At 39.7% G+C, this 70,443-nt stretch overlaps 5 protein-coding genes and 1 long non-coding RNA gene across 6 annotated transcripts; 5 read left to right on the plus strand and 1 right to left on the minus strand.

Annotated features, from left to right (window-relative positions):
* The first annotated feature begins 36,226 nt into the window (after positions 1–36,226).
* tmsb2 (thymosin beta 2) lies at positions 36,227–36,809 on the plus strand. Its single transcript, XM_053323989.1, has 2 exons — positions 36,227–36,326; positions 36,583–36,809. The coding sequence occupies exons 1-2, from the start codon at positions 36,227–36,229 to the stop codon at positions 36,618–36,620; spliced, it is 138 nt and encodes a 45-aa protein (XP_053179964.1). The 3' UTR covers positions 36,621–36,809.
* Positions 36,810–40,947: 4,138 nt separating this feature from the next.
* On the plus strand, positions 40,948–42,978 carry LOC128363070 (protein Wnt-8a-like). Its single transcript, XM_053323964.1, has 6 exons — positions 40,948–41,018; positions 41,134–41,167; positions 41,316–41,454; positions 41,835–41,960; positions 42,048–42,190; positions 42,412–42,978. Exons 1-6 carry the CDS (start codon positions 40,948–40,950, stop codon positions 42,976–42,978), a joined length of 1,080 nt encoding a protein of 359 aa, XP_053179939.1.
* Positions 42,979–43,540: 562 nt separating this feature from the next.
* LOC128363080 (protein Wnt-8a-like) lies at positions 43,541–45,507 on the plus strand. Its single transcript, XM_053323977.1, has 6 exons — positions 43,541–43,602; positions 43,721–43,754; positions 43,866–43,995; positions 44,442–44,567; positions 44,717–44,859; positions 44,950–45,507. Exons 1-6 carry the CDS (start codon positions 43,541–43,543, stop codon positions 45,505–45,507), a joined length of 1,053 nt encoding a protein of 350 aa, XP_053179952.1.
* Positions 45,508–50,283: 4,776 nt separating this feature from the next.
* On the plus strand, positions 50,284–51,066 carry LOC128363501 (uncharacterized). Its single transcript, XR_008321670.1, has 4 exons — positions 50,284–50,326; positions 50,428–50,512; positions 50,617–50,695; positions 51,027–51,066. It is a non-coding gene; the product is annotated as an uncharacterized LOC128363501 (long non-coding RNA).
* Positions 51,067–53,880: 2,814 nt separating this feature from the next.
* On the minus strand, positions 53,881–54,733 carry syce3 (synaptonemal complex central element protein 3). The gene is given in 4 exon segments (XM_053323539.1): positions 53,881–53,967; positions 53,969–54,114; positions 54,270–54,378; positions 54,725–54,733. Coding segments are annotated over 3 exon segments (342 nt in total). The 5' UTR covers positions 54,725–54,733.
* Positions 54,734–55,993: 1,260 nt separating this feature from the next.
* foxi3b (forkhead box I3b) lies at positions 55,994–57,353 on the plus strand. Its single transcript, XM_053324075.1, has 2 exons — positions 55,994–56,594; positions 56,776–57,353. Exons 1-2 carry the CDS (start codon positions 55,994–55,996, stop codon positions 57,351–57,353), a joined length of 1,179 nt encoding a protein of 392 aa, XP_053180050.1.
* The last annotated feature ends 13,090 nt before the right edge of the window (positions 57,354–70,443 follow it).

A 70,443-nucleotide genomic window follows, 5' to 3' on the forward strand; every position in this document is an offset into this window, starting at 1 on the left:
TGTTTCCACAGTCAGGAAAGTTTATTTGGCACTCAACTAAGATTACAAGAAGCTAGTTAAAGGCAGAATCCTCAACTCAAATTAGCATGTCACTCTGAAGAAGACCGCAGTGATTGAACCGAATACTGACTTGATTGCTAGGAGCAGTACAGCCAAACTGGGAGTTAAGTCGACAGGAAGACTCTTTCACAGCATAGCCTAAATAAAGCTTGACTCCTTTTCAACGGTGGGTAAACACCACTGCTTTCACAAAAAGGCTCATGCCCAGCACAGCTAAAGCCGGGTTGCACTGCCCAAGCTCAACACTGCAGCCAGCTGCAGCTCAACCAACACAAATCCAGACCGGCTGAGACGAACAAACAACAATGAAGCTTGTCAACAGTAAGGCTTGGTAATGGCAATGGCTTTGTGACCATTGATGTAAAATAATGTTAAAATTAAAAAGATCATTTAGCTTTTCTCTGAGTATCCCCCTTTGCAATGTTCCCTTTTCTAGCCTGAAGTCACACACCTCGAGCCCAATATTTCTAAGCGTTTGTTAAATTTTATTTTTATCATCAGTTAAAGGCCTTAGTATTTGTTTTCTTTATTATCTCATGCTTAATCATGTATCCTCAATATGTTAAAATATTAATAAATGTCTTCATTTATCGTAATAAGTCTTTGTTTTCTATGCGAGAGCGGTAAACACAGTTCATTGACTTATGATTGTGAGACTGAATAATTAACCACATTTAGAGTTGAATTCAGGGTTTAAGAAGATTACCCTTCAAATAAAGTGGTGCAACACAAACAATGACTTTACATTAATACATGTAGATAATATTCCTACAAGTATTAATGTCAAATTAACTTTGTTAAACTTTTTTGTCACATCTGAGAGAGGTAGAACTAGTACAATGCCATTAAAAGTTAAAAATAACTGTTCTGTCATAACTTGCAGTGTCACACACACACACACACACACACACACACACACACACACACACACACACACACACACACACACACACACACACACACACACACACACACACAATATCATTGAGAATCACACCAATAGGGATGCCAGGGGCCTTACCTCCAGGTGTGAGATCTTGAGTAAGGCAGTCTGAATCAATAGCCTGAAGCTGTTTCTTAATGTTCCAGCACACTGATCATACTGATGCTACCTGCATTTTCCAAGCTTTGCAGAGAAGGAAAACCAATTTACCATTGCAAAAAAATAAAAAAAACCTAGAAAATATGATGTCCTTTTCCACAATTGTCGAAGTATAATAACTAAAGACAGGTTTCAAGAAGTTTTTCTTTTTTATTAAGATCATGTTTATGATCCTGACATCTTCAGACCAAGTAATTAACACATTTTGTTAATTACATCCCAAAATATTGATAATTTAAATCATAATTGGCCTTGCTAATGGCTCTGTTTTGCTCTTGCTCTGTCCAAGTATAGCTGACACATTTTTTAATTGCAAGGTTTTTGCAAACTCCAGTGTAGCCAACCCCCCAAGGAGCTGTACTTTCCTCTTCCCAAATATCAATCACTTGAATAAGATTGTCCCATTAAAAGAGCTTTAATGGTCCTAATCACTGAGGCGGGAGATTAATACTGAATCAATTAAACAGATTTGTGTAAGAAGAAAACACTGATGTGACTTCACACCTCGTACGTGAAGACTTTTAAAGATGATTGACAGTCTTTTATGTGAGGGTGTTCACAGTTTGAGTCTGAGATAACATAACTGTGGCATGGCTATGGTTATAGTCAGATATATCAAAGTAAGTATAAACCATACAAGAGCATTAAACTCATGCAGAGTGTCTGTATAAGAAAAAAAAACCTAACAAATGGGAAAAGCTCTCACATCTTTTCTCCCATTACCTCATATATTCATACTTCACCACTTACAAACTATTGTGTCATCTTTTATCAATCAATTCCTATTTAGATTTTTCATTTTGCATGTTATCCAGATGCATGTATTTGTCTTTTTGCCTTTAATCTGATATTTAATGCCTTTACTTGATGTGTTAAACTGGATTGTATTGAAATTGAGCAATAGCTAATATCTATTTTTGTTAAACATGTATTCATAGTCCACAGTTATTATCATCTCTAACATAAACATATTAAAAAAAAAAATATTTATATTTATATTTATACCAGGCTCTTACTGTCAAACAACAACATGTCAGGTTTGTACAGTTCACATCGAGATTTAGCTCCGCCACCATAGTCTGTACCCTTTGTTGCTTGTGAATTATTATTTGGAAAAGGCAGGTCTCACTGAGGGAAGAGGTACCAGGTGTTTAAACAGTGCTTGGCTGTCTGTCTGGACTAACAACTTTGCACTAGTTTTCTGCTCGGCCATGAGTGGAAAAGGGAGGAAAGAGAAACAGAGGGAATGGACACAGGTGATGCATATTTCATCAGGGCATTGTGGTCCATCAACACTACCAATACCCCGGTGGGAGAGGGGAGGAAGAGAAGCGGACAGTATGGTGGTCTCATATTATTGCTTTTCTTCTGTTCCACTAACCTTAGATGCATTCAAAATAGATGTTTTCATTCCATCCCAGCATTATTTATGTTACCAAATGGCAAAAAAAAACATTATATAAAACCCACAACCACAACCCTGTTCCATAAGGTGGCATTGAGACTTGCTGTAAATGTCAAAACCTCACACAGCATCATTCATAATACAGCAGTCATCTATTCACCTGGTGATGGTGGTGGGTTGTATGTAAAGTGTGACTAAACAAAGCAATAGAAAAATGTACTGTACTAAGTTCTTTCATGTGTTACAATTGGTAAGTCTGCTGAAAAGATATTAAGGCTTTAACTTGCATTTTTTGATTTTTTGTTTTGGCCACTTGGGGGCAGCACAACAAGATGAAAACATAACATTGACAAATTTGTCATTTACAAATTCAGAAAACTCAAGGAAACAAAAGTATCCTTTGGAATCTTTTTTCTGGCCACCAGACAAATCTATGTTTACATTATTTGTCTGTATATAGCACCATTCATAGACTAGACTATTACATGTTCACATGTTGGAGGCTAGTAAGTATATTCATGTTCATATTGAGTCTGTTAGTCAGCCCAAAAAGTGTTTTTTAGCTTATTTTCACTTGCAGTTTCTTGAAGGTTGTGCAATAGAGTGAAAACAAAGCATCTACCGACATCGTTACTGCAGAATCGGACCAGGGTCTGAATTGTCTGTCAAACAGCCAAGAATTACTGCTGTCACCGATGATGAGGAGCTCAAAAAGACAAACAGACAGACTTCAAAATGCTAATTGCTGCAGAAAATATTTTTTGACTGCTTTCAAGAGCCTGACAGCAGAGGGTTTGAGTATATGACTGATGTGACAGTCTATACCAATGTGGGCTTTCTGCTTTGAAGGAAGTATTTCACTTCCACAAGGCTGACGAGACAAGGCTGCAAGAATGAGGACTCTTCTCTCTTCGGATTATCTGTGTAGCAGGGCAACAGGATGAGTGTGAAAGTGTGTTGTATCTTCAAAAAGTATTTTTCCTATATTCCTATTTCTATATACTTCCTAAAATATATGAAATATATGTTGGTAAAGGAGGGGGTGGGGGGGGGTCATGTTATAAACTGGGAATCAGGGTCATCTTATATTTGATCCAATACAATAATATTATCCTCATACCTCTGGTTTAGTGTCTACTACCTGCTGAGGAGTAATACACGAGAGATTCGTATCCCGCTGTTAGTTTCATGCAATTCCGCTGATGTACAGTCAGTGGCGGTAAAAAATGAAGAAAAATGAATAATGCACAACACAATTCAACACAATATGTTTTGGTGGGAAACACTGAAACATGTTGTACAAGAAGAGTCAGAGAAAGCACCTGTAATATAACGACACAGATTAGTTTTAAGTGGCTTACATTAAAACCATAGTTTTTTCGCTATGACAACCACTCCTTTTGCCTCATTTCCTGAATAAGATGGTGGAAAGTTGTAAACAAATCCAAGCTTCACAAGTCTCATCAGGAATCAACAGGGTGGCATCAGCTACTACTTCCAGGCTTTTTCCACAGTCTATACATCGTCCTCACACTCTAATTTCATTTACCACTTAAGTAGTCTTTGTATTTTTTGGGCAAAGCATTCTTCTGTAAGTGAACCTTTGACATTTCACGAGAGAGTACAGGGATGGCTACGTCTCGGTGCCACTCAGTAGCAGAAAGCTTCCGTTTCGGTTCACATGCTCCGTCCTCTACTCCTCAGTGGGATTATGATCGCTTTGTGAGATGTCAACAGGAGTTAATGAATATCCCCTTTCACAAAGCCAGGGTAATCCTGCCAACAAAATGCCCCCCTCATTGATAAGATCTGCCATAATACCAGGAGGGAGACCACTGGCAGCCAGCTCTCAACCAAAAAGGGATTTTTCATGCTTTGATGCCTAAGCCGCATTCCTTTATTTCTTTATTTTGGAACACTGATTAAATTGGGTGCAGTTATTATTGGGGGATTTGTTGCTGGTGGTGGCAATGAAACAGTCTACATCCTGCTTAATCTACCCTCAAGTTCTACTTGCACTGTTTTTGTCTCATTTTATCAGTGTTTCTTTCTGCTGCTCTTTTTGTTCTCTCTCCCTACTTCACTCTCTCTGCCGCTCTCTCTTTCTGATCCTCATCTCATCTAAGGTGTGAACAAGTAATTGGCCTCCTTCTTATAATCCTTTTGTGGTGGGAAAATGCATTTTTTAAATCTACCTTCATAATACAGAATCTGAATTTACATTTTAAAACAAATGTTCATTTCCCAAAACTCTTGGAGACCAGGATCCTTTACTGTGAATTTATATTTCTCAGCCCCCAAGCACTGTAAGACTTTTGTGTCAGTGATGGTCAGTGCTTGACATTCATCTCCCCTTGAATCCATATGTCTACTGCACAGAGGAGAAAAAAATGACACAATGCGGGGAATAGCAATAATCATAATCACATACCTTATACCTCAAATGTATTGACATTTGTTGACAATATTCTGGTACAAGATATATAGTAAATACTCCCCACACCAGACTCTACAATCTCCACTTTGACATTATATATTATGTGAACAAACTTATAGACCTCAATCACGTCTCTTCCATGTCTCCTCCTTGGAGATCTAACCAAGGATCTGTATAATGATAATGCATACATTTTGGAAAGTTCATTTTATCACTGTAAGAAAACAGGATTGTACATATGCAAACCAGTTTTTACATGACCTGTAATAAAAGCACGTAGTTGGCGCACTCTGTGCTTATTGACTACAATCAACAAAGCTCAAGCTAAAGTACAGTGCCTTCTTAAAAGAAATGGATGAAGACCTGTATTGGTATTTACCAAACGAGATTACAAACATGTGGTCTATAAATGATTGTTGTTTTGAAAGGATAAAGCCAATAAGAGATCCAACTATTAATCAATTAATTGTTCTAAACTCATACATGCCAAGAGAATGTGAGAAAATGTGAGGAATGCCCATTGCCAGTTCCCAGCACCCAGGCTGACATCTTCAAATTGCTTGATTTTAGCTACCGAAACCCCAAAATGTTCAATTTACAATAAAATCAAGCCAAGACAAACAGCAAGTGCTCACATTTTAGGAACTAAAATACTTGATAAATTACTTAAATTATTAATCCATTGTTACTGATCAATTTTCTGCCACAACTATTTGACTAATTTAGCATCAATGTCAGCATTCAAGCTAATTGTTACAAAGACTCCCTTCAGAGTTCCTTTTTCCTTGAATTTAGTACTCATAAAGTTTGTGTTTTTACAGTATGTACAACTCTATTTATTATGAATTTATATTTGTCTATTTTGTCACACAGCAACCACATTCTCCTTCCATTTACAGAGAGGTGTTGCTTCAGCAAACTGTAAAACACATCACATCCCATTTGCCATGCACTTTTTCCCGGGGAAGGTAGCTTTTGCCCATCGGTGTGTACAACAGCAAATCGAATATCTTTGCTGAACTGGAAACTGGAAACTGTCACGGATACAGATATCTTTTTTTCACACCCCACACACAAGTGCTCAAGTATGAAGACAACATGGGCCATGATAACTGCGCATGATAGTCACACTTAATTAAATTAACATGTCAAACCTAGTAGAACAGCTCTTAAAAGACCATCCTGTCAAGCTTGCCATGTGTTCTAGTAGGTCATTAAGCATAAGGCTTGAACCCTGTTTCAGTTCACTTCATGACATAGACATGAATCTGCTTAACATAAGCAGTAGTAAATCACACTCTCCCTGATATTGATTCCAGGTCTAATTTTTGTCCATTAAGTGTCATTTTGTCAATGGAATTACCGTCTATGCAGACACTAATGTCCATGATTCCAAATCTATTGTTAGTCATTGCCATTCTGCACTGGTACCCAGTAGGTCATTAAATAATACTTTCTCGCACCTTTTAGACTCTTCTGATGTATATTACACTTCCTTAGAGACAAACTGGGGAAAGGAGTTAGACACATTATCACACTGAGGCTTAGATCTACATCAGTGCTTTCAATCATATTGTAATTTTAAAAAGCCATAAAGGCAGTGGCAAGCACCTTATTTTGTGTTATTTCATTACATCCGACACAAGACTAAAGCAAGAGGGGGGGGGGGGGGGTATTTTGCTTTTGAGATTCGTGACAGATCCTTTTTCCCCCAACTGGGACTAATAGTGTGTATAACATTCGTGATGTTTAATTTGATAATGTCCCGGGATTCAAGGATGTGTTTCACTGTACATAATTCTTATTTATTTGTTTTGACTAAGAAAGATGCATGGCCATTCACTGTTTTTAACACATAATCAGTAATGTGTAATTAGTGTAATCAATATTAGTGAAATAAATCCTCCCCATGTGGAACCATGGGGCTCCCTGAGCATTAACAAGGTTAGACAAACAACATAATGCTTAACCATTTCCAGACATGCATGGAAAAGAACATTCTCAGATGTGCTGAACTTCAAAAGACTGTAGTATTAGTCCTCTTTATTTTCCATCAAATCGACTGTGTGTTTCTTAATCATTTGTGCACAATTTACATTCCATTATCTTGTGTGCTTTCATCTTAAAGATGAATAAATAGGACAAAAGCCTGTTATATTTAAAAGCGGTTGTCATTACTCTGTGCTTCCTGTCATAGCTGATGCTACGGTGGGAGTGAGCTGAGTTGACTATTGTCTGATCTGGTGTAGGCTGGTTTCCATCTGTCAGTAATAGTGAGTGATCAGAGAAAAAATTTCAAGTCTTTTCCTCGCCTCTCACATCTTGTGCTAATTCATTGGAAATTTGATTCTTAACATCTCAGCACAAATAGTTTGCTCGCTCATAGTTTTACCCTCTGCGTTCCTGCTTTTAAGATGCTGCAGGAATTTGCTTGGTGTTAAAAGAAGAGGATGTTCCTTCTCTGCATGTTTTACTTGTCTGGTTAACCTCATTTGCTTCTGTTTCTGCAGCTCAAGGGTACTTAGATGGAAATGCATTCAGTGAAGTGCTGAGGCTTTAGAGAGAAATATCCTGTGGTGTAGGACCTATGGTAAACATGAGGAATATCTTGTTATTTTTTTGCTTGAAACCATAATGGAAACATACTGTAACACAAATTCCAATTAAAAGAAGACAAGAAAGCAAGAATGCCAAATGAGGCAAAGGAAGGAGGCAATGGACATATTTCTCAGTAGGTTTTCCCAAGGTGTTGAATGTGCTTAGCGAATATATACCGACAAAATCTCACCTCCAATCAGTCATACTCAGACTGACACCTGCAGGTGTAACTGTCTCCTGCTCGTGTTCCTTAAGTAAAAAAAAAAAAAAAAAAGTGTTGCCTTTCCCGGTGCTCAGGCAGCTAAGAGCTGTTGAAGCAATCTGAGAAAAGGCATGTTATGCCCTTATCTGACAGCATGGGCCAGAGACAGGCGACACCATCCTAACACAAAACCAACTGATTGCAACAACTCTTTATCTCCCACAGCTCCACACAGAGCTCCAGAAAGCAGACCCAGGCACCCCTTGGGCAGAAACAAGACCCATGCCTGACAACAAATGTCCATCTGTTCCTCAGCCTCAAGAGAAAGTAGCAACACTTCTTCCAGACAGTAATTTCAGTTATTTCTGCAGTACACTGTATGGGAGTTGGGTACACAATGGAGGGTTTTGGTATGTTCTTAAAGTTGAAGTGAAATTTGGGTTTTCTCCCCTTTTATCTCTAGGAAATACTGCAGCTATGGCACACCTTTTTTCCACATTTCAAAGGAGGATCAAATTGTTTCAGGACTCAATTGTGGAAACAGAGCCTAAGCTTCAAGACTTTGGATGGATATTTCCCTTGACAGTGGTTGACTGTCACTGGATAGTCGGTGTTGCTAGGAGATGCCCTTTCAACTGTGGAGCTTCCACATAACATGTGCTATGTGTCCCAGTGACCACTTATTTTACTGAAAATAAATAATCCCCTGCCAAAAGGCTCTTTCCCCATAGACCACCATTATATTAAAAAAAACCTTTGTAAAATTGTTGACAGGACATCCGTAACAGCAAAGAGGGTCAATTGCTGCTGTTTGTTGATAACAGTTTTATATTTGTGCAAATAGAACAGCTATTTGTATGTGTGAAGTTTCCAATTTAAAGACATTTTCATTGAAATACATGGCATCCTTAAATCAGGGATCCATTTCAGACCTCCCTGACTTGAGCATGCTTTTTTGTCTGTCACAGCATACACTTCTGCTCTGAAAACTACATGTTGTGTTCACTGTGAAAGAAACAAGGGAGAAATTAATTTTATATTTGTTGGTTTCAAGTAGATGGAAGCCTTGTTTTCATACAGCCAATCAAACCATTGCATTAAGCAATAACTAGACATTATGTCATAGGCAGAGCAGACGGTCACACTGAGCCACACAGCAGCCTGCTACACAAAAGCCACTCTGAACAACCAACATTAGCTTTCCTGTTAAAGTCTCCTTCTTATCTAACTTACGGACACGTTATAGCACAGGTTTGTTTACTTGTGTTTCATTCTTTATGCCAACACTCATCCTGCCAGAAAAAATGATGACTAAGTGTGATTTCAGTTAGCCTTTTCAAAATATATATTTTTAGCAAAAAAAAAGAAAAGAAAATAAGAATGGGTATAGCTGATAATGAAATGATTCTCACCTCACACAACCCTAGCCTTTTCCATCTGATTGTATTTCTTTCCACCCACATGCACTTGGATGGATAAGGGATTTGAAGGGAAGCTGAAATTGATTCATTCCCACACACGGAGCACCTCACACACCTCACGCTTGCTGATGAAGTTTACACTTGCCTTGGAGGGAAACGTTGTAAAAGTATGGTATGTGGAATTTAAAACTGATAACCTTTCACGCCGTATTTGATTTTAAATGCACTTTCACAGGGTATAAAGTATAGAGTACACCCACACCTATCCGAGACATCAATCCCCACCTACACACAGTGTGCACACACAGCAGTCAAACTTAAAAATGCAACTGAAAATGTGGAGGAATCTGCAATAGAGCTAAAACAGGTAAGAGATATGAAACGTGTGTATTCTATGTAGACATGAGGTGTTGTCTTTGTTGATGCAGGAAGAGGCAGCTGGACCAAAAAAACGTACAGCACCTATCACCATATTTCATTAGTAGTTGGCTGTGTTTGTATAACCCCAAAGCTAAATGCAGGCAGGGGAGTCAGCAGCGAAAACAAACCTTGCACAGATGGCAGGGAATGAAGAAGAAAAAATAGCTTTCAGGATGTTGCTGACAGAGCAGACATAATTCATTAATACACGTTGTATCTTCTTTCTACTCTCGTTCCTTTCAGCACACGTACAGTCCATTGTGCAGCAGTGAAGCATGGTATGTACAAAGATTATTTTTCTTTGAACCCAATGGTCAATTATTCTCAAACAATACAGCTTTCATTTCCAGAAAGCAGGAGGACAGACTTATTTGGGTTTCTGTCTGTGTAATAGCTAAAAATGCTATTTGGTTTGGTTTGTTTGTTGCTTAATAGAAAGAAGAAAAAAAGTTCCAAGAGTTCTTTGTTCAGTTTGGTTTTATGATGAAGGTCACTGCCTGGCTGCAGCAGGTGGGGGTACTATTAATATGTTCTTTTGAAACTGCAGTGGAATACAGACTTTTACATTTGTTGACTAAAGAGTGCCGATGAAAGCTGATGAGGCCAGGGCATCCACTAGTGAATAAATGAATGGATAGCCCCATATGTTTTTACTGTTGCAAGGCAATAGTTAAACTTGACGTAAACGCAGAGAGCACAATTGCTTCTACACATATAGTCATCGGGGGTCAAGAAAACAATATGGCCATATCACAACAGCAAGAAGATTTCCTTTGTTTGCTAGATAGGCTGCAAGAAAAAGTCAAAATTGGAAGTGGTAAATGCAGCTTATGTGTCTTTGTACTCCTTTAAAAGACATTTTGTTTGTCTAGTATATGCATAGCAAATTTTGGGCACCACACAAACGTCTATATAGGAGTTCTTTGCAGACATAATCAACATGACACAGACTGTCACAGCCATGAGGATGCGGCAGGCATAAATTGTCTTAAGAGTCTACAGCTGTTCTAGTAGCTCTGTGAGGCTGCACTTAGGTACAGCAGTGATTTGAGCTAAATACTAACAATATGTTCACAAAGACAATGCTAACATGCTGATGTTAAGTAGGTATTGTGTTTAACATGTTCACCATCTTCGAGTGTTAGCATGCTAACATTTGCTCGTATATATATATTGGACAAACTTTTGACCTACTTGTGGTGCTAGATGAAAAGTCAGGGCATCATGATTACAGTTCATCCAGAGGGGGACATGACCGTCAGTAGAAAATGTCATGGCAATCCATTCAACTAAAACTACAAATGAAAACATCATGGTGGAGCTTGCAAAAGTAATCAGATTCAAGATCTAGTGGGCTTGAATTTCTGTAAAAAAATGATATCATTGCAATCCGTGAAATTTATAGAGATTTCAAACTAGGTCAGAGCAATGAACTGACAGACACAAAGACTGTAATGACCTGCTTATATATAATCATCTTATTATCAGCCACTTTGTCTTTGAACATCTTTTGAAAAACATGATTTTCCACACCCCAGAGAGAGCCAATTTGTAGCCCATCACAGCACATTACTTTTAGATTGACACGCTACTCAAAAACACTGACTGACATGACACAGCAAAATGACAGACATGACGACGTGTAAGCATTACTGCAGTGTCAAAGATGACGTGGACTGATGCACAAATGACAATTGAAGCACAACACTGTGGTTGAGCTTCTCATTTGGAAGGCTTGTGTCTATATTGCATACTGTAAGTGTGTCGTCATCACAAAGTTGGAGTTTCTTAACTTTTTGGTTTACACCATCACCCTCACAGCCTCCACTGCTTTTTAATTCCCTGCTCACAGATTTAACATGCACAAAACCCTGAGTTTTTATTGCCCACAGAAGCTCGTGCTTGCACTTTTTAGAATCTCTGCCTCTTTTTGCTCCGTCACCAATCTCTCCGTCTGTACCACCTCTGCTCTCTTACACTTTTCCATCACTCCATCTACCCGCTTCCCCTCCCTCTATCTGTGTGAAGCTGTTCCAGTGTGCGATCAAAGCACAGTGCGCCAGAGTGCTTTCCTCCCTCTGTCAGAAGCAAAGAGACATGGGAAACAAAGGCCCCACAGTAGTCTGCCACAAATAACCCCTTCACAGCACAACACTCGCACACAAACACGCACATACCAACTCAGCCTATGGCAGTGGTAAGAAAGTGAGTAAGGCAGATCTGTTTGAGTGTGCCGAGTATATGCTGCCACTTGTTGGATCTCTGTAGTGATCCCCAGCATAAAAGGATGCTGCTTCTAATTATCTCCTATTCATACCAAACCGACATGACACATAGAGAATGACTTGACTGATAGGGGAGTCGAGTGCCTGCTTTGTGGTGCAGAACGGGAATTTAAAATGTGTCGCAGCTTAAATAATAGCATGAGCTGCAAGGAAGTAAAATCTGAAAGCAAGGATATGCACTTGTGTTCAGGCTTGGAAGCTTGAAGTGAGGGGAGAGAAAGCAAACAATTATCATTGTCCTTGGGTTTACTGTCCTTTAACTATCTGTTCTATAATACACATTTTTTTTTGGATGGCCATTCGGGGTAAGTGTGAATTATATTCCAATTTCCTCAGGAGACAGGTCCCACAGAGCCTGTGGATAACGTCTTTGAAGAGACTATGGTGCAAATCTACTGTGGTGTTAATGCAAATATTCCAGGACTATTTCTTTTACACTCTGTTGCTCTGCACCCATTTTCTGCCTTTCTCCCTCTGCACTCGCATCCCTCTACACTCCAGTTGTACTCCAGTGGAACTCTCTAAACTCCCCTTCACACTTCAGACTGACTACATCCTACATTATGCAATGTTTTTGCATTAATCGTCAGCCAAATTCAGTCTTTCACATCCAAACGCCTCGATCCAAATGAAACCTGCAGCTCCAAAAGCTTCTGACTGATGTCAGATCTGAACAGAGAACAGGAGAGGAAGCCATGGGCCTCACTTTGGTATCACTTGTTCCAATTTGGCCTCCAGGAGAGATGGAATTTGATGAGGCCTATCTGTTGTTCTGCTTGGATGTTCATATAATGGCCAATAATAAGGGAGTTTATTACTGTTGTAATTGTCAGGAGGATGATGCACGCACTGAACTAGAATGTGTGCAGTTTCAAAAAGGCCATCTGTTATGACAACAAAGTGTAAGTAAAGCCTTCAAAAGCAGACATAAACTTACAATGAAACACACATCACATTGGCAACATCCTTTTTTCCTTTTTTTATTTTCCTCCTTTGGTGGATTGTTAAGGATTGCAGGCACTGTGGCTCTGTGGTTAACCAGCCCCTGCTCCATGTCTGGTAGGCAGCAGGGGAAACTGTGTGGCTCATTATCCGCCATTAGGGTTTTTTGGCTGAATCAGTGTGGAGGCAGCTCTGGGCCGTATAATGAGCATGGCTGAAATCACAGAGGAGAGGCTGGAGCTAACAGCTTCGCAGAACAGGTGCCACTCAAACACAAACCACACTATTCTCTACATCTGCAGCATGAATACATATATGCATATCTATGCCCAATCACGCAAATCTCTGCACACACAAACTCATGTATAGGATTATGCCTGCGTATAAATCAACGTAGTCATTCTAGGAAGAAGAAAATAACTGACAGTATTGAACAAAGCCAGACACAACCTTATAATGAGGCTGATGTTACCTGACATATCCTATGTGGACAGCCTTTCTTGTGCTTTTCTCTTTTCTGTCAGGAAAACACTGGCGCCACAAGGATTTCACTTACCCCCGCTAAACACTTGTGTCACGTAATAAAGTTATCACAGAGCTCTCTCTACTATACAGAGGACACCAGTTCATCCGTCTTGATTTCAGTCTCTTACTCTGTCTTGCTACACAAGCAGAGGTTGCACAGAGATTGTTCTTCAGGGCACTTCTGTTACATCCATGCCAATTAGGTAATATCGGTGTGCTTTTCATGCCTCTGGTTTATTTCTGTTTCACAAGGAAATTAATGTTAAAGCAAGTTTTCTTGTCATCCCTCTCATTTCGCTTATTTCTCTTGGCTCATATAAGCAGATGGGATCATGTCTTGGCTGCAAATAAACATTTTCCCAGAATGACAGTAGCCATGAGTTCTATCACACATTATCACACCTTCGACACCAGTGATTAGGCTGCATTAACATTCTCAAATCTTGAAATGTTATCAGCAAATTGTTTCCATGCTGTGGATAAATCTCCTATTTTGGTCATAATTGGTGTCATCTTGCCCATATCTCTTTGAACAGCCATTTGGAAGCTACTGAGGATGTGGTTTGTACAGCGGTTGTTTGTTTGTTTGAATGAATCACTGTAGTTACAATGTTTGCGCAGCGGAACATAAAATTGTTAATTTTCTGGTTACAACAAAAAAAAAAAACTTCTTTTGTTTTCGTCATTTAATATCATGAATTTAGCTTTAAGTACACAGGACTGAGCACTTAACTGACACAAGCAAACACCATGAGGCGGATATGTACAGGTCACATGATAGGCAGAATATTTCAAGATAATGGTTCACTACATCCACTTGGTGACATGAAGCCCAGTAGCCACCGCCGCTCATTGCCCCACATTTCCTTCATTGTGGCAGAAAACCGATCATCCATTGCGATAACTCCCTCTTTGTGTTGCCTGCGGGCTTACAGACTGAGGCAGAGACTGAGGCACTCTGTGGAGGGCTTAGGCTGAGATCTGTTCACTAGCTCAGCCATCTAAGCGCTACAAATGACCCACAATATGCTAGAGTGCCCACAGGGGAAATAAAGCTTGCAGACATGAGACTCCATCACCACTGCGCTCAAGTGAGGGAAATGGAGGGGCAGAGAGCGTTTAACCATGCTTGCTTCACTGGCCTCCCGCGTCTTGTTAAAAGCCGATGGCCACTTATGACAGGAGGGATAGCCGAGATGATGAAATGTAATGGTCCAAGAGGAAAGGGGGCTTGGCTGAAGAGGTCTGAGAGGGATGGGGGGAGGGGGTGGATATGAGAGCAGATGGGAGATTTGAATGGTCATAATAGGAAGATGGGGAAAGTTATGCTGTGCCCACCCGTAGTTTGTGTGTGTGGGCGTACACGCATGTGTAAAAAAGTGCTTCCTGGAGTACTTCATGAGGACAAAAGAAAGGCAGCTTGTATTGACTACACTTTTACTTTACCAGTTGTCCTTTTGTATAATTTGTGATTCACCACTTTGCTGCAGATAGAGTACTTTCAACAACAACCACTTTCTACAGAAAACTATTCACCAGCGCTTTTGTCATGTTCGTGGTCGGCGTGTCTCTCTGTGAGTACGAAACCCTAGGAGGCAAGATTTAAAGACCATGTGCTTATGGTAAAATGTATGTCCAAGATAATCACTTGTGCTTTGATGTAATTGTAAGCATGAGAAAATATTTGTTGAAATAATAATTTTATATTTATATAGAACTATATGATACTACAGAGCTTCTTTGTAGTAGCTATTAAGGAGTTCTCTTAACAGTGGTGACTATTGAGTTTACTTATCATTAAGAGAAGTCCTTGCAAAAAATCTGTTAACAAAGTAATGCTTTAGGGCTGCAACTGATGATTACTTTCATCATTGATTAAGCTGATGATTATTTTAAGTATCCATTTAAATTTCCACAGCCTAAGGTGATACTTTCAAATAGCCTGATTAAATTGTCTAAAAGTCAAAAAGTCAAATATATTCAGTTTACAAAAATATGTAACAAAGAAAAGAATCAAATCCAAATGATCAGTGATGAAACAATTATTAGACAAGTAGCCAATCATTTTTCTATTGATTGACTGATCAACTAATACTAGAGTTCAACATTTTGGGACTCGCATGACTGTGTATTAGTACAGAACTGGAGCCGGGACATGGTTAGCCTAGCATGCAGCCTGGACCATGGAAGCAGGGAGACACAAATACCTGAATCTCACCAATTAACATGTTATGTCTAGTTTGTTTAACCCTTTACTCCAACAAAACTTAAAACTGTGCAGCAGATAAACATAGTCTGCATGACATTTTGGTCATCAAAAAATCATGAAAACATTGTTTCTTGATTTTTTTCTTGTTTTGTTTGGTTTTGTATCAGTTTTTTGTTTTTTATGTGTGTTTTAGGAAGTATAATGTAGCAAATGTGTGCCCAGACCTACCTCCTGTATGTGCAGAGCAAACACCAACTTTAAACACAACTGGTTCCCATTGTGTTCCAAATGGGATCCATGCAGATTGTCAGGATACACATGTTGGCAGGGCCACGTTGGTCGTCACCCTGCTGTGAGAAGGTCAGCGCCTTGCTGTTCCAGAGAGCCCCCTCTGGAACTAGTTCTGCCCTTATCAACATGCATGATAGATGCTCTTTGTCACAAGATGATTTGCCAATTGCGTCATGCTGGTCAATAAAATTTTGGCAGCGTGTGTCATGTGTGTGTCACTACCTGAGTGTTGCTGAGAGACTGAATTGCTGCTAATTTTAATGAATAAGTAATCATAACAAGGGGCCAATTAAATGAATGAAGGATGACGTTTTTGGTTTCTGTTTGATTTTGTTTCTCTCTTTCTCTTCCGCCTAAAGTTTCCTCCAGCTAGGAAATGGGTAAATGCTAATTTGTGTGTGGGTTGGAAGATAAACAGAGAGAGATCAGGCCTAAACCACAATATACATGATTTTTTGAACAATTATTGAATCTCCTAATAAGCTACTTCGTGTCCTCACACATCCCTTTTGCAACCACTGCTCTGGCATTAAAATGAAAACTTATGTTAAGGAATGGAAAATATCCTCCAAATAACATCTTCTAGCCAGCCTTTGGCCTTTACTGTGTTGGCCTTACAGGAGGAGATGAGACAGCCTTATCTCTGTGTTTCTTCAGTGTAATGCTTGTAGGATATGTCCAGGATTAGGATTATTAAAAAAAAAAGTCACTATCTCCCCTGTGACTTATTGCAGAGAAGGATTTCTGTGACTAAAGCTAGATTCAAGGCTTTAAGTTAATTCCACTATTCCTATAATGAGACCATCATTATTGTGAGCAACAATCAGACAGACGGATTCTTTGTCTCAGTCTATTAATTCTTAAGGCTTGCTGTAAATTATCATGGAAATCTGAGTTCTGTTCAATGGGCATAATACTCCACAGCTGCATAGTAAAATTGAACATTTCATGTTCACATTTGAATGGCAACACACCAAAGATGTAGCATTGTTGCTGTATCTACATACATAAGTGAAGGAGTGAAGGTTTTAATAGACATGGCTAAAAAAGTTACTTGTAAGAAAATTTTACAGATAAATACATTTTTTTCCAAAGTCAGCTGCCTCGCAAGGTAAGATGGTGATAGATGATGATAGACAGTTCAATCGAATCACCTGCCAAGTGTTTTTTGAGAAGGCCTGCCATTTTCTCAACAGTGTCCTTCTTCTCAGATGGTTCCATATAACATCTGGCACATCAGGCGATTTGGGTCCCATCTGACCCCCATCTGATTCTTTCTCCTTTGTATTGAGTTTCTGTTTTGTCAAAGAGTGTTGAATTTTTTGTGTAAAGAAATTGTCATTTTTTGTCATGGGACACCCAATGAGATGATAAAATAAAGAAATATGGGAAAAAAGAAACTCCAGTAAATTAATTTTCTGAGGAATTCTCTGTCTTTATTTTTTCATTTCATTGAGTGTAAAGTATTACAGTGAGTTGTTGGCTATATTTTACCTTCTGAAAGTTGATTACTGATTAACGACTGCCATTACCTATTATTTTCCATTAGATATTGATTGTTAAATATATCATTGTGTCATGACTATAACTCATTATAACACAGTTGTACTGTATGGTTAGTTTGTACTGTGGGCTAGAAGTCGCTCAGTGACATCAGTTTGCTGGTGGTGTTTGAAGGAGGCACAAGAGCAGCGAGACGGGGGTTCTGACCACATTCTGAATAAATGTTACTTGTGGCAGTGAACAGAGGAGTAGCAGGCTGTATGATGTCAGTCTTTTCAAAGAGACCACTCCACTGCATTTCCAATGAATGCTGAAGTGGCAGAGGGCTAGCAGTTCAATCAATGCCTTCACCGTGTAATTAAAATGCATTAATTCACAGCTTTCATTAACAGCTCTTAAGAGCCAGTCAATGTTGGCATTTATACTGTATGAGTCAGTTGGTTGATCAGGTAGGCCTAATTTATGCCTGAAGCGTCAAACTTCATCACGAATAAGGCATTGATTTATCATGATTCATGCCTTAAGTGTCACCGATTTATCTTTGGTGTTTCTTAAAATAAGACTTTGTGTTTGCTGATGCCGGTACAACTGTTACTTGTGCCAGTGCAACCTCCTCCTGTTACCCCTCAAGGGAATTTCAGACATCTTTCTGTTTGAGGAGAGAGCTCAGGGACTCATAATCTGTGTTCAGCTGTCAAAATGATTTATCCAAGCAGCTGCAAACATATGGGCGTGTGTGTGTGTATGTGTGTTTTTCGAACATGAGTGTATCCCGTGCATGTGTGCGTGGTTAAGCGTTATGTGTGCCTGCGAGTGTGTGTCATCACAAAAAAAAAAAGGAACAAGAAGAGTCTGGAGCTGGTGAATGCACTCATCCAAAATGTTTTCACTTCACATGAACATGATTGTAATTTCAAGCCCCTCAGGGAGTCATCATGTGGTGCATTGACTGGGGGGAGATAACTGGCCGAGGCGAACATACGTGTCCCTGTCTATTCTATCTACCCATACAGCCCACTGCTCCTATTTATAAGTATGTGTGTGTGTGTGTTGTGTTTGTATGTTGGGAGAGAACAAAACGGAGGCAAATATGAAAAAAGAAGAGCTTATTGCTGTGAATGTTTTATGCATTACACATAATGACACGGTGTCATATCTCTCCCCCCTAGTGGATACCTGCTGTCACATCTTTAGCAAGTGTGCACACAGATATCTGCCATCCCCACAGCAAAGCCAGCTAAGCCAGGTGCCCTTGCTCCCAAAGATAAACCTCTAAAGCTTGAATGACAGGTTGCGCACACACATGCACACACACACACTCCTTTCTTCACACTTTCAACTTGCTCTCTCTCTCTTCTTCTCTCTCTCTCGTCTATCTATTTATCTACCTGTGAGTCTCTTTTCTCTCACTTTGGGCTAAGCCGGATCACTTTTGTTTCCTTTAATGCAACAGAAGAATAGGTGTCATAATGTAATAAAGTGTTTACATGCACTTTTATTGGCCATATTCATAACTAACAAATGGGATTTCCACTGGCATATTCTTATTTGATAATCCTGAGCAATTAAACACACACACACACACACACACACACACACACACACACACAAATGCCAAAAAGTTTCCTTGTCAGAACTACTAAAACTTTTTTTTTTGTTGGCAGGACAGACAGCGAGGATGTGAGATTGTCCCTTGGTCTCTGAGGGGTGTGGTAAAATTGGATGGGACCCGCGCTCAGAGTTAAGAAAACACACACAGCTGATAGACTAGTGTGAGAGATACAGTAGCTGAGTAAATACCAGAGAGGAGATAGCCAGGTCTGGTGTGTGTTATCAGTGGAAGAGTTTAAATTGGTTTAAAAAGTATGTGAGTGTCTGGATGAATTCAAAATCACGTAGTTGTGTGTGGCTGTGTGTGAGTGATAGTATTGATCATTACACTGGATTAAATGTAACTATACTTTCTGCTTCTTGTCTGGGCTGGACACCTGGGAGGGGGGGGGGGGGGGGGGCATATGGGCCATAAGCAGCAAAGATGTAAGATGATTTGGCTGCTAGCTGTCATAAGTACTGAATTAATGTCATTTCACAAAATCAAATACACCCTACTTTACCCTTTATGGAAAACATGTGTTAGGATGATGGAGCTACAGTATATCAATGCATTCACCTGCAAGGCTACAAATATTGTGTTGAATTATTACCATGGTGCATTTCTGTGGCATCAATAGTAAATATTTACCTTAATACCAGTAGCAGATCAAAAATTAACATTTAGCCCCCAGATGTAGAAAATTGAAGCAGCAGTTGGTTGATTAAATGAGGACACAGCCAGTAGGAGTGAAACAATACTCCAAACAAGAGTATCTCCTATGTGATACAGGAACGACAAAACTAACAAGCATCACTTGCATCAACACGTGATCTACATCAATCACTGCAATCACATGAATACAGTAACTGTACAAATACAGTACAGTATACAGTACTTTAATATACTGTACAAATAAGCATGATGCGCCATAGATAAAATTATTCATGCAATTGGAAAATGACATTATAATGCTCCTCTGACATCTTTACCCTGGTGGTTTCACAACAATTCGCACATCCATTCATGTGAATCTGATGATTCTGTTACATGATTCCCTTGTTACCTCAACGGCTCTCATGTGACACTGAGCGGCAAATCACTCACATTGTTAAAATGATCAACCACCAATCAGTAGGACTGCCAGCCTCTTAGCTGAGTGACACATCATCTTACTACTTGACTTTCATAAGATATAAAGTATATCTTAAAGGACAACAGTTAGGTGCCCAAAGTGTACATAGAAAGACTGTTATCATTCCTCCTGTTGATAAATGATCCTCTGCTCTCAGTGTAAGAGATAGCGGCCAAAATCCACAGTACGTCCACACAGTCACTTTGTGTAAAAATGCATTTAAAAGTTATATGAGGCTGTCACATTTATAGTCTTTTTAGCATCATATTCCCTCTTTGTGTTTCCTTAGACAGTGTTTCTCTTTTGAGCTGTGGTGAAATTAAAGCGACAAAAAGAAGGATATTGGCACTAAAAAGACTGTAATGTTGAAAGATATCTACTTGATTTGACTCATTTGGATGGCTGAAGCTTCATAATATCTTCAGATAAACCATTACTTGCATTGTAAGTGCATTATGAAGGGATCTTCTAATCAAAACAAATTATTTTGGCAAGAAAAAACTATTTCAGTGTTCATTTGGATGCCTGACTGTTGTTTTATAGCAGACTTGGAAAAACTGTGAACCCTTCCTTTAATGCGTGACACCACTCCAGATGTCATGCCACCTTGCCAATGTAATAAACGTAACCACTCATTCTCTAGGTAATACAAAGTTTTATAGAATTACTTCAATTCATTTGGATTGGCTCCCTATTTAGCATTGCACCCTTATGGCATTGTTAGATTCACATGTTTTTTAAAGGACACAAATGTACATAACCGCAGATTGACAGATACTGTCTTTGTTGTTCTTTGAGTTCCTCAGAGTCAAAACCTGGCACCTATACTCACAATGCAACACAAGTTAATACACTCCACTGTGCAGATTCTGGTCTGTTATGCCAGTAGCGGCTAATGTAGCCTCAAATGTAATTACAATAACTTTCATAGGAATATGGCAACCTTTCATCGGTGGAAATCATCAAAATGATAGAAACTGCTGACAAAATGATCACAACCCACCAAAACAATTGTTTTCCACACAGTTAAATGAAAAAATAGTCAGATTGGAAGAATGCCCAACACCGACAGGAAGATCAGTTTGAGCAGTACAGGTTTATCTGACAAAACACTGCACATTAGTTTATAACATCATAAAACAGGACAAAACTTTTTAAAGATCCATCAATCCAACTTTTTCTTTCCTGATGCCAAATGTGATACCTCCACTCATCATCTCTGCCAAGTACAGCTGCAACACTAGTGCTCGTTTCCCCAAATATACCCCAAAATGTCACTGCTTGGAATCATTTTTATGTAAGGTAAGATGAGGACAGGGATTGTCCTGACACTTAAGATTGAGTCAGCATCCTGCTGTCATGAATATAACTGATAGCAGCAGCCCTGAATTTTTATGACATTCACTAAGAAACTGTATTGAATGTGGATCTGTCATGCTATGGCTAATACATGACTCACTTAGTGAGGTCAGTCAGTTGTGAGACAAATACCTTTTACTTAGAGGTATACTATGCAGCATTTGTTGGCAGGTGTTTGTAATTCAAAGTTGACTCCTCCTGCCCACCTGCGGTAGCGGTGGTCAAGTGACCTTGGGAGTGAATGAAGAGAGCGAGTGGCACTGCCAAGAACAAAGCCATGAATAAAGCCAAGATAAATAAAATGTTTTCGGATTGTTTCACAGCAGTTATATTATAAAGCACAAATAAACACATCCACACCTCCACACACCTCCGCACAACCCTGAAGGTGCTGCAGTGCTAGATTTGAATGCAGAGCTTCATTCCGTCTGCTGTGGCCCCTTTTGGGGCTTTTCCATTATAGAGTTATAGCACTACTCGGCTCGACTCGACTCGGTTTTTTTTTCGCTTTTCCATTAGGGATAGTAAGTGAGTGATGGAAAACGACCTACCTGGTACCAAAGCAAGTATAGTTGAGCCGAGTAGTGGTAGAACTGTATAATGGAAAAGCGCCATTAGTTCTGTGTGTGTGTAGACTGCCCTCAGTCAAGCAGACACACAGACCTGCTGCTCTTTATACATCCATGACACAGACAGAGAGCAGAGTGGAGCAGAGGAGAGACAGAGACAGAGACAGAGACCGCGACCGCGACGTGACGTGGTCACTGCGCTACGAGTCCTGACCTCACACCCTGTGCACTGTTTCTAGCTGCGAGCAGAACACCCACTGCCCAAAAGTTGACACAGCAACATAATAAGAAAATGAGAAAATACAGGCAGAGGGCAGGTTCTGTGTCTACTACACCACTACACACTTCTAGTGGGCCTCAAGTGATGGTTAAGAGGGATTACTTTTATATGAGTCTATACATTGATTTTTAGGAACATCTTGTATAGAATAAATTAGCAACAAAAACAAAAAAAGCCCCATTACAAATAAAAATCATGCATTGAAGGTCATGCTTAAAACAAAGAAAGTAAGATGTTGTACTTCAATTAAGTAGTAAGAGCAAATGTAAATGTAGTAAATGTGATATCCTAAAACTTTATTGTGATACCAAAGATCCTGGAAGTGAGCCATTGTGGCTGAAGAGACAAAGGGATGAGACATGATGGGAAGGAAAGGTGACCTATGTTATGGGTCAAGCATGGACTCACACCCTGTAGCATTGGCTAAAGAAAACACTGCTAATCTGATCAGAGTAGGTCAGGTCAAATATATGCGCACACTCTCAGGCAAGTACACACACACAGAAGCCCACACACAGCTTACTCATAGGATTGGCAAAGGTGCATAGGCTGCTCACAGCACTGGCAAAATGACATTTTCAAAGGTGTGAGAGAGAGAGGGAGAGTTGGGAGGAGGTTATCAACAGATCATTTGGAAACATCTGGGTCCACAATCAGCATCTCCCTCCCTCTAATTAACTTCCCCTGCATCCTAATTTTTCCTCTCCATCCTGTGCCATCCATCTTGTGTCTTTCTACCAGTAAATCTATCCATCTATGGCTTCACATCCTTTTCTTCTCTTTCATTGCACCAAAGAGGCCCATATTTCTCCGGTTTGGCTCTAATGGAACAGTTTCAAATGTAGAAGTACACACACATGAAAAAAAAAAACCCAAAACAGGATGACACAAATATACACAAATGGTTTGATGTAAGGTTGGTTTCTAATGCCATCGTCATGGTAACACTCCCTCGCTCCTTTGCTGGTACAAACCAACAAGAGCGCATATCCCAGGAATCTGTGTGGATTCTTATGTAACTACAGAACCCCACGCACGTATACACAGACAGACTGACAGAGAGACAGACAGATTGATGGAGTGAGTCAGTGCTAGACCACATAGTGAGAGCATCTGTCATCAACGTTATACCTTTCACTGTGACAAGAACAGTATGTACCACTGTGTTAGCCTACTTCAGCCTCTTTATAAGACACACTCCAGCACACACTCATCCACAAGCACACGCACATTCAGCACTTCACAGCATAGAAAGAGGTGGAAATAGCTGTTTAACTAGTTATGGCAACACCACTGGCTGATGTATCAGCATACTAATTATTACTTTTCCTCCCCGAGGGCACTGTACATGGAGATGGTGGTGGGTAAGTGGGGAGAGGAGGGCTGGAGGAATGAGAATGGGGTCAGTAGAGGCATCGCTATAGATATAATGAAGTGACTTGTAATTTCTTGTGTCAGAGCAACACAGGAGGGAATCACAGAGGAAGCAAAAAGCGGAGATAACGACTTGTGCTGGCCTATTTATATGTAGAGTATGGGTTTGAGTGTGAAGAAATGAGCAAAGTGCAAGTGTGAAAGCACACATGGCAGTACACAGCATCCTGTATCAGACATTTGAGAGTTCCAGGACACTGCTCTCCACCCACCCCACCACTTACCTTAGCAGGCATGAAGTATTTCATCTGTGTGTTTGTTATTGGCCTTGGTGTTGCAGTGATACATTTGTATGTGTGGCTGAGTGATGCATTGCTTTCTCTGGTGCTTAATATCACAGGCAACCAGATGTCCAGTGTATGATTTATAGACAGATCAAAATGTGAAGCGAAATGGGTGAACAGGTTTAGAAAGGTTTGATTCATGCTTCATGTTAATAAAGTGGGTAAGTTTCTTTCCACTGGGTTGATATAAAGGTCTGAGGTTACTTGTTTATTATTCAATCAATTTCGAGGCACACAGTTTTAAACCTTTTGGAACTGGGTTGTCACTCATTCACACATTCACATTTAGTGGCCTGCAGACTCCCCACAGGGGGGAGCTGTTCAGCCAAGAGTGACAGACTCCCAGACTAGGAGTGCTATAGCTGCTGTCTTTCCTTCATTGACTGTGGTTGAGGTTTGTTAGCTTAAGTAAAAACTATGTTATGCTACCATCCTACCTAGCTTTCTTTTCTCAACTCTATTGCAGGTCTGAAACTTCTCTGTCAGTGGATTATATTGTATGGGCTTTGGAAGCTTTGCATCAGTGAAATTGTGTCCTTGTTACTCTAACACCCCAACTCCCACTGCCTCTCAACTTTTTCATGTGATAGCTTGTCACTGCAGCATAAGGAGCAGAGGTTTACAGTACAAGCTAAAACACATAACCAGATATAAACATGCAAACAGGCATTCTCGCACACATTCACAGCTGTGTGAAGGTATATTCACAGGAAAGGTGCTGATATAACAGGAACTGTAACTGTTAAAAGCCCTTGGAGTCAGAAAGAAGTAAAGCAATGTTTTTGCATACAAGCTTACAGCAGGTCAGACAGTTTTTATTTCAAATTTCATTTAAAAACAGGAACTAATTAAATATTTGATCTATAATGAAAATCTATAATCTCAAAATCCTGCACACTGTCAATCAATTGTACTCACTTTATTAACAAGGTTTTGATCCTCAAACTGTTCAAGTCAGTGTGAAAGCACAACAGGCTATGCCTTGTAATCCAGCAGGAGCGATATTGTAAAATATCATTCTATCTATTACATGTCCTGCCAGGAAACAATACTTTTGTTCTTAGATTTAAAAGGGGACATAACTTACACATTTCCAGGTCATATTTTATTTTGGGTCTATTTGGCTCTACTAAAATCTCTTTGCATGATTTACAGTTTAAAAAAACTCTATCTTATAAACTGTCTTTATCTCATACTGGTTCTTTATGCAGCCCCTCAGTTCAGCCTCTGTTTGAAACTGGTCATTTAAGTGCCTGTTTCTTTAAGGGTCCCCTCCTAATGAATCCACTCTGGTCTGATGGACCATTTCCTGGAAGACTTCCAGTCATTCTGGGGGCAAAATGTCAACTTCTCAAATGCATCTGTACATGTCTGGGCCAAAATCTGATCCAAAACATGCGAGTGGATAATGCAAACAAGCTGTGAAACAACCTCAGCAACACATGCCATGAAACAGACAGCTGTTTGTGTGCATGTGTGAATGATTTGATGTCAGTTCAATGGGGAAGAAGAGCTAACTTCTGCAAACAAAGAGTTTAGAGCAGACTGAAGCCTGGGCTGATGAATTTCATCATGTTTACATACAGTACCAGTCAAAGTTTGGACACACCTTCCAAATTCCCTTGAATAAGAAAGTGTGTCTTCACAGGGGAAACTCCTGCTAAGAAAGGAAAGAAGGAGAAGAAGCAGAATTTGTCATTGACCTGAACTCTTTTCATTGTCAGCTTGACACTCAGGACTTCAGTGCAACAACAGAGGGCTAAGGAATGAATTCTAGTGAAAGATCAAGGAGGGGCGGGGTCAGCCAATCGCCCACACAGAGGATGTGGCGAGGGAAGGCCTGAGGAAGTTCATCTATCCAAGGCCCAGGAGCCTGAAATCATTAAAGGGAGGGTGGTGATGGAATGCTCAGATGAGGTGGCCAGCATTCTCCATTGTATCTTCAACCACTCTCTCTGGGACATCTTCATACACTTTGGGAGTGTTCTGAGATAAGGTCTGTCCCTAAGACCAACAATCCTGTTTAACTGAACAAGTACTGACCTGTGGTCCTCACAATGGTCTTTGTAATGCCTGGAGAGACAAGTGCTATCCTGCCTCCTTTGCAGTTTGCCTACAGGCAAAACTGCAGAGGACATGGTAATGATTGCATTACATACAACCCACACTTCAATTCAAAACACCATGTACATATGCCAGGATCCTGTTTGTGGATTTCTCTTCGGCCTTCCTGTGCATGCAGCCCCTCATCCTCTATGCCAAACTGAAAGAGTTTCAGATGGATCCCCACATGATCCTCTGGTCTTCCTCCTCAAAGGGGAGCGGTTTGTCATGCTCACATCCACCGATGTCCTCCCCAGGGGACAGTGATTTCTGCAGTCCTGTTTTCACTACAAACCAATGACCTGAGAGGCTCAGACAGCATGTGCATGGCTGTGAAATTTGCAGATGACATTGGTCGACACCTCTAACATCCTCGCCCATTTTGAGGGCGAAGCAAAGAAGCTGTTCCAGTGATGGAAGGAGCACTTTCTCTGGACAAATGTGAGGAAGACAAAGTAGCTCCCCATAGACTTCCAGAGCAAGGCTGACTCTGTCCCATTGCTGACACACAACAGAGAGGCTGTGGAAAGGGTGAACAGCTACAAGTACCTCATGACCACCATTGACAGTGAGCTGACCCTCAACAACAACACACAAACCATCTTCAAAAAGTGCCAGCAGTGGATCAACCTACTCAGGAGGCTCAGGTGTTTGGACGTAGCACCTCCCATCCTCTGCAGCTTTTACATGTGCTATATAGAGAGCCTCCTCACCTTTTATGAGAGCCTGTCAGACCAACAAGGCCAAACTGCAGAAGGTGATCACCCTGAGGTCCAAGCCTGTGGAGGATTCAATTCATAACACCAGCAACTGCTTTCAGATCCTGACCTATGGTAGGATATATTCTCTTTAACAAACTTCTTCCCCCCAATAACTGGACCTGTTGTGCTAACAGTGCCTCATGCAGGCATGCACACGCCCACACACACGCCCGCACAACTTTGCTTTTCTTTGAAAAACCTTCTTTTATAATCATACCTCCTGCAAAACGAATTTCCCTTTGTTCTTAATAAAAAAAGACATTATTAATTGAATCAATTATGTGTCAGTTCCCATTCATTCACACATTGTTTTGAAAAACTCTCAGCACTAGTTACAGCCATGGCAAAAATACACATTGTGCAGTTGTACAGCAACAAGTATGGTCTAAATGCTGAAACTATAAATTGGAGCAGTCCCTCTAACTATGATACTTGGTGAGGCTGTTTCTGACACTCAGTTAAATCTCTTTGAAACAACTACTGCAAAGTGAGGAGGTATGGTAATTGGTGGCCAGTAGCTCACTCACAATTGGCTCCTCAAAACTGTCGTGCTTGTGAAAGCTTCCTGGAGAAGCCATGGGCCAATCATCACTTCTACTCTAAGACAGACTATGACTGTTGGAGGCACAGCCTGTGGTGCATGAAATCTGACTGTCAGGGTCTGCTGACCCACCTACCTGCAGACATGTACTAACACACACACATAGGCAAACACACACACACACCAAGGCTGGTAATTGGGCTCATGAAGCCAAAGGACTAGAACAGCAAAATCTCATTTCCTGTCTTTGTGTAGTGTGTAAGTGTGTGTTGAATGCGTGAGTGGTTTTCTGTGTTTCAGTTCAAATGCCCTGGCATACCCTTGCCCTCCTAAAAACAGGCAATTTCCTGTGAAGCCATCAGAGTGTGACAGCAGAAAGTACCTAATGGGTAAATCTTAGGAAACAGGGCATTACCAAAATCCAGCAAACTCAATTGTATTAATCCTCTGGATTAGCAGCTTTAATTCTCAACACGTTTCCAGTTTTAAAAGTCTTATTTCCTTACTGAAAATGGGAGCAGCATGTGAGGTGAATTTTCAGCTATTGAAAGTGTAGAAGAATAGTTTTCTTCCTTGCTCTAGTTGGTCATACCTTGTTTGGTGCACTTTGGTGCATAACAACATATTTTTGGCATCATTGGAAATTAGATTTAAGCATCCACATAAAAAAAGAGACATGTTAAAAACTGTGACCAAAAGTCTGGGATTGTCAAACATGAAATGCCTCTGTATGCTTTCAACATGTACCTTCATATCTGTGGTTTACTTGTCAGTTTCATGATGAGCAACATTCTTGCTAATTAACCATGTGAGCAATCCCTTGCTGATACTAAAGACCCACTATCTTAACCCCACTCTGCTTGTTGCCCCTAAGACCACTGAAAACTGTCAGTTTTAATCTCCCTCACTGCCACTGTCCTCCCGTCTCCCTTACACATGCACACACACACAGCTTTGAAATAAGGGATTTAGATTACAGTGAACAGTGCGCGCTTCATGATGATGAAGTGTGTGTACTCAGAGGGTGAGCCTTATTGGAATTCATATGATGTTTGTTGACTCCCTTCATATAAACAGGTGGCTGTGTGGAGATAACGTATAGCATATTGTGCGGATGATGCACCCACACAAGCACGCGCTCGCACACACATCTACAATGTTCTGTGTGTGTTGTTTTTTTCAAATCCTAAAGCAGTCAGAGGGACATTTATTAATCTCTCTATTTCAGAAGAAGAGTGCCAAAGCCTTTCAGGTGTATGAGCAGGGATTCCTGAACAGATGTCACCTCATATCCACCCGGTGTGGAGCTGCAACAACAAAACAAAACCTGCAGAAAGGTGCATAATAAAAGCCTCCACCTTTCTGTTCCCCATCCCCTGTATTCTCCCAAATATAGTTTCAGTTTATTGTCAGGGCTCAATTTCACCAATTTAGATGACTTTTAAGGTTGCATGATATGCCTGACAGAAAGATGAATACTATATTTTTAAAGGAGAGAATAACGACAGGTGGATCTGTGGTGTGTGTGTGGTGTGTATTTTTGAATGCGGTTCATTTTCAAACAGAAACATGTGAGACCACACACACACACACACACACACACACACACACACACACACACACACACACCCTTTAATACGACTGTGATCCCTGTCTTGGTGTGTGAATGCTCTTTTATTTGATTCTAATAAAAAATGAGGGTTTTTTGTCTCCTCTGCAAATTCCTTTGCTTGGCTTTACTACTGTAACACATACGTGTGCATGCTGACCTTGCCACTTCAAATCCAGTAGCTACCCAACCTTGGTATTGATCTCTCATTTCAAAGGCTCAGAAACACAGGCAAACAGGGCTGACAAAGCTATTACAATTTATCATGGCTGAATCAAGTAGATTTCAGAATGGGATCCAACAATTTAGTCCACTTGTTTCTCTCCCATGAAAAACGAAAGGATATATTGCAGATTACGGTATTGTTTTAAAATAATTTATATAATTCACAGTTGTCGCCTCACCTACTTCCAGTTTTAACAAGTCAAAGGTAGAACAGATGCTATGAGTGACTGCAGTACTAAAGTATGTGTCACGTCATTAATGACAAGGTGTTAACATCTTTAAATACTTCCTCTGACAACTCCAACGACGATTCCAAAGCACAGGCTGAGCTACTGTCTGTGTCATCAAGCCAGCAGTCCCTCTAAAAAATAACGAGGAATCTGATTGAGTTAGAAAACCAATCAATGCTGGTGGCATACTGGGCATCTTTTTTTGGGAGATTGTCAGACTTGACTCATACTTGACCAATGAAGTTTGACCACTCATCTGCTACTGAAACAACTACAGATGAAGGCATTTTACTAAAGATATTGCAGATTGGCAATTTATCAAATGTCCACAAAACATTGTTGTGGCTGCTCGATAAATGTCAATAGATAACAGGTTTACCAATGAATGATTTTAGTCAGACATTGACTACTCATATGGATTTAATTTAAGTGCAAAAGTGAATTAATAATTATATAATAATATTATAATATATATAATTCTACATTCCTAAAAAATAAACTGTAGTCTTTGTAGAACATTCTGTAATAATTCTCTGAATACTTCTACTGTTATGATTTACAAATGTATTTGCTTCCTCTCTAATTACAAGTACAAAACAGAAATGTTTTTCTCTTCTTGGCACTGGACATTCAGGGCAATAAAGTTTTCTGAACTGAACAGCAACAGCAACTGACTGCTTGGACCACAAGCATTCTGAGGATGCAGCAAGAATCACAACACTGCATTATCTAACTGTCACCATGGACAACACTGCCAACGTTTAAGCACTCAGTAAAGGTAGATTTAAGAGTTCAGGAACACTGTACACTTATGTTTCCAGTAACATATGTTTCTTTTGAACTCCTTCATTTATTTTCAGGATTCCAGTCCTTTGTTAACGTCAAGTCAGCAATCCACAGGATGCACAGGTTGAAAAGCTGTGTTAGTGCACAACATTTAGTGACTAATTGTTATTCTAATTGCCACAGATGAAAATCTTTGTATCACACTCCATTTTGTATTCCTTAAGGCAATAAATCATTCTTTCAGTCGCCTTCCTGGTTTCACTTTTAACAAATGAGTAAATTTGTTTGTGTTGTCACTCGTTTGTTCATTTAATTTACTGATGCATGGATTTATAGGATTGATCGTTCACTAATCCGTTGAAGCCTTCGGTTGTCTGTGCGCTAAATGTGTTGCATTTATCCCTGAGAGAGAGAAAGTAAGAGGAAACACCAGAGGAGGAGATGATGGAGGGATGTTAATAAAGAGAAGATGCATGGAGGATATTTACTTTGATGCATTATGCGAGCTTAAGCTTAAGCTCGCCCTAAAAGTGGAAGTTCAGTAAATGTGAACACACAAACGCCAATAACAACACACACACTACTGTGAGCAACAGATTCAAACATTGCCATTACTCTCTGATACCTGATAAGGTGCATTACAAACGTGTTTTGTGTTTATAGCAGAGCTCTAATCTTCCATCTATCTCTTTCACTCTCTCGCTTCCTCATCCCTCATCTCTGTCTCCATCTCCTCTCCTCCCTCTCTCTCTGCTGCTTCCCTTCTTCTCTTTTCATCTCTGTCACTGTTCTCCAGCTGGCTAGGTGAGATAACTCCTCCACACCAAGATACTCTCAGCTCATTGGCCGGGTGATGGAACACGGAGCACCAATCACATGCTGCATCATTAGTTGTGGAGCTCATGAGCTGAGGCCGTGTTTTTATCTGGTCTAGCTGATCCTGCGCTGTCCTCACCCATGCTGTCCTTCCAACAACTCCTCTCAAACACACTCCATTCTAGTTTGCACGTCAGCTATTTTTTTCTTCTCTCTCTGATGGTGCAGTAATCAGATTCCTTTGAGAGATAAATCAATTCTCTTATGTGCTGACTGACAAAGTACAAAGATTATTTTCATAAGGCTGCTGCATATTTTTTCCATCCTTTCAATTTAATGCTGATAAAAGTGCAGGATTTAATTGGTGTGATTGTGGTTGATAATTATACACTTTACTTGCTCAATAACAATGTCATATAATATAAAAAAAACATAACCCGTGTGTATGTGTGGGTGAATATCTGATAACACTGAAAGCTTTTATCAATGCTCCAGAGAGCATATGTGTGACTGGGAAACACATGAAATTGACTACAAAGGGAAAAAAAGGAGGAAAAGAAGTACAAGGAGTGTGATGGTAAAAAGAGAAGAGTATTGTTAAATTCCCCCTCTACTCAGAAAATGTGTTTTTCTTCTTGTTTCTAGTTGAGTATTTGAGCTTGACTGTGCAGAATGATGTATCTGCAGAGCTTGACACACTAGATGGCTGTTTTTAGCTTGAAGCCTTCAGTGCACATACACTGAGAATGGACTTTGCAGTGAAGCAGGATACAGCTTGTGTGCAGTAGTTTTTTGAAATGAAAAATATTTGAATATTCATTGATTTTGGATTTTTAATGAGGGAAATTTTTAAGGAGTAGATGCAATTTTAATGATTTTAAAGTGATAATTATAATTCCTTTGTGGGAAAACACATCAAACACACAGTATTTTTATGTCTTACTACATGTCTGGAAAGGATCTTTAAAAGGAAAAGTTTGACATTTTGAGGAAATACCCTCATTTGCTTTCTTGCTGACAGTGAGATCAGAAGATCAATACCATTAGAATTGGTATCAATCTTCTCGTACAACTCTTGGCAAGAGAGCAATGAGTGCATTTCGCAAAATTGTTCTATTCCTTTAAATATGAAACAAAAAATCCAGTAAACACAGACTGCTGTCCCTCACGGCAAAAGCCCAGTCTAAACTCACTCAGTGACACTTTTACAATGAGGAATAAATTACATTTTTTGCTGTTTCCCAAAATTAATTGCCATCCCTTTCTATTAAGTAACAAACTTGGCATCAACACCGAAACTAAAGTCTGCTGTAAAAGATAACATTCCAGCAAATCAATCAGAGCTCGAGTGCATAATTCACACTTTATGCTTACTGTATGTGTTGCATTCATGACAGTGAAAGTTGCTTACTGCTGAACTGCCAGTGATCTCTTGTTGTCTTTAGTGTCACACTAAACCACTGAGCTAACAGGCTTAAATCTCTAGTCACTATTAACAAAGTATGGATGAAACCGTGTTTGCAAAAGTGTGAAGAGTTTTGTTTTTTTTAATCACACTGGTGACATAAAGATTCAAGCTGTTGCAAGCTGTTATAGTGACTGGTGAGGTTGAAACTGTGCAAGTGCTCAGAGACGAGTGCACCCTGGTGGTCCCTTATATACTGTTCACTTCAATGCAGCGTCCTGCCTGAAAATTTAAACAGTCCAGTGCTGCCATCTTGTGTTTAAAACTGGACTTTTTTTTTTTTTTACTGTACACAAAAAAGCTGTATGTATATATATATATATATATATGTACACACACATATATATACACACACACATATATATATATTTATATATATATATATAATTTTATATATATATTTATATATATATAATATATATTTAACATAATTAACATAACACTATTTATTTAACACTATTCAGTATGTATAAATATACATATATATATATATATATATGTGTGTGTGTGTGTGTGTGTGTGTGTGTGTGTGTGTGTGTACATACTGAATAGTGTTAAATAAATAGTGTTAAATAAAGTTGAATTAGATATAATAAATACAATAATTATCTATTTATCTATAGTACCAATTGTTCAATTCAATCTATTCTATAAAGGTTTTGACTTCTTAAACTTCATGATGCCGCCATCTTCTGTTTGTGTTTGTTTCTGAAATGAACGTTTATCTTGACATTGTCTAACAACGCAGAGACAGACTTGACCTGGGAAAAGGTTCACTGGTCCATTATCATCCACCAACAGGCTGTGGGCAGTCAGACAGTTGTGACAGGTCATTTGGCTGCCGAGTCTGACCTTTGTCAGTGTGGATCTCGTCTCTACGTTTCAAATATGATAACATTTCACACTCAAAAGGTTAATAAGAGGGCTGGGGCAAATTTAGAGAAGGTCAAAGAATGATAGCACAAAGAAACAAACAAGTCAATGGAGGCATGCTTCTGAAAGGCTGAATTACTGAGTGATCTGAAGGACACTGAAATATAATTAGTTTCACAGGGCTATCACATCAGTTAGATTACTCTATTAGATATTGTGTTAAGTATTCAGAGATGCACGGTGTCAAGGGAAAGTAACAAGGCTGCATGTTTTAATCCATTTTACAGCAGTCTATTAACTTGGTAAATGGGTCAGTTCCAGACTTCAGCCAGCAGGTGGTGCTGTAGCCTCTGTACAGAGCCCACAGTGGTATTCATGACCTCATCATGACGTTTCCTGTAAAACCCAAAGTCATCCAGTAATATGATGTCACACATTAACACAGCGCTTACCAGAGCCTATAAGTGGACCTGCTTGCTTGGCTCACTATATCATTCAAAGGGTTGAAGGCATGTTGACTCATCATCGCTATTCTATTCTGAGATGAGCAGTCTGCTCTGAAATGTCCTCACGGGCTGGCATGAGCAGGCTGTAACTGTACCTCTGGGAAGATTAAAGATGGAAGACCAGCATGTTTCATGATGTCAGCAAAGGACCATTAGTTCCACACTATTAGAGTCTGATGTAATCAAGAACGGCATGATCAGCTGCAAAATAAAGGATGTGACAAATGATTTTAAAACCAAACACTGATGGTTAACTACAAGTAGCTAAACTATTCTGCATGTTGGTATGATTAAAATGCTGAAAATAGTTAATGAAAGTGTATATAGTAGTTACATGTACAATGTATGCATGACTGCATGCAGCATTATTTTGATATATTTATATAAAATGTTTGAATATTAAACCAAAGGTGACAATCCTAATATATTCACTTAGAGGATGAAGAAAACAAGCAAAAAATCATGGTTGAGAAATTGCTAAAAAAATGTTATTTAAATGATTAATTATATGTGTTCTGTATTCATTTCCATTTAAGTTTTTAAATGATATAAAGGCCCATCTAGGGTCTGGTACTGCAAACTGGCTTGGGCTATAAATGCTGCGGTATGTGGCATTGGTCCATGATATATACTTGCCCCTATAAAAGGGAGTTTTCTGCAGTGCTGTGACATATTGGCAGACTCACTTATACACTATAAATACTCATAACACTGTCACATCAGCATGTAAAATATTGTATGTTATAAAGGGATGGAAGTACAGTTAGGGTACATATAAAATCCCACAACTTCTCTTCCCCCCATCTCATATATTTTGCCCCAGACTTACTCAGCACAATCACTGTATAATACTCATAATATTATCTGAATTATTTATAATAATCAATCTCATCTCAGCTAAATAGCACAGCTGTTTCCTATCAGTGGCTGGTTTCCTCTAGTCTTTTCCCTCGAGAACATTAATATTGATGACAAGAAGGAAGGCTGACTAAGCTCTCAGTCACTCTCTCTCTACCACCTCTCTCTCTCCCCTCCCTCTTATACCCACACCCTGGACGCAGGCAGGCGTGCGCACACCGGCAGACACACTCAGCTTCCGTATCGCTCTCCCTTCTCAATCTCTGTACCTCTATCCCTCCCTGCTCTCTCCGCTGGTGGATTTAAGCCCACTGCTGTGTGGAACATCGGTAAGAACAAATCCTCTCTTTTTCACTATATTCTTAATTTCTCTGTGTCCATGTGTCTCTTTCTGAATCCTTTTTTACTAGGATTGAAACAAAGGGATTGGGGTGTGGCTGGATCAGCAGAGGCTGACTGCTGATGGCAGCAGTGAAATGATGTGAAAGAGGGATGGTGGTGATGATGGTGATAAAGGAACAATAGTACTAATGTGTGGATCATTAGTTTTACTGATGAGCTGAAAAAGGTGTGTTCGTGACAACTGATGTTCATGCTAGGCCTTGTGGATGTACATTAGCTATTATTTGTATTTGAAAAGGCGTCTTGTTTCAAGAGACTGAACATTTAAGAATTCTGGCCATGTGCCGAGCATGTCTATTTCTGCGACAAACCGATTATATTAGGCCCTATTCAAATTCACAGTGAGAATCATTTTATAGTAGCATGTTATGAAAATGACTGGCTTCAGGCTGGTGGGCTTGTCACATTTCCACACCAGTCTCCGACAGAGCAGTGGTTCAAACAGGCGTGACTGGGCCAGACTGTGCAAGACAGATTAGTCAGACCTGAGGCTAGGTCAGGAATATGACTGCAGTGGAGCCTGTGGAGCATTGCCGACATCCACGAGGCTGCAGGGGTGGATGCAGACAGAAAAAGAGAGAGAGAGAGAAAGAGAGAGAGAGGGGATGCAGAGGGAGAGAACAAAGACCTCAGCCTCGGAGAAAGGGAAAAGCAGAGACAAAGGAAAGAACAGACAGCTGGGTAAAAATAGGCACATGTTAGCAACATAGGCGTTTTGGAAAGGAGCACATCAAGACAGAGCATGTGTGGGAGGCAACCACCACTCAGGCAACCATGTGGACGTATGTGTAATGCGGCGTAGCCACTCCCTTTATGTGCAGTCAGTTGTTAATGTATCATTTCGGATCAGGATTTTTGACAGCTCTTGTGATGATCTTTCAAATGATTTCATTTCTTTTACATTTAAGAGTATACCTAATAAATGCATATACATAATGTAAGCTGAATCATTAGTATAACAGGAGAGGTCAAACCTGTGCTTTTTCTTTCACAGCCAAAATGTCTGACAAACCTGACATGACTGAGATTGCCCGTTTCGACAAGACAAAGCTGAAGAAGACAGAGACAAAAGAAAAAAACCCTCTGCCCACCAAAGAGAGTGAGTGTCCCATTGCGTGTTTCTGAAAAGCTTTTTGTCAAACCTTCAAGCCTTTATCCCCTGAAGCAATTTTCCTGTCAGTGCTTACTCATCCCATCCACTGCTGTCAAAAGATTACATGCACTGCAGCAGATAGCAACCTGCTGCAACATCAGCAATCACTGACATACAGCAAATCAAAAAAAGAGCGCCATCCACTCACATGCTCACTACACGAGCCTGCTGACCAACACTTTATTTTTCTCTTCTTTTCCAGCCATCGAGCAAGAGAGGAAAGGCGATGCCACACCTTGACTTTTGAGCACATGAAGAAAAGAAGCTGAGATGCCGCAGAAAAAAGCACTTTCTTTTGATTATCACAGTATTTGAATCTCTTGCTTTGTCTTCAGAAAAGGGTGCTCTTGAGCTCCCGGGGGATGCTATAATGGAATATGGCATCCTTACATGGGGGCTCTCTTACCACATTGGGTGTAAAACGTTATAGCCTGGGTGCCTGTCTTGCACTGTTAGCCTATAGCTAAAATGTCTCCAATATTGCCAAACTAGGGAGTGGTGTGTAGTGATGTAGCACTGAAAGATAGGCAGGCATCCAGGCTAGGAGTGGGGTAGGACGGGATGGGGGTTGTCTACGGACAGGGGAACAATCATAGTCTAATCATGTGGGCTGTTTTCTTAATAAACTTTTTACTTTTCTTTATGAAATAAATATGAAGACATGGAACCAGTTGGATTTTGGTGTCGCCTTTTTGTCTATGTACAATTAAACCACCTGTGGTCATCATGAGGCATGGTCTGATCATGCACAGCATTGAAACAAACAGAACAAAAAAATCATGTTACTATAGGCTCATGATAGTTTCCTGATGTAATGCATTTTCACCACTGTGCCTATACAGCATTTACAGTGCTATAGTATGAAATGTCGTATCTCATGTATGAGCTTTGCTAAAAACATATGATGCTGTTGATGACATTTGAACATTAAGGTTTCATAACATACATGTCCAGTGCAAAGACAAGCCACATTTTACTGTACTTTACTGAAACAGGTTCAATGTTCTTTTGGTTAGTCCTAGAGCCAGCTAACGTTGGCTTATATTGCTAAGCTTGTTGGTCTTTGCCTAGCATTGAAGTGATTAGTTAATGAATCAATCTGCCAATCAACAGAAGAATGAATAAGAAACTATTTAGATAATCAATTATTCATTCATTCATTCATTCATTCATTAAAGTATGTTTTAACAAAAACACTCCAGAGGTTCAGTGGTTCCAACTTGTCAAATGTGAATAGTTGGTGGTCTCTAAAAAAGTAAGTGAACTACATTTGGGTTTTTAACTGTTGTTTGAACAACTAAATTGATGACATCACTTTAGGCTCTTGGAAATTGTGTACAGCTTTTTTTTTAACTATTCACAAACAAATAATTGATTAAATAATAATAATCATGACAATAATCATCATATTAATAGATGATCAAAGTTATCATTAAATGCAGCCTACTGGGCATTATTAGGTGAACATTACTAGTAACAGCAGTGTGGTGATTTGAACGATTTCCAGATTAGAGGCATACCATGAAGAAAGGTACTAAGAGGCTCCTGTGACTTTCACATTTGATGCAGTGTTGCCAACTCCTCAGTAAGGAAAGTAGCTATTGGCTGTCCTAAAAGTCGCTAGAAGTCGCTAAATGACGTCATCGCCTAATTTGCATAATTACCATTTGCATGTTATTGTAATGGACGCTGTAGGAGAGAGGGATAACGTCTTGGGAGAGACAAAAAACTAGTTAAAAAACCCTAAATATGTTAAAAACTACAAATGAGCTTTCTTATGTTGATTCTTGGTTTGTTTGTTTTTAAAATGTAAATAAATTTTGTTCTGTATTGTTAAATGTTAGAATATCAAATTGAATCAAAAGACTGTTATGCAGGGTGGATGCGGAGTGGTATGGGTCTCCTCTCTGCTCTGACTGCAGCTGTGTGAGGCTACTGTGAACCTGACCGCCTGTGAGTGCTTTGGGATAGGGGAGGGGCTCACGGCAGCACCCACTACTCATTGACGACAGTAACGATACATGCTTTCACTTCAGAGTCTCCAATAACACCAGAAAAAGTCGCTAGATTTGTCGCTAGTCGCTTTTGAGGAAAAAAGTCGCTATGAGGGTTTGGAAAGTCGCCAGATTTAGCGAGAAAGTCGCCAAGTTGGCAACACTGATTTGATGCTATCTGGCTAACAGGAGCTAGCATGCTAGCTGACAGTTGCTGAGCAAGGAGGCTGCGGGGCTGTGGAGTGGAATGTGATTGGCTGAAAATGCGAAGGGGCGGAGACTGGAGACAACAACACTGCCATGAGCTTACTATTACTAAACTTTGAAAGATACCACTAAAAATAAAAATATACATTTGAAAAAAGGGGCATGTATGAGAGGGTTTTTTTTTCAGTTGTACTAATAAGATAACTTCTTTGTGTCACCTATTATTTATTTACGACATGCTATTTCCATTACAGGTCATTTACAGCCCAAAATCTCCGCCTGACTAATGTCGCTGACTGGCGTCTTCAGTCCTGCCACCCCTCCTCAGCCTGTCAAATCTGTCACCTCCTCTGTCTTTATTGCTCTGTTTCTCTCACCTTGCACTGCCATAAATCACCCATCAATGCACCCTGGACGGCTTAATGTGCCAAAAATATCTGTTAGAATTTAATTAAAGTGTAGGCTTCTTTGACTTCAGGTTATTCTAAGCATATTGAAGGCCCTGACATTTCCTCTTGTTTCAGGTGTTGAGCTTGAATACACACTATCCAAAGTTGTATCTAGAAGCAGAATAACATGTCAGCCTACTCTATAATTATTACTATTATTATTAGCCTGGTATTTCATTTTTAGTGGTAGTAGCACTCATAATCACCATCATCGGGGAGTAATTCATTATGATAATATTTTTTTTGACAATTGAGTCATTTTTTTGTCTTATCAGCTGAAAAAGTGATAATTAAAAAAAAACAACAACAACTCTCAAGCCAGCACTGCCCACGTGATTTGTCATTAAGAGTTTCGATGTTTATGGGACATCTAGCACCCATGTAGAAACACGCCCAGTTAGATCAGCCACTGTTTGCGGGTTATTAACCCATTAAAATCGTTAAATGAGCTCTCAGTCAAGGGCGAATTATGAATCGTAACGGGTTTATTTATAATGGCTCTGTATTATTTCCCAGTCAGGTGTTGAGGGGCTCTAGGTTTCAGTCATATTGCAGGATGAATGTGGGCGATATCTAATTAGTAGGGATTATCCTCACCTACACCTCTCCACTATTGTGTGGAGGACCTCAGCCAGGCCTCCGCCCATTGTCCGCCGCGCTGAGTGAATTGTTGTTTTAAGGGATTTTGAGTGGCTTATTGGGGATTTGACAAGTGTAAGCAATTTCATTTAAAAACTGTAACGTTAATCATTAACTTGGGAACTTCTCTCGCATCAAATCACACTGGGAGTATGAAATGACAGAAACTGCCATGACGACTGTTGATGGAAGTGATTATTTAGACTAAATCAAGGAGGATAATCAATAGAAATAAATGTGAATGGGCAATGTAGCATACTGAATAATCCCAGATTTCTAAAACCAATAATCAGGATCAATATGTTTAAGTTTGGTGAGGTATATGTCCATCTATGTGTGGCAATATCCCAGCTAATATTTTAAAGCTTTAGACATTAAAGCTCTCATTTATGTATGCTCTTGTAAATTCCAGACTGTTTTCACACCAAGTTGTTTCCCAGGGAAACATCTATTATCCTATTATCACGACGATGCCAATGTCGCCGATGTGTGAGGCAGTATTTACATGACTATATACCGTCAGCTTCTAAAAGACTTTATGGCTTTGTAGTCACTGTGAGGCGCTAGTGCCATTTCCCAAACGTTCCCAAGTACACACTACGCTACACGACGATATCCACTACTGTATTTCTGTAACTGAAATGTATTAATAATGACAAAACTATTGAATTACTTATGGAATAAAGCACCTGAATAGAAGAGCAGACAACCCCTCTACAAATCCACATAAATCACTATTATATTCCTGTATCATACAAGAAGGTTATAGTGTGTTAAATGATGTACCCTGGATGTTTCCTGGCACAATTTTCCATATTTTGTAACATTAATATATCCTATAATATTCTAAACTTTATTTATATTATATCATAATTATGTTTTTAATCTGTTATTAATACTACTGCAGACCCTGTGTTCATAAGGAATAAAACACTGATTTATTCTGTAGATATGCCTCACAGAAAAGTGTATAAGGATTCAAGCCTGGGAACGACAGGTGAATGAATTGGGGGCTGTTTAACTGTCTGCGTCAGTTCTTTGAAGTGCACTTATGCAACAACGGCTCCTATTTGTCTATAGGACACGGCGATCAGTGTCGTCGTTGATGCGTTTTCACAGTGAAACGCTACCTGCGGGACAAATCTGTCAATCAAAGGGGTAAGACGATATAAATATCATCTGCGTTGAGTCTGTGCTACAACTTCAGTTGCCTTCTTCTCTCTTGGCATTCACATCTGGGATATAAGCAAACAGGCCTCCGTTTGGAACTCAGCTGCTATGGGACCACTAAATCTCCTCACAGCAATGGTTTTATCCATAAGCTGTCATTTCCAGTCTGCATCGGCTTGGTATGTCGCTTACTTTTGGAGGAATTCGTTAAAAAAATGCAATGCGGCGTAATCTGTGTCTGCTGGTTGTTTAGTGATTTTGGATTAACGTGATTCTCCTGTTTTGTTTCTATAGGACGGTGAATAATTTCCTCATGACTGGACCCAAGGTAAATACATTTTTGTCTTCGTGTATTGCGCGTAAAACATGTTATGTGGCATCTCTGGTTAATACATTTGTTCTGTAACAATTACATGCCCCTTGCATTTGATTATAAGCGATAGGCCATAACAAAGACCCTTCCTTTCTCTCCCAAGGCTTTTCTGACTTATGCCAGCAGTGTTCAAGGGGGCGCACAGAGTGGAATACAAGAGTGTAAACATCAATTCGCTTTGGACAGATGGAACTGCCCAGAAAGCACACTTCAGTTATCCACACTCAACGGCCTTCGAAGTGGTAAGAAAGCGTGTATCCATATTGTACTTTTGCCACAGATACTTGGCATGCATCAGCAAGGGTTCAAGTCCGGAAACTGTCAACTGTGATGAAGCGCAATTGCGCAATAACTGAATCCCTAAGACCAGTAAAGGCACTTCTCTGTTGCTGATCCTGCACTCTGAACTCAATGGAGAACGGACAAAACGAAAGACTGACAATCCTTGCTGAAATCACATTGATAAAACTCAACATTTTCACCATATACACCTCTACAATTACATATGCAGTTTACGCATCTTTTACAAACAGTGTTTGAGTGCGACCTTTGCGTATTCATGTTACCAAATATGATGGCAAACTATAAAATCATGTTTTGCTTTCTTTGCTACTTATTTTAGCCACAAGGGAGACATCTTTTGTCCACGCTATCAGCGCCGCCGGAGTGATGTACACGCTCACCAAGAACTGCAGCATGGGAGACTTTGACAACTGTGGCTGTGATGACTCCAGAATTGGACAGACAGGTACATTTATCACTAGTAGGCTAAATCACGCGAGACAGTCATGATACTCTTACAATGTAATAACAAAGTGCTTTTTTTAATGTCCAGGTGGCAGAGGATGGATCTGGGGAGGCTGCAGTGATAATGTGGCGTTTGGAGAGAAGATCTCCAAACAGTTTGTGGACGCACTGGAAGATGGGCATGACTCTCGCGCAGCAGTTAATCTGCATAACAACGAGGCAGGCAGACTGGTATGATTTTACTATTATTAAGCCTCTTCAAGTTTTTATATGGTCAAAGCAGACATTAATAAACCATCTGAGGGCACAGGACATAAGACTCACGTAGATTTAAATGAGTTTTTGAAGTCTTAAATAACTCAGCATCTACATATGGGTTCAAACTCAAGAACCCCGATAAAGTTGTGTAGGGTTGAATAATCAACTAATTCTCTCTCTCGTTCTTCTATCAGGCAATCAAAGCTACCATGAGAAAAGCCTGTAAGTGTCACGGGGTGTCCGGGAGCTGCAGCATCCAAACCTGCTGGATGCAGCTTGCTGACTTCAGAGAGGTGGGTAACTACCTGAAGATGAAGCACGAACATGCCAAGAAACTGGAGATGGACAAGAAGCCGGCGAGGGCTGGGAACAGTGCTGACAACCGAGGAGCAATTACGCACGCTTTTAGGAACATCGCCCGGACCGAGCTCATTTACCTGGAGGACTCTCCGGATTACTGCCTCAAGAACCAGAGCGTGGGGTATCAGGGCACAGAGGGGCGGGAGTGTCTAAAGGGTGACAAGAATATGTCCCAGTGGGAGAGAAAGAGCTGCCGCAGGCTGTGCTACGAATGCGGCCTCAGAGTAGTGGAGAAGCGCATCGAGGTTGTCAGCAGCTGCAACTGCAAGTTTCACTGGTGCTGCACAGTTAAATGTGAAAAATGTACCCAAGTTGTTACAAAGTATTACTGTGCACGTAAAGACAATGGGAGGAAAGCACATAACAAATCCAAGAGGAAGCATCGTGCGCGCCGGCACTGATTGTTTGTTGCATAGACTGTTGCTAATCACCTTTCATTATCAATAATTAGGCTATTATTATTCTGTATTACAAGAATGTGATTTGTACGACTTCATCTACCACATCACCTGAAGCCTTTTAATGCACTTCATCCTACTGATTCTGTTTTTAGGACCAAGTTCTCTGCTCAGCTCACCACCTCAGTGTTTGTGTGATTTGTCCTGTGTTGTCTGCCAAAATATTTTATATGTATTTTTAATTGAAAAGAAATAAACTAATAAATATTTTTGTAACATATAAGACCCCGTCTGGTTGGTCGGAGCCAATAGTCTGATTCCGTTATTTGTATATTGGTGCCTTGGTGTTATGCATGCCTTGGGAAGAAAATAAACTACCACCTAATGCCACCCTTTGAAGTGCGCATATAGGCGTTTCCTAAAGTCACCCAATCAGATCTCGGACCTGGGGGGACAAAGCACAACACTTCCATTTGTTCTTCATTCAAATAAAAGAGAAAGTAGAAGCTCAGGGGCTCAAAATAAGTGGCTGTCTTCCTTGTTGGCTATCGGTGGCTATATCGAAATGGTGCAATTATTATTCTGGCTTCTACCTCTTCTATATAAAATTACCCCGGGATATGCCTGGTAAGAGATTTTCCTGTATCTTTAAACACACACACACACACACATATATATATATGTGTGTCTTAAGGTAGATTGATTGATCTAATTATTTAATGCTCATCCTGTATCTTCTTCTCAGGGTCGCAAGTAACTTTCTCATGACGGGACCCAAGGTAAAAAGAAAATACTTTGTTTCTTGAATTAAATCTCAGACAAGTTGAGGACATCATTTCTGAATGTGATTCAGGTCAAAAAACTGAATGCCATTATTGCCTCTCCTGCAGGCCTATCTCACCTATGCAAGAAGCGTGCAGGTGGGCGCACAGAGCGGGATTGAGGAGTGCAAACATCAGTTTGCTTGGGATAGATGGAACTGCCCAGACAGCGCAGTGCAGCTCAGAGGACTAAGACGAGGTAGGTTATGATTGTAAACATGATTTCCTATCTGCTGTTGTGGATGCGGATCCACACAGCTGAAAGAAACATGATCTTAAGGAACGTTGGTCTATGCGTAAAAATGAGTCTTGTTTCCATGCACCCAAATGAAGCTTTATGGAGATCAGATCAATTCGGAAAGGTTTATAGCAATCAGTGACATATTTATCTAGCAATGTTAGTTAGTCATGCCTAAAGAACCCAACTGAAAAATGTTGAATTGTGAGGCATAATTGCACCTAAATATATCGTATCACTATTTTACAATAAGATTATTACTATCATTATTATAACTGGTAACTCTTTCATTTTCACTTACTTCTATTTCTGATACATCTTGGCATGACATAAGTAGCCTACTGAAAGTTTTTGCCCTACAATATATTGATTTCCCAAACCTATTATGTATTTCCTTTCATTTACAGCCACCAGAGAGACGTCTTTCGTCCACGCCATCAGTGCAGCAGGGGTCATGTACACTCTGACCAGGAACTGCAGTCTGGGAGACCTCGACGACTGTGGGTGTGATGTCTCAAAGAACGGGAAAATTGGTGAGGCTCACTGCAAAACATATATATTGCTCTGAATGTGCTTTTATAATAATAATCGACATTAAACTTATTTTCCATGTATACGGATTTAAATGTAAGCCATTTGAAAGTTAAAGTTGGTCTAATTGTAAGTGATATTTTGTGTGCAGGGGGACGGGGCTGGTTATGGGGTGGCTGCAGTGATAACGTGGATTTCGGGGAGAGGATTTCCAAACAGTACGTGGATGCACAGGAGACCGGTCAGGACTCTAGAGCTGCTGTCAACTTGCACAACAACGAAGCTGGACGTCAAGTAAGAATATTAAAACCGCAGGCATTTTTCATGACATAGCAATTCAAATATTTGGCAGCATTTAACTAGACTATCCCTGCTTCCCAACAGGCTGTAAAAGCAACAATGAAGCGCATCTGCAGATGTCATGGCATGTCTGAGAGCTGCAGCGTCCAAACCTGTTGGACACAACTATCCGATTTCAGAGACATTGGCAACTATTTGAAGATCAAGCATGGCCAAGCCCAAAAAATGGACATCGACAAAAAGCGAATGCGGGCTGGCAACAGCGCGGACAACCGAGGTGCCATCGTGGACGCGTTCGGCAGCATCTCCCGGACAGAGCTGGTCTACCTGGAGGACTCTCCGGACTACTGCAGGAGGAACAGCAGCACGGGGCTGTACGGCACTGAGGGCCGGGAGTGTTTACAGCATGGAGAGGGTTTGACCCAATGGGAGAGGAGGAGCTGCCGCAGGTTGTGTCATGAGTGCGGCCTGAGGGTGGAGGAAAAGCGCACTGAAGTAGTGAGCAGCTGCAACTGCAAATTCCACTGGTGCTGCAAGGTGAACTGTGAAGACTGCTCCCAGGTTATAGTCAAATATGTGTGCGCCAGGAGGGATGGCGGTGAGGGACACGGCTTTAGAAGGAGATATCGTGGACCAAAATAATAAAGAGTTGACAGAAGTAATGACAGTCTGTGGGATAAGAGCCATATCAGATTCAGCTGAAAATGATAAATGTCTAATGTTTGCACTTTTGTTTCATTTTTAAGTGTTATATGTCTATTTATGAATACTGTGTTTGTTTAATTGAAAATAAATGGTTGAATTGGGCAATTGTATTGAATCTATGTAAAAAATTAAAATAAAGGTGTTGTTTTTTTAAATGTCACTTTTTTTATTGTTTTTATTTGAAGAAAAAAAAAGTCGCATTATTTTATTCCGGAGAACAGGGCACACATAAAATTGCCGCCATTAGAATAAGAATAGACTGAATACACTTAACAGAGGATTACATGGATAACATGATGCAGTTCACACCTAGCCAAGGCGTTGATCCCGTATTACTTTGATGTCAACGTGCATTGATATGATTCAAAGAGCAGCGAGTCTTTGAAAGACAAATTAGGGGAAGTGTTTCTACCACTACAAGTCAGGTATCTGGCCTGATAATCTGGGACACCGTTGACTATCCAAGTCTTTGTCACATCCCACAGGCAATGCAAATGTTTCACAATACATCAAAGCATATGTGGGGAAACGCGTTGACAGACAGAATTTCTCCTCAAAATGAGTCTCATTGGGGTGAAGTTATTACAGCCAGTGAAGAGAGAGTTATAAATAAGTGTGACACACATTCCACCTTGAAAGCAAGTTAATTTCTAATCTTATAATTTGCAAGTAATTAGGTCTAAAAGAGGCCCCAATCCCCACCCACCCTATCTGTGTCTAAGGAGCCATTCATCTAGTCTCCTTCTTTCCTCTACCCCCTGTATCTCCAAAAATCTTCCTCTCAGCTGGATGTGTCATAAATCTGCCACTGCCTCAATTAAATGAGTGATGGCATGGATATTACCTTCATCAGGGGGTATGTGCCTGGGGGGGGGGAGACGGGGGTGGGAGTCTAACAGAAAAGAAGGCAGGTCACAAGGCTGTTTTACTGTCTTTACAGAGCAGTTACTAGATAAGAGCAGTGTGGATTATCATTATGTGAGACCATGTATCCCTAAGAACTGTGGTTATGTGAGAGATTCCACAAATTTGAGCATATCAGATGATTGATATTATCAGCTGATGGGCAATGATTAAGAAAGAAATCAGCTTTGGAGACTTCTTACTGAAGGGAAGGGTCATTCAAACTTTTGACTGGTATCAAAAGGTAAATGTAGATTTTCCGGACAAAATGGGGTTCTCAATGGAGCTCAGGCAGAAAAGTAACAAAAGCCACGAAACTATACAACTACACCCTGAGTAAAAAAGGAATCTCGACTGTAGGAAGAACAAGTAAATAGTCTCACACACCAAAACACTCCCTCCGAACATTCCCATTTGTCTGTTTGCTTCTGGGGATATCCTGTATTTCCCATGCTGTCCTGCTGTGTGTTAATGAAGGTTTCTCCCCACTGGAGGCCTTTACTGATCCCCCCCCTTATCTCTGATCTCCACTGGGTAGATTACTGGTTCCATATTGGTCCCATCTGAGCATAGTCTGAACTGATTCTCACTAGTGCTCCATAAGCGTAATGACCACATGTTCTTCCATTATTGTCTGTTGAAATACCTCTTTTCCCCTAAAAAAGTGTAATTTCGAGATGAGAAGTTGTTTTTTGTGGCCTTTTCATTTTCATGAAATTGGTATTTTATAAACAATGTAAAAATATGTTGTTTAAAAAAAACCCTAACAACCTAATTTTCTAAATGAGTAGGAAAAAAATGAAAAAAATTGAACACCTAGCTAAAATTGCTGCATCACTTGCTATATATTTATACTGAATTTTGTCCCTCTACAGTGGCAGTATCATGTCTTTCATTGGAGGGGGGGGGGGGGTCTGCCACTCAGGACAGCAGAGAAAAATAGCAGAGGGGGTGATCTCCCACGAGGACCCCCCAGGAGGACACCTGTATTCACCCAGACAAGGCCTGGGGGTTTAGGGGGATCTGAGCGTGATTGATCATCCTTTCTCCCCGCTGCCCTCCTCTCTCACCTGGGTGTGAGATACCAAGAGGCCTGACTCAGGACAGGCTGCAGCTGGGATGCAAGATCTGACAAAGACACCAGTTTGCAAACTGCGCTATGAATTTGAATAAAAAACAGAAGTATGACTTACAACAAATATCTCTAAGCAGCAACATTAACCCTTGCATACTCATATTATGACTCATAATTATTATCTACACCAATTCACATTCATAAATTTGCCATCAGTCATAAATGTCTGATCAATCCTTAATGAAAAGTGTATTCTGTTTTTTTTTTTTTATGGAGAAAAAAAATACATTCACAACCATTACATTATGGCCCTGGAGAATATTTTATGGATTATGAAGAATACATGTTTGAATGGTGATTTTTGAATTTTCTTTTAATAAACGCAGGTCAAATTTGCACAAAAATTCAGTTGCACAAAAATTAAAAAATGACGCAACGTGTTTCGATTTTGTATATACAGGGTCACATTAGGAATAGTCCACCTAGAAGAAATGTGTATAGGTTGTTTTTACAGCTCTCAAATGTAAAACAGGGTCAAATTTGAACCTGAACAGTAGGTAAGGGTTAATATGTGTAATGTATATGAATAAAACAATTCAGAAGTGTGTATCCACGTTTAGGCCTGAGCAACATTCAAGTTAAACAGTATTGAACAGATCTAAAATTAAGGCATCTGTATCTCACAAGATCTTGCTGTTAAGTCACAAATCAGACACATATTAAAAAAGACACTGTTATTAATAAATAGTGACATGCTGTAGTTATGAGACAGGAAATGATCTGCCTCTATGTTTAGATATTCATACTCTGCAGTGTGAGCATACTTTAATATTTCAAGTCTTTATGACCACAGCTTTCTATCTGAGCCTTTTACACAACAGGCACGTGAGAAGATGACATACCACAAGCCTATTTAAGGTACTGAGAAGTATTTCTGAACTATTCATTTTGTAAGGTAGGTAGGTTGAGAAAAGAGATTTCAACACCTTTCTGAATCCGCTGCCAAACAAAAAGTTACTACGTTTTTTCAGTGGCTGTGATGCTAACAGGAGAAAAGCATGAATTTAAATAATGTTCCTACTAAAGTGGAGGTGATGGGATGGAATCCTCAAACTCTGTCTAACTACATGAAGAGGGTGAGTAGCAAAACAGCAGCTTCACACTATAAAACCTGTACTGCTGTCTGGTGTTATTCTTGTCTACAATCTAATACATTTCTTAAGACTAAATCCGGTAAGTTAAACTCTAAGACTAAGCTACTTGATTATTTTCAGACAGCGATGTAATAACTCTACACACACAGTGAAAGTTAACTTACCATCCTATTATCTTCTCAGCTTAAGTTAACAGGCTGTGACAAAGTGGTAATGAGGGAAGCCATAAGTGGAGCACAGTTCCTGGTAAGTGTGCGCAAACCTTTAAAGGAAATGTACTATTCTGAAATACTGACTTTCTATTTGTTTGTTTGTTTCATTACCATATGTGTAACTCTACACTATCCAGCGAATGAATGAGTATGACCTCCAAGTGTTCCCCAGCCATCATTTTCTGTAAGTTCTTTTTTTTTTCATTGACACCAAAAGCATCAAGAAATGATCAATCAGCCAATATCTCTACATGCATAGTGGTCCATTATGAACATGTATGGGATGTAACTTATACACAGAGCATATCATTTTGCATGAGGCTGCAGCAGGGAGTGATAGTCTTTACCACAATCAACAGTTACAGTGGACTAGTATCTTGGTAATGTTTTGGTCTTGACTTTTGCAGAACAATCACTATGATCCAAAGTGAAGTCTGTAAAGGTGAGAAGAAGAGGAGTCATGGCAACAGGTAAGAAAACAGATTTCACTCTGTAACTCCTACCATTTAATGTGTGACTGTAAATTTAAAAAAAAGTACAATATTCATATTTACTTTTTGTACAGATCAAATGCACAAAAGTATCCAACACAAGGTAAAAAAATACTTGGGTACAACTATGCTGATTTCAAAGTATACAGTCATATTACTTAAGCTCAGTGCTATTAAGTTATTTTATTGTTTATTTTCCTAAACAGCATTCACACAGGAGCAACAGAATTGGGACTCAGATGAGTTTGTAAGTAAAAACAGCAAGTTATTATTATTTTTTGGCCACTTTTACTTGCACAAATGTAAGGGTAAAAGTAATTAATTCAAACTATATTTTAATGTTAATTAATATGTACATATTACAGAAGGAATAGTTTAAAAAACTGCCTTCTCTGATATGTGTTGCTGTCTATGCTATGTTCAGGACAATGACAGCGATGAAAACTATGAGGAAGTGGACCCTGAAGAAAGCGAAAACTACATCCCTGCTGTGACTGAGACACAGTCAGCTGAGGAACAAGACAATGAAGAGTGCTATGAGTGCTTTGATGGTAACTTTGAGCTGCCTTTGTCCCCACACATATTGAAGCCACCTCAGACTTACCAGAATATCACAGATAGTCCTGTGTGTGTGTTTGTGTATGTAGAGCCTGTGCATGATCCTCCGCCTGTTGAACGGACCTCCAAACGTCCAAATCGTGCCCTACCAAGAGTGAAACACTCCCCTCCGGAACCTTTCAGACCACCACCAAGTCACTGTAAATTTACTTACTCGTGACATTTGTGGGCAGAAATACAATGTGCCAAATAAGTCATCCTTATCTAAAATTATTTTGTCGTCCTGAACAGCAGCCAGCCAACCAAGTACGCATATCGACAGGAGCAAGAAGCCTGGACAATCCGGCCAGTTTCCAAAATTAAGTATGAGCTGCTCATTGTGTGTTTGAGGTTGTGGTAAATCATGTTAAAGAGTGTGACAATTTAATACATTTCCATTTCAAACTATCAATCATGTCCACAAGAGGGCAGCGCTGTCAAGGCTCTTGGCTCATTCAGCAGCAAGTTCCGTCCACCGAAGGCCCCTAAGCCTACAGAGCTTTCTAAAATGTAGGTCAACCTGAACAATCAAGGAGCCTAGCAACCTCTTCATTCTGGATAATGCCATTATTTACTTTTTCCAATCCTGCTCCATTTAATCTCTCCCTTCCCAGACCAACTAAGCTCCCTCCAGTTCATCCAGTACCAACACAACCTCCTAAAGTTGGCAGGTCAAAACCAGGACCAAAAAAGGTGAGCTTGAATAGTGTTAACAATACTACTGTAAGCCACAATTTCCTTACCTGACTGTGTACTGTGCAAGTTGGAGAACACATATAATGTTTTTCTGTGCAATTACACACCTTGAGCACTTTCAGAGGGGAAACAGCAGATGGCGATGTTGTAAAAAGAAAACAATAACAGGGACCTTTATGTCTGCTTGAGAACTTGTTCATTAAATTGGCCATATACTATTACTTTTGTGACATTTATTTACCCAACATACCCAGTCATTACAATAGAACAATTAATAGAATGAGTTAGTCAAGTCCTTACTATGACTGCTTTATTATGATGTATCCAGGATTTTGATTGCAGCTGGTATGGAGGACAGGTGACCAGACAACAAGCTGAAGATGCCCTCAGAGACGTGAACAAGGTCCGGTGCTGCCTCTCACATCTCTCACCCTCCTGTATCTGGAGCAGAATAACAAACATGCACATGTATAAACAAACAAGCAGCTGAAATTTTACAGGATTTTCTTGTTGCAATATAATAATAATGTGTGTGCGTTTTTGTGTTCAAGGACGGGGCATTTATGGTGAGAGACAGCTCAAAAGGTTTTGCTGAGCATCCCTACACCCTGATGCTGCTAAAAGAGGACAAGGTTTACAACATTCAGATCCGTAACCAAGGCAACTCCTATTCCCTCGGGACTGGCCTCAAGAACACTGAGGTAAAGTGAAAGTGATGATACCATTAACTGAGATATTAAGATGAGAGGAAGAAGTCAGCGGGTGCAGTCAGAGTAAACTGAAAAGTTCACATCTTGCAACACGCCTCAGGGAATGTTTGATGTTGACTTGTACAGTGTTGCACCATAAGGTCCTTGTCATCTTTTTTGTGTGTTGCTGTACTGTAGAGTTTCCCTGGGGTGGAGGAAATGATTACCCATTACAAATTCAACCCGCTGGTCCTCATTGACGGCACAGACCGGGACTCTGAAACACAGAACCAGAGCTGTCTGCTGCACCCTGCAGGACTCTAAGCAGTACCGACAGCAGGCTCAATGTTGGTGTGTGTGCATTTGTCTCTGTGTTTCTGTATGCAAATTTGTGCACATGCACGAGCGGGCTTGTTCATAAACCTTTTTTAAAAAACACCTGTGCAAATGTCACAATTTTAATTCCTTTTTGGCACTTTGACCTATATTTGCAGATTTTTACATGGGTGGGGGTTTGTAGATTTTATTAAACAATGTTTTTGAGATACGCAGCATTACCTCTGCTCTTCACGCATCAGTTTCAGGTCAAGCTCGCCATGGCTGCTTTGGTGCCTCCTGGACTTTCAGGAATGCCAGCTTGTCAGGGCGGCCAACACAAATGATCAGATCACACAGTCTGCGCTGGGATTGCACTGCATGCAGAAAACAAAATATCCTGTTTTACATCTGCCTCAGGTCAACACAGTCCTGAGATGTCCAAAAGCAATATAATATGAGTTTCCACACCAACAATGATCAGACTGAACAGCAAACAGCCTGAATACTAAATGTAAAAGTATACATTCCTCTTTATTCTATTCATTTCTATTGCTCCTGTTATTTTAAAGTAATATTGGTTTTCGCTGTATAACTGACTAAAGATACCCAATACCAAAAATGATGTTTGTGACCACTGAGTGATGAAACAGCACAGAAAAAATGAAGTGATCGATCACTTGTACTGAGGGTATTTTATTCTGTGTAATTTTTGGTTTAATTGTCTGACTGTACTGTTTAATTGTATAGCTTAAATGTTTTAACCATATAAAGTATTTTATCACTGTTTTGAAAAGTGCTATAAAAAATATTATTATTCCTATCATCATCATCATCATCACCATCATTATTATTATTACTTGTAGCAGCAGCAGTAGTAGTAGTAGTATTAACCCATTGGGAAAATGATTTCCCTTTTCTTAATAAGTCATCATACATGAAACTGACAACATTTTTCTAACGTCAAGGTTTGATTGACATTTGTTAGTGCATGTCTTTTATCATTTCTTGTCAGTACTAAATGGTCAAGTAGGCTCATTTCTTGTAAACTGTCTGCCAAAAAAGTAAACTAAATGGGGACACTTCATCATGTGTCACAGCTCCTTTTTATCCACAAAATAAAAAACAAACTTGGGATATTTTCCTGAATTCAAGGCTTTAAGCTATTAAAGTGAGCACATAGGTGTACTGAGGTAAGACAACACTAAGCAGATTACATCAATTGTTGTTTTCCCATAACTGTCCCCTATGGCAGAGAAGAGGTTGTAATATCATGCTTCTCATCAAATAGCCTGATGGATAACCATGTGTGTGAAATCCTTCAGTTACTCCTATCTGCCCATCAGCAGAGTGCAAACTGACAATCATCATGTGGTACACAGTAACTCTGCACCACTGACATCTTCAAGCAGGGCTAACTTGCATAGCAGTTGGTGTACAATAATCCACTTTTGTCTATCACATAGCAGATCTAGGATAACAGTTACATCATGCGCTTTGCATATTTGCAAATCGATCAAGGTCATCTTACTGGCATAATTGATGCTTACTGACATTTTGGTGGTGTGAAGGTTAGGAGAGGGGGTAAACAGTTACACGTACATGCCAGATGATCCATGCAATTAGACAAGGATTCGAGCTCTTTCAGTATGTTTTCCAGATCAATGCAGTCAGTGGGAGTAGCTTGTTCAGTGCTCTTCTCTGTGTTTTCCATCTTTAAAAGAATGAGAACAAAAACAGGCTATGTCAACTGACATTACATGTCATGAGCAATCCCCCAACATAAACCTCAAATGCAGATGTATACGGCTAAATGTAAACATAAAATAGTCTTAGTCAAATTACACACTTCAGTGAAGGAGATGAATGCCAATCTATAAAAAAAAACACCTGAATCCATTCTCATTTAAAACTGTCTTTATTTATCACATTTAACAAGCTAAACAAGAACAGACCACTTTAGTAACTGCTTAACACACAATATCTGCAGTCCAATTTAAAAACTAATTACAATCATACTGTAGAACTGCAGTCTACATTACTGAATGAAAACGTTTCAATGCAAACAGAAGGCAGATACACCAGTCCAACCTCCTACTTCTCCACAGCAAAAAAAAATGAACATTTCCTTGAAAACAATCAAATGTAATGTAAAACTGCCTTAACAACCCTTTCTCCTCATTCAAAGTGCTTGTGGACTGAAAACAAATGATGACATTGCATTGGAGTGAGTGTTGTAACAGCAGACTCTGGACATTTGTCACTTCGTGGCTTCTGGTCTTTGGTCTCTGGTCTCTCCACTGACAACAACCCTGCACCTGTAATAAGCTTCTTCCAGTGTTTTCATAGAGGCCACCAGCTCGGGGTTGGTCCGCAGTGCCACCATGTCATAAGCCATCCATGTCAGCTGCACTTCAGGTGCACAGAGGGAGGAGGACGAAGGTGAAATTGCAGTTAACAAACATTCATGTTGGATTTTAGCTACTCATAACGGCTCACCAAATCTGAATCCCCATGTAGCTGAAGCTTGTTCGTCTAAAATAACTTCAAATAAAACAGTATCATACCTGACATATTTTCAGTGTCCTCAATCATTCTCTCCAAATCTTTGTTCAGTTCCAACGCGTCGTCGCTGTTGTTCTGCTGAAGCTCAGTTGGTGAAGATGAATCGGCCATCTGAGTTACATTACAAACCGGTATATTGCTCTTATCAGCTGCGGTCAAAGAAAACTTCCCCGCAGACAAAACTAATGTCAGTTAACGCCTGAGAGTCACATCTGACAGCCCAGGTAGACGTTAACTTACGACGCTGTGGTCTCACACCATAGATATATATATATAGCTATGGTCTCACACTAGCTTAAAGTTAGCATGTTTGCTTGATATACAACAACAGCAACATTTTGACTGATATACAGTTTATTAAGAGTGACAACCATGTCTGCGTATGTTACACAGGATGTCAGTTAACATGTTATGGGGATAACAAGCTGTTTTTTATCTAAAAGTGTGTCAAACTTACGATAAAGGAGGCGTTTCTTCACAAATTCAGACGTTTTGAAGAGAAAGAAAGTGCTCAAACTAATTTAAGAAAATGACGCGATGCGCATTCTCGACGTAAAGAGCGATGACGTAGTTGATTTTTTTGACGTATGACTTTTTTTTCAGGGAAATCTTTACACAATAAACGTTTTATATAAACCTGTTGCATCATAACCTGCTACTACCACAGTCTATGGCTACTACCTAGAGGTAAGATACACGACATATAGACAACAATTTAGATTTGTATTATTAAAATGATTATTTATAGGAAAACTTGAGAAATTCTAATAAGATTAGCTTAATGCTATGTGTTAAAGGAAACTAGGTTAAGAGTGAATAATATCAAAATATACAGGTACTGTCACTGCAGTACTGCCATTATCCTATTGTTCCTTCTACCACAATCAGCTTCTCCCACTTTTGTGGTATTTCTACTGCTAAACCTGGTTTAAAAAAGCTGTTAGACTAATGCTCCAATTATCTCTCTATTTATCTATATCTTACACTTGCTAAAGAATGGACCAAGATTTACAGAAAATATTAATATAATGTTTTATTAATTAGTATATATAGATACTAAGTAAAGTATGAAACGTTAGCCAGAGTGCATCACTATCCTCTCTTAAAGTCCTGAGAACGACAATTCTCAGTACTGTAAGGGAGGTTTTTCCATCTTAATGACAACTAAACTGTACGTGATTGCAAGAAAAGCATACAGAAGAAAGACAAATTAAAATGTATAATCTAAAAGGTCAAGCTGTATTATTTCAGTCTGTTAAAATTTGCATCATGATCATTAAAAAATACAGATGACTGAACTAACAGCTTAGAGTGGAAAATTATTTAATTGAGGGTGAACAAAAACCCCTCGAGGAACTGAACTAGCTGACAGAAGGAAAAAAAACAGATAAAAGCAGGAACAGGCTACTCACCTGAGAAAACAACCAATCAAACAAGACTGGGGGCGTTTCCAGGGAGACAGATAAAGCAGGTATGACAGGTGACATCTTGACAGAAAGCAAGGGCAAACAGACAAGAAAGGAGGAGAAAAGAGTAGCTTACAACTTGGAAGCTCAAAGACCCTCATTTGGATCAGCTCACCAACTGCACTGAATACCTGCAACAGACTGAGCAAGACTGAGAGGACTTTCACAGGCGGAAAGAAATTGCTACAAAAATATTTTAACACAAAGAGGAAGGACAACCAAAGACAAAGGTAAAAGTGAGACGAAACCCTGCCTTGACAATGTCATCATTTGAGGCCCAGGGCCAGTCTCCTCCTCGGTGTGGCCCGCAGTTCCCTAGCCTCGGCCAGGAGCCCCCTGAACTCAGCATGTACAGTGACTGTTACTACCCTCCTCCCTCGCTGCCAAGCCCTCAGCGCACCACGCCAACCTCTTACGAACTGAGCGACTACACCACCTCCTCCCCAAACCCCTACCTTTGGTTCAATGGCTCTGGGATCAACACACCACCATACCTGGCTACCACCGGCCCACCTGGGAACCCTGGTCCTCCATTTGTCCCTCAGCACTATGGCATGCAGAGGCCTTACCTGGGTCCTGCTGGTGCTGGAGGTCCAGGAGGGGAGCTGAGCTGGTTCTCCCTACCCTCACAAGAAGACTTGATGAAGCTCGTCAGGCCCCCTTATTCCTACTCCGCTCTCATTGCCATGGCTATCCACGGAGCACCAGACAGGAGATTGACACTGAGTCAGATTTACCAGTACGTCGCTGATAACTTCCCTTTCTACAACAAGAGTAAAGCAGGCTGGCAGAATTCCATCAGACACAACCTGTCACTCAATGACTGCTTCAAAAAAGTACCAAGAGATGAGGACGATCCAGGTAATACTTTGTTTTTGGTTTCTCTCCTACAAGCAAATATTCACAGTATATGATTAATTTCATTTTCATTTTCAGTTTGATTGTTTTGCATATTAAATTGTGTTTTCTGTGTGTGTTGCATACATAAGCTATTTTACCATTTAAAACAGTAAATTCAATCTTTTTATCTTTTATATTACAGGTAAGGGCAACTACTGGACCCTTGACCCCAACTGTGAAAAGATGTTCGACAATGGAAACTTCCGCCGCAAAAGGAAGAGGAAGTCTGACTCCCTCTCCGGTGGCGAAGGTGGTTCTGGGGCCCCTGAGTCAGGTGACAGTGAGAGGGGCAGCCCTAAACACTCTGGCAACCAAGCCCTTAACATCTCTCCCACAGCGGACAGGATTCCCTCCCCTTCATCATCAGGTCCCGCACCTTGTCTGAGCAGCTTCTTATCAGAAATGTCTGGGGTGACCGCAGGAGCAGCTAATGAGGTAGGAGGTGATGGGTTAAACCGGCCGCTGCCGATCAACCTTCCTATAGATGGGCCGCATAGGCACACGCAGCCTGGAAGCTTTAGTAGCTACTCTCCTAACTCAGCGGGCCCAGAGTGGGTACCACAAGTGCCAGCTCCCAGCGTTCTCTCCTCTTCACCCACCCAGTCCTCCCTAGCATACACCAGCCCCATCCTCAGCCAGTACAGCGGGTCCAGTGGGCATTTCTATCCTCCACTGGGCTCGACAGGAATCATCTATCATCGTGAGGGCACAGAGGTTTAATAAGACATTAAGAAGGGAAAATGGTTCATCCTGGTGGTTCGACAAGACTCTTTTGAAAATTTTACCTGTCTGATGACTTTTGTGTTAGAGAGCTTCTGTTGTTGTTGTGAAATGCAATACACACACAAATACACACAAAGTATGTTTGCGCTGACTGAGACAGTTGAGATCACTATAGCGTGTGACAGCAGAGTAAAAAGGCTTTGATTCCCACAGGAACAGCTGAGTCAGCAGCAAAGGGCCGCGAGTGTCACCTCCTGAAACCGCAGCCGGCCTCACTATCAGATCCACAGTCAGCTTTTATTCTAACCAGAACAAGTCTCTATCAGATCTGACTCATTATTAACAGATCCCAGATCTGATCTGCTGACATCAGGCCATTCCACACTGGTATCTGTGATTCTTTGATGGTATCACCCATGCAATGCTCAGTGAGCACATTTATAGAGTAGTTAAATTACACCATTGTCTACAAAGTGTGTTGGTGCTGCCTTTATAGAAGAGACAAAAGGTTTAAGGCAGACTTTCTGTTATGTTTTTTTCTGTTTTGTTTTATTTTTTGTAGTACTAAAACTAAATTGTCGGATGAACTTGTCTGAAACATGTTGTACTTTGTAAATATTTGTATGTGTTGTGTAATGTTAGACATTTATATTGTTGGTTTATTGATTCTCAATGTAATGTATATGTTGTGTTTTTGATATGAATAAAAGGTTTAAGAGTCCTTCAGTTTCACTTGTCATTTTATTATTTTTTATGAATCGTAATGAATGATTACTACTTAGGAGCTCTTGGCTATACCCTCCCCCACAACCCCCCTTCAAAATAGAGAAAGAGGAAAGCAGATAATAAGCACACACAGACAGAAAACAGTCCTGTCAGGAAAGCGATGACCAGTAGAGTCAAACCTGCATGTCGATGAAACCTGATCTTTGTGTGATGGTTAGTGATGGATAGTTAACTGCTTCTCCTAAACGGTGAAAATCCACATTCCCATGCTTATCCCTCTTCCTTACTCTAAACATTGACATCCCTTTCTGTCACACATCTATACACAGATGCTGCTGACTTGATGCAAGCAGCTTTATCGGGGGAGAGGGACCAACTGTAAAAAGCTGTAAAGATGCTGAAGCGTGAAATAACGGCTAAATAAACAGACACTCAGCACAGTTCACAACCTGTTGGTTCATAATTGCCCCTCAAGCAAAATGTAAGGGTGAGTGTCACCACTGTTTACCACCATTTTTAGCTAGGCACCATCAAAACTGATAAACAAGAACATTCTGTACAAGCAATCAAGTCAAGTTAAAGTTTAAAGCTTTATCATAAGATGAACAGAGAAGTAACTTTTGCTCGCCTGTGCCATTCATAAAAAAGTACTTAAAGATGTTTTTAAATGAATATGTAGAACACACAAGACGAGAAGTTAATGTAATAATGAAGGTTATAAACTGATCTAAAGTAAAATAAAATAAAGAAATATAAAGAAACAAAACTTGACAGAAATGCTCATTTATTTAGTCAGATGTCCAACAGTAATACACATTTGTACAATAAGATGCACTGCAGTAACAAGAAACTGTATTAGTTGATATATAGTTGATTCTGATGTGTGATATTAACAGTGAAGTGGTGATATGTCAAATCTGTTTTGATACACACTTTTCCATACTAGAGAGTATACAACATTTCATATTCCAACACATTTAATTATTTACACATCACAGTCCATGCTTCCACTGTCATACTATACATTCAGGCTTTATTTAATTATCAACTAAATTAACCAATGTTGTTTTACACTGATTAATTTGAAAACTAAAATACATACAAGTTAACTTGTACTGGTAATATTCCGTTCTTGTCTTTTCTCTAGGCATCCTGCTGATATGGTTTTTTTTAAGTAAATAAACCCTTTGATCAGTGTGAGCCTTAAGCCTTTATTTACCCTGAAACAGAGGCAGCATGACATTAATTTACACTAAACACAAACAGTCAGAAAGCAAGAAAGCAAGAAAGAAAGAAAGAAAGAAAGAAAGAAAGAACATAAGACACCCAGATCAAGTGGAATTTAACATCTTGGCACAATTGACAAAGTGTATTAGTGGTTTGCGGGTTAGGGGGTCAGCCTGTCAAAATTTGCATAACTGATTTCTGAGTGATGAGGTTGCATTTAGATAGATCATCAAGTCCTGCTTTGTTACTTTTGTCAGACTTACAAGCATATCTGATTTACCTATGTGTAGAGTCCTGCCCCATACTTTGCTATAAACCTCACTTCATCAGTCATGATTTAGAAAGAATTATGGCTGTGCCAAATATGACTGCGCAATATGCAAATAGAATATCTTCTCCTGCAGATATTAGTCTGACAGAGTGGATCAGCAGCATTAGTTAAAAAAGGAGAGAGAGAGGGAGAGAGAGAGAGAGAAGGAAAGAAGTGGGAGAAAAAGACAAAAGAGTAGTAAATATAAGAAGTATCACTATCCCAACATGTCGCACCTACATCATACATTGTTTTGCTTTTGAATAGTTTGTGCAGCCAATTAGTTCTTTTGGGGGTTTTTCTCCATATCTTGTTCAAACTTCACTGGCAGGTGAAAGATTTTGCATCAAGAATAGGATTTCCCTTGTCTATCTATTTAACATGAGCTCTTCTCAAGTGTATCTGCCAACAGAAACATCATGGGGCTTTTGTCTCAGAGACTTCATTAACAGCAGACATCTCCTGCTGTCTTATTCAGACAGTTTCGAATTGATGCAAATTTGTAACTGTTAATCATGCCATGGATGGGGATAACAAGGTCAGGGGGAGAATGTCGTGTTCTAGATGGAGCTTTCCAGATAAGAAACGGTAAAACCTGAGGGATTTACCTTTACCGACTCCCTGAAACCAAAGTCAATTTGCTTTTATTGAAACTCATAACACAATACACACTTCGATGTTTTGGAACTTCCCTCCTCTGTTTGTTTTTTGTATTTGTACTGAATATATTATTTATTTGGACAGCTAGCTCATCCACGGATTTTACACTTGTCTAACTTGATAAAGCATTCTGTTATTATATTTTCTCCCTCCTGGCATTTCTTCTTCTCTGCTTTTATCTTTTTCCCACTCAAATATATAAAAAACATCATCAACTGTTTGATTTTCTGCTACCTGTGATTACTGGAGCACAAGCTAGTCTGCATATGTTGTGGAAAACACAAGTTTCTCTATGAGTCAGGGATACCCTGCACAGCATCCATCAATCACATGTACTGTAGCTATGGACCTTCCTTCCCTGAGGCAGTAGAATTATTGCTCAAGACTGATACGATTAAAATCTATAAATCCTCATCTCCACCTGCCGCCTGGCTCGTGGCAGTCTTCCACACACCTGTCGAACTAACGGAACGCGCCCACACACATGCACACACATATCGTTTGTGTGTGCGTGTGTGTACGCGTCTCTGCAGTAGAAGATACAAGACTGTGGTGTTTATATTATAAACTCAGACAGAGAACGATTATACCTGAGCTGCTGTGCATGAGGGATTTGTGTTTACTGTATAAGGAGAGTCCTGATTATAGCGGTGTTCAAAATGATTTCATACCACATATCACTGTGAAGTGGTTAAAGAGTCTGAGAAGTGTGACAGGTAGTGAATCTGTTTAAGTTTATTCCTCTAATGTGAGGCAATGCAATACTTCACTTTGGGTAAGTGCTACCTGGACAGAAAGCTAACTGTCCTGACACTAAATCAACCCAAAACACAGACAAGGGCACACATACATACACACACACACACACACATACACGTGCGTGTGCGCCCTCTGTATTTACTAAAACAGTCATGTCCTATCAAGGCTGTTTAGTAAACGATAGCAGAGAACGTCAAGCCTGGAGACATGTCATCATGCCCAGTGCTCCAGCAAGAAGTCGGCCCATGCATTACCAGCTTGCTGTTATGTGTAAACACTCACACACACTCCAGACACACGCATACAGGTGATGAAAGGAATGAAATACCTTGCCCTTAGTCTAGAAGTCATTGAACAACCTTTCAGTTTTGGGGTTATTTTTGTTTTTTTAGAGTTAAACTGAAAATACTCAAATTAATACAATCTTTTGTATCCAACTCTATCTGCTGAAGTTTGATGCAAATGAAATGTTCTTTCATTGGAAATTCTGCATTTTTTAACATAGCAACTGTTCCAAGTAATAAATGCTTAACAGTATAACTTGACAATGCTTAAATACTTATACATATCACACCAACTTTGCCATCACCAGTGTCCAATCAATCTTAATCCGTACAAAATGTCCCAGTTAGGCCAAATCCATTCCAGATTTCCATGTAAAGGTATAAAAATGCAGCATGTCCGTCTTTGTAAAATAGTGCAGTATCCCATCCTGCTCAGCATCCAGGCAATAAGGTAATGAGTGATCTCCCCTTCCTAAACATGGCTTATATACACGATTTGGGGAAAAGTGAAGTTTAAAGACAAACAGAGAGCACACTGAGAGTGTGTGTATATATGAATCATTGCTATTTCACCCTAAAATATTTTCCATGTCAACATGCAGTAAACATGGCGATATGAACAGGGCTTTACAGAGAGGGAGGGAGAAGGAAGCAGGGGGGAATAATGTGTTACAGGACATCTGCTGAGCTGAGTGGGAGATTGATGATAATAAACAATAACCCTTTTTCTGTTTGTTTCTTGTTTTGTTTTGTTTTTTGCATTTTAACATTTACCGACACATTGAGGACTGTGATTCACTTTATTTGTACTTCCTCACAGGCGGAGACATGCAGTGCTGGAGTAAATCAGTGAAAATGTTACTGAGAGTGAAGTGAAAGCATAACAAGACACCATCATTTCCCCATCACATAAAGTGACTAAAAGTGACTTAAACAGGAAAGAAAAGCGGAAAAAATCTGAACTAAAGAATTTCTGGACACTAGAAATATCTAGAAGTAAAGAGGAAATCTGATATGACAAGTTGCATTATTATTGTTCACAGGGAGTTTTATCTAATATGACTCCTGGATGCAACAATGAACATAATAACCTGAAAGCTGGGCTTGAATAACAAGTGAAGTGCCAGCTGAGCCATACAGGCTTTGCGAGGTGGTATTTTAGTATGCGGGATGAAGACTGCGTCTGTTTAGAGGGAAGCATGCACTAATGCACTCCATGTGGCAAAAAAGACCCACATTTATTCCCATTAACCAGGTCTGAAACCTGAGCAGACAGTGTGAGTGAGTCAAACTGTGTCCATTTAGAAGATAAATTGGTCAAGAGAAACCTAAACCAAAAAAAGAAAAAAACAAAACAAAAATGGCCCACTTTCCAGTTGGAAAATAACCTTCAGACAAGGTCTCCCATCCAGCAGTTTCTCCTCAGGCAGATACAACAGATGTACAACCATTATAGTAGCTGATTTCTGGAAAGTTGTTTTTCTTAGAAATGTCACATTGCATCATTTTTTGAGTCCAGGATGTTAACGTAATAACTCAGAGCTTGAGGTGTTTTGTTGTTGTTTTCAGGTGAACGATGATGTTTGTGATGTCTAAGTAAGGCTCTCTGTCTTCTTCCTCTTCACTTTATATAAGCATTCAAACACAGAGCACAGCATTCAGCAATGCACCACAGCATGTGTTACAGCTCACCAGGTTATCTAACAACTCACAGAGCAGATTTGTCAAACTTCAATCCAAGTTTGATTCTGTTTAAATGTCATCTTCAGGCTTAACATTTTGTCACTGATAACTGTTACGGCTGTAAATGCTGTTCACATGCAAGCTAAACATTTATTGGCACAAACTGGGGTTGCAGCACTCTGCACAATCGAAGGACTTGCCAGAGTGTGTAGACTCAATAGATCATTGCTATCAACCTGACAGTCCATTATGTTGTAAACAAGCTGAGAAACTATTACTGCAGCAGCTTTAGGCTCTGCACCTCAGATTTCTCTCACTTGGAGGCTTCATATAGCCTTCTATATTGGAAAAGAGGAGAAGAAATCATGTTTTGTGACTCTGCATCGAGCATGATTAAGCACAACCAAAGTTGTGTAATGTCGTACTATATTTGAATGTGTAACATCTTCTCCAGCCAAAGTTTTAGATTTAACAGAGTAAAAATGCACACACATACAAGTACTTTATTGCTAGACTTCAATGTGCTTTAGGCATCAGATACAGTACATCTCAGCACAGAGAGCATCACTTGCTATCATAAAGCCTTCAGTGTTATTGGTGGTGCCTGAAGGTCACCTCTGACGGATTACTTGTCACACCTGCTGCAGGAATAAGAGAAAATTAAAAATAATAAACTTTATTGATTCAGCACTTTTCAAAGCAAAGTTACAAAGTGCTTTAGACGGTTAAAACATTTTAGTACTACAATTTCATTAGAATTGTTTTGACAAAAACTGTCGCCTGCATGAGAACAGCAGACAGGCATGTCCTCAAAACCCTCATAATCTGATTGTTATGACACACATCTCTGAATCCCACGACGAAAACAAGGTTCCTGACTCCACTGGTTAGTTAGGTCCTGTTAGGGATTTTCCTATCCGTGTAATAATTTAGTAGATATGTCTTTGATGCCAAAAAAAGTCAGTTGCATAATAACTTTACACATGCAGCTGCACAAACTAGAACCAAATTCAACTCTTGTCTAACACATGTCTGAGAAATAATGTGAGTGATTTTGTGCGTGTGCATGTGTGTTTTTTAGAGGAATGTTTTTGATGGGTTTTTTTGTCACACACACACTTTCTGAAAGTCTTGTCACTGTGAAGTTGCTAAGTCCACAGCTGAGACTCCAGAAATACACTGTATATTTTGTTTAAGAAACCGCAATAAAGGGTCCCATGTTTATTATTGCCTTTATTATAAAGGCATTGATAGACATTATGGTCAGATAGTTTGAGACTTGCAGTGCTTTGATTTAGTTAGATGTCACAAAAAAGTGCCTTTCTCTTAAAACAGTTATAGTCTAACAAATCTTTGCTGCTTGTTTTTCCAGGTGACACATGTCAGGAACAGGTGTCTGAAAGGGAAAGAGCCCATCTAGTGGTCATTGAAAGAACTGTGCATGTAAAAAATAAAACATGGCATTCAAACTTATCTCAGCATACTGATGTGGTGTTTAAACATCCAGTGTTGCATGTAAGTGTCTGGTCATGTAAGTTGACCTCTTGTATCATTAAATGTGTGAAATGTTGCTCTTTATTAAATTGATAATGGTGCTCTTAATGAAGACATTTTTTTTTTACAGGTCTATCAAGTTTTTCATTACTTTGCACATTTCTGGAGGTCAAAGTGGGAATCAATGGCAAATTAATTGCCTTTTGTGTCCTGGTGAAGTGGGAATTTCACACATGGCTGACCTTGATTGATAATCAATCCAATGTAAGTTTGCTGTCGTATTCACAAAACATTGTAAAGGTACTGTCACAATGTCTTAAGATGTCTGCTAGTGTCTCATATTTCTCTCTCTCTTTCCCATCCTTTTAATATTTTCCCTCCTTTTCTAAAGGATGAAGGTAAGCACTGGGGGTTCTTTTACACCTCACCACATTTTCTGTTGTTTATGTACGCTTACGTATGTTTTGCATAAGTGTAACCAGAGAAAAGTAAAAAAAAGAATATTGCAACATATGTGGGCTGTAGGCTCCGGAGGTTTGGCTTCCAAAGATAAGGAAACTAGATAAGAGAAAGTGGAGGTTAGAGGCATAACAAGTATGACTGGGAAATGAAAATAAAAATCTTAAAAAGACAAAGAAAAGGAGAAAATTTATATTAAAAAAGGCCACCTAAGTGTGTCCACACGCAGAAAACACCAGGGAGCCCAAAGCTCCCAAAGCAGGAATAAATGAATTTACTTTCCACACGACAATCATTAAAACAGAATATATTTTCCCAAGAAACTCAACCACAAAGGAATCCAGGGTACACCTAACAGACTGCCAGCTGATATACTGTCTAAGCAGCACATTGTTATCCAAACGATGTACTCACCAAGCCCACCAATCCCCATATCAGTCAAAATATGCAGCCCACATTCATCTATGTTGTATATTTATTTTGGATTATTCAAATCTAACAAATCCTCTCCTATCATATTGGACAAGAAATTTGAAAAATTACATGCAAATACTTCTGATAAAAAACATGCTTTTATATTTTTTCTTTCCCAACAAATTGAGTTGAATATGATGTTCAGTGTGACATTGGTCTGACATGACAGTAAATTAAACTGTGTGGAGTGCATGTTTCTCATTTGCAGGGCTGAAATTGAGTTTTCTGGGGGAAAAATCTTGTGACAGTAAATTGAACATTTAAGCAAATCTCTATATGCTAAACGTGTAAAAACTAATTAAAACCACGCACGTGCACGACTGTCATTGACAAAATACTGTCTGTCTTAGATAATTCCTGGAAAGCTATCATTTTGTTCTTGTAGCAGGGATAATACATTACCCGTATGACAAAAATATTTACATATTCAGCACTTCGAAAGAGGAGAGCCAGGAAAGGAAAATTAATTTGTTCATGTATGTCTATATCCTTTCATTACAATGAAAAAAAAACTGGGACTAAAAAGAGCGAGAGAGCCTTGACAGTAATTGTTTGAGTTTTAATGCCTATTAGTCAATAATTGGCTATTCAGCTGTAATTCCCCCAGAAGTCATTACACATCCAAGAAACAGCTAATTATTCTTACTGCAGTTCAGCTCTAATGTTTGCCCAGGCCAGGCACACAACCTTGGCCTTCTAAACCTTCATCTTCCCATTGGGCTTTTCGCCAATTCCTGTGTAAATCAACTGGTGCATACTAATTAGTATATCTTTATCCCTGTGGCAAAAGGAGGAATAGTATGAGTGTGCATGTATGCATGTGTGTAAATGTGTTTGTGTGAATGTGGGTGGGTGGGCTGAAGAGTCTTAACTGGACCATGTAGATAAGTAAGGTCCTGCAATTGCCGCAGGAAAAATCGTTCTTTCGACAGCTCACATCAGTACAGTATAGCTATCTAGACACTGTCCCCTCAAAGGGTTTTTCAAATACATTTCTTTTAGTTTTGGCTTGTCCTTCCACAACAATGGAATGACTGAAAAACAAACAACAAAAACTCCTTTTGAGACACCACATTTGAGTTGCTTCCAACTGTCTTTTTCATCACTTGGGTTTAAAGGCAGTAAAAGCATAACAGTATGAAGGGTTGCTCAGGTGACATTGTCTGTTTTATTTGTTTTGTTTTGCTTTTCTTTCTTTCTTTTTTTTTTGGGGGGGGGGTGATTATTTGAAGTCAGTTGTGTCATATGCATGAATTACCATGAATTGTTTGTTGGAGGTTGCATTTATTATCTTAAATCAACTTATTATCAGTGACAACAGCTGTACTGTATAGTGGCCCTGCGGTGCAAAATGCAACAACAGTACACAAAGTGCAAAAACAAAACAAAACACAAAATTTCACATAACACAACACATCAAAATAACTGAAAACACAACATTTCACAAAACAGAAAAGGGAGGCACAACAATTCTTATCTGTAATTGGATCAAACCCAGGTCAGTTTAGATTTCAGTCAAAAATGGTCAATGATAAATCTTCATTTTATAAACTCTGAATTGACTTCTAATAGTCATCCCTGCCTTTTCATTTTGTGAAATGTGTTGTGTTATTGTGAGTCTGGAAACCAAGCAAGCACATGATGACCACAGGACTTGAGTAATTCTATGCTATGGTATTTTACTGCCTAAACAAACAATATATGATGTGTTCATTTGTGAGCTTTAGAGGCGATGATAGGCAGATTTACCTGCTTTTATACAGAACTAGGCTGGCTTGGTTTCCTCCTGTTTCCAGTCTTTGTGCTAAAATAACCGGCTGCTGGATTAAATTTGACAGACAAATATTCTGTGTAGCAAATATGAAGCTACCACCAGCAGCCAATTAAACTAGCCTTTTATAAACATGAGAAACAGAGGGAATTGCCTACTGGTTCCACTGTCTCTTCAAGGAATAATACATAAGTTTGCTGTCTTGCTGAAAATTAAATACGATGAGTGATAAGACTCCCATGCCTGTGTGATTAGAGCCGGAGGCTTTGCAAAGAAATACAGTGCATAACTCCTCCTAAAACCACATTAGCAGTAATTTGACATTTGGGGAATACGCTTGATACCATTATCATTTGAAAGTGGTATTGATCTTATCATCTAATCCTCAGCATGAAAGCAGCATGTCAAATTATTCCATTAATCCAATATTTAAGCAAATAAATATGTCTTCTCATTATAGCCCTAAGTGTCTTATAAGACTGTAAGAAATCCTTTTGTAACAACAGCATATTCATATTTCTTTACAATGATCATCCTCATTTTCTATCACCAAATTAGCTCACAAGAACTGAGAAGAGAAAAGTCAATGAAATAGATTTCCACAATATATAATGACGCAAAGACACATGGGTACCCTGATAGGTGTTATTTCTGTCTTCTCAGTAACATTGGCCCAGCTGGCAGGATGTAGGTGACAGGAGAACGTATTCCCCTTTCACCTTTCCTCCCTCCTGTGGAATTAAATGAGATGCCACCCAGGTTCAGATGATAACCACTCCTGACACTGCACTCATCTGAATTTCTAGTAGAAAGGCGAAGGGGACAGGACTTGCTCTAGGGAGAAGGAGAGTAATTTTGGAAGGAGAGACTATGGGTCAGTAGTCTGATTCGATAAATGTAAGGAGTGCAATGATACAGAGAATACAGCCAAGAAATTACATCGGAGAGAGGCCAGCAATGGTAATGTAATTAATAGAGAAAGGTGCAAGTCTAGGAAAAAGGGAGTGAGTTGAGAGTAAATGAAATATGATCTAATAGAATCAGCATCATCACAGCTCTCCCAATTCGTAGAGACTCAGAACTGAATGTTTTTGCATATATTTACACCTTCCTTTGCTTTAGAATGATCTGATAGGATTCTCATATCTTAGTTAAATATGAAGCTACAGCCAACAGCCCATCCGTGTACAGCACAAAACCTGTTCTGATCCCTTTGTTGCAATGTTACCTCTACCGCATCCTTGTGATGGCATCAGATTATCCACATGCCCATTCCATAGCCTCTGTTGTTGTTGTTCAATTTTTTGGAATCAGGCTTGAACATGTATTTGAATGGAATTGAGAAGTTGATACAAGCCAAATATAACGTGGCTATTATAGTGAGCTTTAACGGTGATGGTAGGTCTACCATACTGACACGAAGTGTATCAATCTTCTCGTCTAACAAATTTTCCAAAATGTGCAACTATTCCTTCATTCTCTTAAAAATAAAAGAGAAATGTCTCATTAGATTGTTCGGAAAATAAAAAGGAGAAAGTGAAAGAAGCTTTTTATAACGATGACAACAATATGGATAGCAGAAACAGGAATGTAGAAACAGGACAATAATAAGAGGAAACGGAGGTGTTGGTGAGATTTTCCAGCATAGTTAATGGGAATGGTTACATTCCTCCCAATGCACCAGTATCTCTACAGGCAGCTCTCAAACCATGGCCCTATATTCCTCAGAGCTTATCCTTACACTGTGTCAATCTTTGATGTTTTTCTCCGCACTGCATCCACCTGCAGTTAACTGGTCCCACCGGTGCCTTGTAGTTTAATGTTTACATGAGCATTAAAAGGGTTAGGCTTTACATTGCAGTCTTTTAACCCTGCCACTACATTTTCCTGATGTTCCACTTCGTTGCTTGTGGAATTAACCTGTGACATACATGATTGATTGATTAATTAAATGATGAATTGCAAACTCTAATTGGCGCTGAAGTTCCTTGAAATCCCAAGTGACTTGCTAGTGTGACAGCTTAGGGGAATAGTGAAGTCCCACAGCTATGCTCAGAGAAGGTTAAAAAATTGAATTGCTGATATGATAGGAAGACTTTCCTTCCTTGTGGGTCTTGATGCATAGAGTCCATAGAGAGGAGCTTTCAGTCTGCTCCTGACAGCTCTAATAACAGCCTGAGTGGACCTGAGGGCAGAGCAGGCAAGAGCTCTGTGGCCAGAAGAGTGTGGTTCCTTTTATCAGGGCGCATTCTACTATTTCTCTGAGCATTGTTATGGCCGAAATACAAAGTGTGAATTTGTGTAAAATCTGCTGAGCCATATCAATGCTAGTTTATTAAAGATAGGATTGGAGGCAGATGTTTAATTGAGCGTTATTATGTGGGGACTAAGATTAACAGTCTGTTAAAATCATGCAAATTTTCTCTTACCTACAAGCTATATGTCAGATCAAAGAGTGACTCTCAGGTGGATGCCTGACTTTATAGTGAGTCGAAGTGTCAGTTAGCCTCTTCTGAAGATAATTATCTCACATCATTGGCTACAGGACTGAAAAAATAACTGTACTTCTTGTGTTGTTGTTTTTTCATTCTACAGCCATGACGTTTTCCAATTTGGGTGATACAATGATTGAGGCTTGAATAACTTCAGGGCCATTTCAAGCAGTAAAAAAAAGATGTTAATGTTGAAGGAGTAAGCAGCTTATTTCACTCACTGGATTATTCTATTTTCACTCTCTCCGGGCAGAGTTCAAAATCCCAAAGTCCCCATGGGAAAGCAGCTGCTCCTCTAATAGATCCAAAATGTTTGTGGTGTGACTGACTGCTAAAAACGTTTTCCTCAAGTGGACATTTTCTGTTTATCTGACTTAAGCACACCTTCATACACAGTCAGGTAACTTATATTAGCAATGCAGTACATCATATATACACAAATACACAAAATATCATTCACCTCACATCACCTCTGTTTTTTGTTTGTTTTGCTTTTTAGACAAAATCGGGATTTTCATATTCAGCACACACCTAAATCTATTCTTTATTTATACTGCATGGGCTATGGAGGTTTTTAAGCTCATGTTCAAAATATTCAGTTTTGTAATTAAATATATTCTGCCAGGGCATCCTTTGGCCACAGAACCAAAATATCCCTGGTTCAATTCCAGCTGGAGACCTTTGGTGCATTTTCCCTCTCTCTCTCTCTCTCTCTCTCTCTCTCTCTCTCTCTCTCTCTCTCTCTCTC

Source organism: Scomber japonicus, chromosome 8, assembly GCF_027409825.1.
Source record: "Scomber japonicus isolate fScoJap1 chromosome 8, fScoJap1.pri, whole genome shotgun sequence".
Classification (NCBI taxonomy): domain Eukaryota; kingdom Metazoa; phylum Chordata; class Actinopteri; order Scombriformes; family Scombridae; genus Scomber; species Scomber japonicus.

Excerpts from the sequence above, each read along its gene's own strand:
- tmsb2 (XM_053323989.1), top strand. The coding sequence starts at position 36,227 with ATGTCTGACAAACCTGACATGACTGAGATTGCCCGTTTCGACAAGACA. Across the intron at positions 36,327-36,582 it reads CCCTCTGCCCACCAAAGAGA|CCATCGAGCAAGAGAGGAAA; the intron begins GTGAGTGTCCCA and ends CTTCTTTTCCAG.
- LOC128363070 (XM_053323964.1), top strand. The coding sequence starts at position 40,948 with ATGGGACCACTAAATCTCCTCACAGCAATGGTTTTATCCATAAGCTGT. Across the intron at positions 41,961-42,047 it reads CTCCAGAATTGGACAGACAG|GTGGCAGAGGATGGATCTGG; the intron begins GTACATTTATCA and ends TTTAATGTCCAG. Across the intron at positions 42,191-42,411 it reads ACAACGAGGCAGGCAGACTG|GCAATCAAAGCTACCATGAG; the intron begins GTATGATTTTAC and ends TTCTTCTATCAG.
- LOC128363080 (XM_053323977.1), top strand. The coding sequence starts at position 43,541 with ATGGTGCAATTATTATTCTGGCTTCTACCTCTTCTATATAAAATTACC. Across the intron at positions 43,603-43,720 it reads ATTACCCCGGGATATGCCTG|GGTCGCAAGTAACTTTCTCA; the intron begins GTAAGAGATTTT and ends TCTTCTTCTCAG. Across the intron at positions 43,755-43,865 it reads TTCTCATGACGGGACCCAAG|GCCTATCTCACCTATGCAAG; the intron begins GTAAAAAGAAAA and ends CCTCTCCTGCAG.
- foxi3b (XM_053324075.1), top strand. The coding sequence starts at position 55,994 with ATGTCATCATTTGAGGCCCAGGGCCAGTCTCCTCCTCGGTGTGGCCCG. Across the intron at positions 56,595-56,775 it reads AAGAGATGAGGACGATCCAG|GTAAGGGCAACTACTGGACC; the intron begins GTAATACTTTGT and ends TTTATATTACAG.